We start from the raw sequence: 71,285 nt of genomic DNA on the forward strand, positions 1-71,285 counted from the left end.
GGAGCTTACCTGGTTCACTTTCGATAAAAATGGATGAATGGGAGAAGATATGAAAATGGATTTTGTATCTGATGGAAATTTCAGTAATAGAAAATGGGAATTTAGATTAGCCGCCCATGGTTTAGTTCATATTTAGGAGAGAGATAAAACCCTAAACAGGCTCTTTCTTCATTGTTTTCCTTTTTTTCGATTTTTAGGTGCGAGATAATGAAAACATGGGCGAGATAGATGGAAATAAAGAGCCGGTCGAATTTTTCATTTCTTTCTATATTAAAATTTACGAGTTTAATTGTTTAACCAATTTAAAAGACCATTTGGCAACCACACCCCGCCACAAAATGTGCAACCTTTAGCCACGGCCTAACTCCATCTGAGGCTAGAAGTATCGTTTAGCCGCGAGATGCCTATAGCTGTGGCGAGAACATATGATATAGCCGCGGGATGGTGACAAGCCGAGGCTAAAAACTATGTGTTGCCTCAAGTAAAGATGGCACCTGCAAAAAGGGGCTTTTAGCCTCAAAAATCAATGGCCGTGACAAAAACCTTACCGCAAAAAAACTCTTTTTTTGGTAGTGCGTATATTGTTACATTATAGTCTCTCTTACGCTTAACGAAAAAACAATTTATAGCTTTTATTGTCTTTTTCAGGTTAAGGAGTATTTCAGACCACTTATCATAAAAGCTGCATCTTAGCACCAAAAGGAGCCTTAATCACGTTTACTATGAAGACCAGTAGCTGCTATGTAAAAGTGTTGAAAAAATCAAAGTCAACTGGTCAAAATCAAAAGTCAAAGCCCTCAAATTAGAAGACCAGAAATGGAGGCCCTTATCTTAAAATATGATGATTTTTGTCCATAAATCTACTTTGGTCAAGAAAAAACCAAAAGACAAAAGCAAAAGTGAAGTGTGAAGTGTATAATTTGTAATGGAGAAGGGCAAATCTGTAAAAGGCAAAAGTAGAGGTATATAAGCTAAAAGCAAGAGAGAGAGAAACCATCTATTGTCTTAGGATCCAAACCATTTGGTTTGTTTAATTTATTGTCTAGTTTTTCAATTCATGTTTTTATTTTCTTATTGTTTTATTTCCTTTCAATTAAACTTGTTATTTACTTGTTCTTATTTCAATCTTTCTTTCATCTTGTTGTTCTTATTTCAAGTTTGTTTTAATCTTCCTTTCAATGTTTTCATGTCATTTCAATACAAATAAGCAAAGCTTTCAAGTTTTTATTAGCTTAGAACCATTCTAATCCATACAAGAGTCTATCTTTCTTCTTCACATCTCCCTCACTCAAACTCTAAACAATTTAGGATGAACCTCACTTCTAAAAACAAACTCTTTTGAAGTTACTACCACTATCTAAAGCTTCAATGCACCTACAGATAAAGTGATATCATGGAGTTAGACTTGGTCCTGATGTCTTTGAGTTTGTGACTGCCCTGTTGTTGTGTTGCATACATGCCGCCTCCGCAAGAATTGAAGGGGTAGCACATTAGCACGTATGACGTATCATGTACCTTGTTAGCAATTCGCCAAATTATTAGTGAATCGAATTTTTGAAGGGTCATACGTATAATACTTCCGAATGTTTGAAAGATTTGAAATAATTCGCGATTTTTTGCCTTGAAACGAATAATTCGGTTTTTTACGAATTTTTCAAAAATTCGGCTAAAAAAAAAATGAATGAAAATTCGGTTGTGCTTTTGTTATTTTTTATATAGTTTGTGCCCTCACTCTTACTTTAAGTCCCTCACTCTTACATTCTTAGTGATAAATTAATCCAAAAGCTTAGCTTTTATAATTTTTAGACAATATTTAAATTGTCATGTCATAGTGTGTACGTATTTTGAAGTTTGAAATGTAATTTCAATCCAAAAACAAATAAATTAAGATACTTATGAGGACTGTTCAATTGGTGTCAATGTTTTGGTAGCTAAATTGTTTGGATATGTTTGTTATGTTGTAAAGAATGACAACTATTATTAATATTTACTAACATAATATTACGAATTTTTTACTTCCGAATTTTTGCAACCAAAGTACCAAACGTTTAAAACTCGTATTAATTAAACACCGTATAATTGTCGTATTGCGAATTTTTAACCAAATATTTGACCATACTATTTTTTTGAGTCACCGAATAAATTTTGAATTATTTCCGTACCGTATTTTTGTGGTATCTTATATGCAACCCACTAGTTAGTTGCCTTATAGCATAAAAAGTGTTCTCAATTGAGCCTAAAACCATGCCATGACACCAGTTCACGCCCGTGCATGATGGATTGATAGAGACCCGCGACAACGTCTTCACGGTCTCAACTCTCAACTCTCAACTCAACACTCATAATACTCGCCAAATTTTCCGAAAAAAATATACTACTAACCAAAAAAAAACCAAACAAACAAACAAAATAAAAGGGGAAAAAACACCATAAACCCAAACAAACCTCAGGAACTTCTCCCTTAATTCAATTATTCTACTAAAAAAGTTTCTACTTTTCTTGAACTTCTTATTGGAGTAACTAGGTAAGACTCACATTATTTGGTTTCTTGTCTTCTTTTTGATCTTTTTGTCTTGATTCATATACCATACTATTTAATGGCAACTCTTACTTAATTTCTTATTGTAATAAATACTTAGGTTTGCAATAAAGGGCAATTTGTCCATTGTCTATTTTAGGTCTATTTCGGTTTGTATTTAGGAGTTTTTTAGGGGAGTCAATGTGTTCTAGTGTTAATTATGGTTGTCATGTGAACGCCTGAGAAGGTGTGTTTAATTAAATGGTGGAGTTTACTTTTTTAGTCAATAGAGGTTGTGTTAGGGACTTAGGGATGAGTTTTTAAACGGATGCAAGATCCCAAAGATATTGGTGTTCCTTATGAAGATTGAAGACCCAACCCATGCTAGGGTGTTGGAAAATAATGTTAAATAGGTCCTTATGTGGTATGTGGATATGATGACTTTTGGTCAAAGATTGTGAAAATGGACTCGTTACTTTCGTTAGTGAAGCGGTAAACTCCATTATGTGATCTTGGTTAATGGGGACGTTTGGTAGTTTGTGTTCAGAATTTGCACCGTGATCTTGAAGTTTTCATTTATATATTTGTTAGGTGGTGGGTTTTAAAATGTTAAAATGCTCCTATTGAGATCTTTTAAACAATATTCAAGAAAAGGGTTGCATAACAAGACTTCAATATCGTTGTCAGTTTTGCTACCGGCTCTTGTGGACATTAATTTTAGAGACTCTTGATCCAATGTTCCTATTGTATCATTTTATAAGATATTTGAGAAATATAGTTATTTTGTGGTTAGGTTAAGTTTGAATTATTAGTTAAAAGAAATTAGTTATTATTAATTATTTTTTTGTATGTTTGGTTGTTTGGGTGGCCCACCCTCACTCAAATTCCTGGCTCCGCCACTGCTCATAAACCAAATCCGATACCTACTAACTCAAAGCCTAACCTGAACCAATTATTTTCCAGTTCTCCATTGACCAATGATCTTGATCTCGGTTGGGCACAAATTAACTAATGTCTGAATCAAATGCGTGTGGTTACAATGAACGCCTGAATGAAATTCGTGTGGAATTAAAACATCTCCTCGCCGATCCAACGTCACTCTGACTTCCTACTGTGGCACCCGAGCCGTAACTTGGACACGCTGCAGCGGACGGCTTCGTGTTTGTGTTCAGTCTTCAGTATGAAGCATTGAGAAATGCAAAAAAGAGAAACATTGAAAAGTGCAAACAAGAGAATCCATTTTGCTAAGGGTGGAATTCGAGCCGCTTGTAAAAGAGAGAAACATTGAAAAGTGCAAACAAAAATATCCAATTTGCTAAGGGTGGAATTCGAGCTGAGTGGTTCGGCTAGTTTAGCTCGGCTCGAGCTTGCTCGTTTAACTATATGAGCTCGAGTTCAAATTAAAACTCGTGTAACAAATGAACTTGATGAAGCTCAACTCATTTAGTTTAAATAGTATATTTGTAGTGTAAAATAACCGAGCCACTCGGGCTTGGCTCGTTTAATCTCAGCTCAAGCTTGTTTGTTTAACTATATTAGCCGAGCTAGAGTTCAATTTAAAACTTGTATAATTAATGAGCTAAGCTTGAACATGGTAAATCTCAGCTCGTTTAACTCGAATTCCACCCTTATATTTTGCGACTTCATTGGTAAAATTTGGTTTAAGCCCAGTGGCTACAGAGGATTTCATTTACATGCGACCATGCCGAGGGACACAAATAAGTTTGTTGTAAGTTTCATGGCCGAGGTACGAGGGAGTGTAACGAATGGGCTCATAAGTATAAAATCCAGAAAAGATCCATAATCTTTTTGGGCTTGTCCATAAATTCAAGACTACGAGGATTGGGCTCCAACCTGGTCGATGTGATCAGTGATTTGCATACTCCAATGTATTCAACACTTCAACCACCTTGAAACATACAAAAACTTTCAAACATGACCAAACTTTGATCATCTTGTAATCTTGTTCGTGAAGCTACAAGATGTTTTCGCACGCACATCTCTTCACCATGTTGAGATTCACAATTCTAACTCTATCCCGATGCATTATAACGTTCCCAACAAGCATCATCATGCCCAATGCGGAATAACAGAGCAAGGAATTATGAGTGGAATTATTAGCACTTGGCTGCAATGAGAATAATTACTTGTACACTTAAGGAATCACCAATGGAGCCCTTATATGGACTTCTATCTCCAAATTTGAGGGACCAATTGAAGTAACACCCTTCCAATGCATCCCTTATATAGAACTCTATTTCTACCATCCTTGAAAAGTGTCTCTAATTTGATCGGAAGTTTTAAAGGACCTAGGTTCTACAACCAAAATTCTGCCCACAACTGTTGAAAAGCATCCAAGAGAAATAATACATCGCAATTGGTTTGATTCTTCGTTCAAGTGATCTAGGAAGGGTTAAACCCAGGTTCGAGCTGAAGCTTCTCATTTTTAGCTTTTAATTTTTTTTTTTCAAATTACAAAAAAGAAAAGAAAATATGTTCTCACTGAGAATCGAAACAGTGACCTATGTTTGTCTTAGGGGTTATTTGTTTTTTTGGGTTAAGTTATAAGAGGGTCTTATAAGACCATGTGTTATAAGAGGGTCTTATAAGATGATCTTATAAAATGGTTTGTTTTTTTATTTTAAGTTCCTCTTATAAGCACTTGTAAAAATAGAAAAAACAAATACATGACATCTTATAGATGGTTATTTGACAAATATAACCCTATTTTACATCACATTTAACTTGAATATATTAATTTGAAACAAAAGTATAGTTTGATTTTCGGTTTCAAATCAATTTTGATAATTAGAATATCGATTTTAGAAAACTACCTTAATTGGCAGTGGTGGTGGTAGTGATCTTAATAGCACGGCGGTGGTGGTAGTAGAGGTGATGATATTGGTTTTAATAGCACGGTGATGGTGGTGGTAGTAGAAGTGGTGGATGTCTTAATAGCACGGTGGTAGTGGTGGTAGTAGAGGTGATGATATTGGTCTTAATAGTATGGTGGTAGTGATGGTGGTGGTGGTGGTGGTAGTGGTGGTTTTAATAGCACAGTGGTGGTGGTGGTGGTGGTGATAGTCTTAATAGTACGGTGGTAGTGGTTGTGGTGATGGTGGTGGTGGTAGTGGCGGCAGTGGTGGTGGTGGTTTTAATAGTTTGGTGGTGGTGGTGGTGGTGGTAGCCGGTGGTGGCTAGGGTAATAGAGTTATTTGAAAAATAAGATAATGAAAAAGGAAGAAGAGATAAATGAGGTTAGGGGTATATGGACGGGGGTGTTTGAGTTATTTTTCAAGTTATAAGACTTATAGAATTGAAGTAGATCCAATTTTGATACTTATATAATTGGAGCCTCTTATAAGACATTTCTAGTAGAATGCCTCTTATAAGAGGCAAAAAACAAACCAAAAAAATGTCCAAAATCACTAGGCCACATCTTATAAGAGGTTATAAGACCTCAAGGTCTTATAAGAGGCAAAAACAAATGGCCCCTTAGCCAAGCCATCGCCACTACACCAACTTAAGGTGAATGATTGGTTTTCCCAGGAACAGATCTTCATTTTAAAGTTCTGCACTGTCGAACCCCTCCATTGTAGCTCCTTCATTTTGCTTTTCTCCTTTAACTAGACCTCTAAAAGGATGATGTGGCCCTCTATTTTGAGGGCCAGCATTGGTGATGCCCCTAGTTCTCAAAACAGAACCTTCCCTATACGTGTCCCACATGCAAAATTACAAACTAGAACATTAACCTAATCAATTATAAAACCAAAATCTCATCTTCTATCTTGCAATAGTGAGTAAGCTCAACATGGAAAAAGAAACCATGTGTTGCCGAGACTGGTCACAATTGGCCCAAGAAATGTTAGCCAAAATATCATAAAATCTGAACAAACACTCTGAGTTGCTCCAATTCCGTTCTGTTTGTCACCCTTGGAGATGTTCTGCACACCCAACTACTCCTCCTTTAACCCCTAAACTTCCTTACCCGATTGCCCCTTACCATTGTGAGGGAGTGATGTCCTCTTTCAGAAACATCAGGCGCGCATTCAACATAAGCAGAAATATTCCACTCACCTCATGTCCTCGTCCTCCAAGATCGCTTCATAAGCAACTAGCCTCATGTATGTGGTCTACTTCAGCTCGTACTACAAGCAACGACATCATCACCCAACCTAAGATGTTCGTCCTACTAGTTCGCTCCAGAAAAGCGTAGATCGCATGGACGAGCTCACACAGAATGTTCTTTATAATGACATCATCCTTCTTCTAGATGCAATCATTACCAAAGCCATACTTGCACATTCCAATACCACAAAACACAAACCACTGTAACCACTCCCCATCATTACAAAATTCCTACCAACACCATACATATACTCCTTCTCAATCTCAGCCATATATTTGTGCTTGTCAGTACACGTGTTGAATGGATCTCCACGTTCATCAGCTATAAATACCCTTTACATGAACTACGTCAAACCTGATTCAACTCTCCCCTCAGAAGTGAGAGCTTGATACGTAGAAAGCACACGTGGACGCGTAAAATCCACCTGGTGCTATAGCAGAGGACAGTATCAACGAAGTTAATCAGCAGATTAACGAGTTGTCACAAAGAATAGATCAAAGCGCAGTCAAGAAAGACGCCACTCAGATCATTCAAAAGATGCTAAAGACGTACCGCGCGTCCCCTTTCATTGCTGAGGTACTCAGTAAACCTTACCCTCCATATTTTGTCCAACCAAACTTCACAATGTACGATGGCAGCACGTGTCAGGTCAACACATAGCTCGCTACATTCAAAGCCTCGCACTCTATAGTGCCCAAGAGTTCGATCATCTCCACTACCGTCTATTCCCCACCAGCCTGCAAGATGGCGCTCTCGATTAGTTCTTTTCACTCGAGCCGAACTCGATAAAGAACTTCAAAAATCTCACCGATCTATTCCTAGCCAGTACGTCCACAATAGGCGTAAAAAAGCATATCTAGATTCACTATTCCAGCTCTCACTAGGCGAAGATGATGAAACCATTAGTGCCTTCTTAGGTCGGTTTAAAACCGAACTACTTGGCATGGAAAGTGGCATCAAAGAGTCATTTGCCACATTGACATTCTCTAACGCCTACCGTGTGCGCAACACAGCGCTCTCCATATCACTCATGAAAGAACGTCCAGAAACTTTGTCTGAGTTGTATGCTCGAGTAGACAAATATATCAAGTTGCAAGAAGGCCTGAAATGTTAAGGCATCACAGAAGACCAAGAAGTGGCAGCGATCTCTAATGATGCCCCACCTTCAAAAAAGCGACCCAGACAACAAGGACAGAAGTCCGAAAACAGAACGAACAACAGCCGTGAGTTCGCTGTACTCACCCGATCTCCCAGTTACATACTGGAAAAGATCAAGAGAGCTGCCTATTACCGACCTGATGTGCGGCAGCCAGAAGATCGACCTAGCAAGCCTTACTGTGCCTTCCATAGAGCAAAGTGTCACGACACCGATGAGTGCTGCGGGCTCAAGCACTACCTCCAGGACCTCATCGAGTCGGGACATATCAAGCATTATACCAATATCGTTGATGGCGACCTGCGCCATAAGCTCATGGCTCACAGAGAACGTAGCAGATCTCCAGCTCGCCATAATCGCCATAGTGTTCAAACTCGCTCCCGTAGCAGAGGATGCCCTAGCGACCGTTCCCGTCATGAACGTTGTCAACACTCGTCAGACAAAGATAACTCTTACCAGAACACTCCGAAGTGGAGAACGCCTCATATGCACACGACGTTCCCCCGACCTCCCAGGTTACAGGGCTGTAATACCTCTCAATATTTGGTCCTACAATGCCAAGACTAATTAAAGAGCAGAATGCTCACTCAGGCTCACAGGCTACTTAGCCCCACCCACACTTACCAAGGGTCGCATACACAGCCAGACAATTACAACATTATCAAGAATACCACATTCAAAGCATCAAGGAGCTAAGCAAAAAGAAGAAGCAGAAACATGCATTTCATAAAGGCAAAAGGACGAACTGCTCGACCAAACTCGGGCCCAGTTCATCTACTAACCGAGCTGCTGAGTCTACTCAGAAAATCCAACTCGGTTAGCCACCATTCATCACTCCACGAGCTCCCCAGAATAATCCGAGAAGCCAATTCGTTCAGTATTTTAACAACCAAAAAAGAAAGGCGAACTGCCCAGGTTACCCCAGGAAACCAGCTCTAATGTATCACATCATACACTACCAGGACAAGACAAATCACTCACAACTCCCAAATTCAAGAAAGAATAGATAAATTTTCAGTAGACAGGGGATCCAGTTCAACCTCTGCAGCGTTCCCATCACCTGCAACAATAGAGAGACCAGCAGCATTTACATCCGATCCACAAGCACGTCAGAAGCGACCTTTTCAGTTTGAGACTCAACGACCTCCAAAGCAATTCCATGCATGATAGGAACATCACATGCATCTCCTAGTACGTTCAACACCGGTGTAGTGGGAGCCCCGCGTTCATGCTCCTCTTTGAAAGATTTATACTCTGCCTCCAGCTCGAGGAAATCCGCGTCCAGGGTTTCGTAAGCTTTAGTAGCCTATTGAGCGACGTCTTTACAATGCTGGGCGTAGCCAGTCACCCTGACAATCTCTGCCTTCGCAGCATCAAGTTCCACCTTCGCGGCTTGAAGATTCAACTTTGTTCCGTCCAACTCGGTGCTCATCAGGATCTTTGCCAAACAAACGTCCTAATACTCTTTCTTCAGTTCCTCGAGCTCCTGGCGATCAATGGCATACGCCTCCTGGACATTCTTCAACTCCTCTTTCATCTTTGACACAAACTCCCTGTCAAATTCAGATATCTGAGCGATCTCCTTCAGCTTCTGATATCCACTCACAAGCTACATCAGCACATGCATACAACAACAATCAATCCCTGATGTTCCAATAAAGAATTAAAGAGCATGATCTGGAGAACGTCACTTACTAGACAGTGAGCCAGATCCATTTGCCTCAGATTCTCAGCAAGCCCCTTGGAGTCCAGTTCCTTACGATTGCCATTGTCATCCAGAGACATGTAATCAATCATGCAAGACGCAATCTTACTCGACTTGAAGCTCACATCGGTTCGCTTCACAGTTCGCTGCACCCCCTGGTCGTCCACATACACCACTTGGCGATCCAAATCATCATCAGCCATAACAGATTTCCCACTCACCTTACTCGGGACCTTCAACCTCGCCGACGAGTTGGGCTCTCAAGACACTGGTGGTAGACTCTGACCGACCCCAAAGGTCTCCAGATCCAAGAGACTCAGGTCGGGCGCAGGCCTCAACCTGGTACTACGAGTGGTTTTACCCCAACTTGCTCACTACCAACAGCACCACCAGCACCAGAGCCTCCCCCAACAAGGAGCTCCGCAGCCCTTGCAACCTTAGCAGCCCTAGGCTTAGCCACATTAGCTTTTCTCTTCAACGAACTGCTTCACTCACGAGGCTTGAAGTTGATCTCCTCCAACTTAAGGGGAAAGTTACTAGACCCCCCTCCCCCTTCAGGTCGCCTACCCGACCCACCAGCCCCCGAGGCTCCAGCACCTCCGGCAGGTCACTTAGGACCAGAGCGGCTGCGGTTCCTATCCTCCCTCGTCACCATATTGCTCCTATTCTTCTCCATCGCTGCTTCACTAAAAGATTTATGAACAGTTTGACCCCGAGCCCTTTCTTTCTGATTCCTTCTCTTCTCCCTGACCACGCGACCTCCTCGCTCCATAAAGTAGTACGTGACCTCAGGCAGTATCTCCTGTTTCTGAGCTCGAGTTAATTTCGCAAACTCCTCTATCACCCCCCGCTCAGTTCGTTTCTTTATAACGAGCTCTACAAAAACAGCACAGAACCATGTCAGTTACAATATCAACAATCAAAACATCAAAACAATAGAACAATACACTCCTACCCACCCGAAAATTTACAAACCCTAGTATTCACACCATATCCTCTGACACAGAAGTTTCCAACTAACAACAACGGCCTCCTTTCACAAGCCTTATTGCTTACACCATCCAACACGCTAGATTTTCCCGTCACAGTTTGCAAGCTAAAGTTAAAAGTGCGAGATCGCTTCACCGAGTAGTGCTCAATAATATCAGCGACCCCTATGCAGTATTCACCACTCGCATTCAGCAGATCGAACACCCTAAGCAGCCGCCAGGTATTACCCACAAACTAGCAGGGCGCCTTCCAACAAAAGTTCAAAAATTCACAAGTCAGCTTCGAGAACGGTATCCTCATACCAGCCCTCAACTGCCCCTCGTAGACTATTATCCCGTAGTTCGGTGGTGTATACCTTTCACTAAACACCTTTACGTTCTTTCCCAGTTCATGTATCTCTAGGTCGCCCCCGTGGATACCGTAAACTTCCTTTAGATCAGCAAAAGTTTTCATAGCACGTTTGTCTACAGCCCTAGGGGGCAACCCACTAGAGGACGACCCCTCATCACGACCTGAAGTACTAGCTACAGCAACAACAGATTCAGATCATACTTCCTCCTCCACATCTTCACTCTCAAACCCTACTGATTCCTCCCTCTCCTCCTCCATTTCACCACAACTCAGTGACACTTCTCGAATCTCGTCAGAACGTGTATCATCAGAATCTGACATCTCCCTTTTTCTTAGTGATTACAAATCCTAAACAAGACAAACCAAACCCAACCTAACAACTTAACAAAACATGCTAGAGCAGAAGAAAATGAAGAGCAACAATGGCAAAAAAACTAACCTGAAGAGTTCTAGTCTCTGCGTTTCTGGAAATGAAATAAAGGGTGGAGTTTCGGATCTCCAACAGTTGTTTTATACAATCGACTCTCCATTTTCCAACGCCTCATAATTGCCCCCTAAACCCTAGCCCACACGTCTACCAAAGAGCTGTCTTTTCAAAATCTTGAAAAAAGAGGCGACGCATTTTCTCCTCAACTGCTCAGATTTTTCCACGTGCCAATTACTACCTCACATCAGTTTGCCATACCACACGAACTGACCTCAATAGCACGGTGGGTATTTCCAATCAGGCCAGTTCGCTTCTTCACTCATACTCAACACGCGCCGCTATTTTCTCTAAGCAGATCGCTTCAATGTACAACATGACCTATTGTGAGGGAGTGATGTCCTCTTTCAAAAACATCAGGCGCGCGTCCAGCATAAGCAGAAATATTCCATTGACCTCATGTCCTCGTCCTCCGAGATCGCTTCATAAGCAACTCGTCTCATGTAGGTGGTCTACTTCAGCTCGTACTACAAGCAACGACATCATCACCCGACCTAAGATGTTCGTCCTACCAGTTCGCTCCAGAATAGCACAGATCGCATGGACGAGCTCACACAGAATGTTCCTTATAATTACATCATATTTCTTCTAGATGCAATCATTACCAAAGCCATATTTGCACATTCCAATACCGCAAAACACGAACCACTGTAACCACTCTCCATCATTACAAAATTCCTACCAACACCATACATACACTCCTTCTCAATCTCAGCCATATATTACACGTGTTAAATGGATCTCCATGTTCATCAGCTATAAATACCCCTTACATGAACTACGTCAAACCTGATTCAACTCTCCTCTCAGAAGTGAGAGCTTGATACGTAGGCAGTTCGCTCAACAACAAACTCAGTCTTTCTAACATTCAAACCCATTCTCCTCGTCACCACTTTTGTAGGGTAAAACTAAATCACACCTTTACACCCATCTTCTTATCAAGGAATCAGCGTTCTTCCTGGTACCTGTACTCTTGTTGAGAGCACTGTTTGTGCACTTCAACCTTCATCATCCAACTCTTCATCATCTTCTAAATGGTGGATAATTAAGGTTAAAGAAACAAAACCGAACAAACTTCATGTAGCCGAAAATCCACTCAAGCTTCATGCAGCCGAAAATCCACTCACAGGAAGCCGGTTTAAGTCGCCGTTGCCAAAAACATTTCCAAAGGAACTCAACACACTAGACTTCAAGCTTTTTGTTCTCTGCAAACAGTATCTTCTTGAAGCAACAGTATCTGGTTCTGAACTAGAGACAGAGTATTACTCTGGGGGTTTTCTTGTGAAACATGTCTATATAAGAGCTTTAGATAACTGTGATGTGATAAAAGTGGTGGTATCTTCAACAGCGACCATGGATAATTTTGTAATAATGGGGATTCATGTTTATGGGCTGCTGGTTGTCTGTAAATCTGGAGATGTAGCATGGACTGTAGTACGTGAAGATCAAAAATGTCGATTTCACGACTTAATACATTACAAGGGAGAATTTTACGCAGTAAGTAGCACTGGAAGAGTTTGCACTGTTGATCCTTATGCTTTAAACTTATCTCTGGTTGCATATGATATTGTGAACGGGGGGGGAGGAAAAAGCGATTTGTCGAATCAAACGGGGACTTATTTCTAGTTGATATATACTTAGATTTTGGTCCTCGTTTTGCTGAATGGAATGAAACTTGTGGTCCAACTTATTATAGTGGTGAAGGAAGACCATCACCACCTGAGTCTCGCGGTGAATCTGTGCCAAATGGGTGCAAAGTCTATAAACTGAATGAAAGAAAACAACAGTGGGTTCACGTTGAGAGCATAGGCGATTACTTGTTCTTTGTGGGTAATCAGTCATCATTTTCTATCTCAGCTTTGAAATTTCTTCTGGGCATAAAGGGAACGCTACTTTGTTTACCGAGGACTATTTTTATGATGATAATCACGCTGACCAGGCATTGCATCATGATATTGGAGTTTTCAACTTGGAAGGTAGTAGTTTTGGAAAATTGAAAGATTATCCAAGCTTCTCAACTTTGTTTTGGCCTCCTCTAAATTGGATTGCACACCCCCTGCGCACTAGCTAGGAAGGTTTAATTTCAAACTGTTGAAAGGTAATGAACTCCATCTTGTTTAAAATTTGAGTGCATTTCATTTGACATTTCATCATTCCACATCTTGTTGAAAGGTTGACCGTGTTTTTTTTTTGTGTACTCAGGAAAAAACCCTAATATCCCCATATAGTTGGGGAAATCCTAATTGGCTCATCTAATAGAGGGTAATACTAGTTAACCCTAAAAAGATACCGTTTCTGCCGTCCGTCCATTAGTTGCAAACTTAAGTTGAATTTTTTTAGACAGGCCGCACAGTTTCTACCGTCCGTCGAAATTTAACACACGGACGGCAGAAATTGTGTCGTCCGTCTCTCGAAACTTATTATAGCAGTAGCTAGCGAAAGTTAAAACTTTGGTTAGGTTTATGGCTCTTTCCAAATTTAGAAGTCTTTTAGCAGCCCTATTAGAAACATATTTTGGTGATTGGGGTATTATATTTGCCTTTAGGAATCCATATAGCCCGGCCTTGATCTGAAACAATTTCTTCCTTTAATCGTGGTGATCAATAGTTACGGGGTTGCATACACCCGTACCTGTGGAGTTAGCACGCATGCAAACCACTGAGCCTTGTCTGCCAGCATAAAGTCTTCTCAATTGGCTTTCATGGAAGCACCTGAAAGTCTCAAACCATAATAACACCATGTGCACGTTAGAAACCCGCGGCAATATCTTCCTCTTAACCTTAACCGGAGAAACAGAACACCGACTCAACCCAACATTCATAACCCAAATCCGAACCTTACTAACCCAAATCCGGTCCGAAGCCAAACCAGGATCAGTTCTAATCACAACAGCCCAAGGCAAATTCTTCTCCAACGGTCTCGATCTCGCTTCGGTCCAATCCAATGTCGATCGCCTCAATGAAATGGTATTTGAATTCAGATCACTTCTCGCTGATCTAATTTCACTCCCACTTCCAACAATCGCAGCCGTAACCGGTCACGCCGCGGCAGCGGGCTTTGTTCTCGCAATTGCTCATGATTATGTACTGATGAGAAAAGATAGGGGAGTTTTGTATATGAGTGAAGTTGATATTGGGTTGACATTTGCCGATTATTTTACGGCAATGTTGAGAGCGAAGATTGGGTCGCCGAGGAATTTGAGAGATATGGTGTTGCAGGGGGTGAAGATTAGAGGTGAGGAGGGGGTTAAGATGGGGATTATTGATTCAGCACATGATAATGCGGAGAAGACTGTTGAGGCTGCATTGAGCCTGGGGGAGAAGTTAGGGGTGAGGAAGTGGAATGGAGAGGTTTATAGGGAGATTAGGAAGAGTGTGTTTAAAGAGGTGTTGCCTGTTCTTGGCTTGGTTGAGAAGGTGGTTGTCGCTGCAAGGCTTTGAAAATTAACCTGTAATTTTGTTTTCTCATGTTTTGTTTTGTAATAAGTTAATGAATTACTTTTTGGCAATACAGAAAACAAAATTCTTGTGGTTGCTATTTTCATTCGATCATATTTTTAGACTCGCAGCACTAGGTTGGGACGTGAACGGGGTGCTGGAACGTGCTCAAAATCTGGAGACGCTTCACCCACGCCAGATCAACCTCAGATCTCCCGCTAGATGTAGGTTATGGATTGTATCTCTTATAATAGAACTCTCAGCACAGTTTACTTGGGTAGCAAATTGCTTTGTTTTGCACTTTTGCACGAGCACTCCATACCTGGACATTGCATTGGCCTTGCGTCGTACACTTTTAGGAATTTACCTCAAAGTTGAAAGTCTGAAACAAACAAAGCTTTTGTACTTGGACATTGCCTACATAAAATAAGCAATGAACTGAATATATGTATAGTTTTTTTTCGATAATACCATCCCCTATTATATTAAAGACAAGAAAGAATTTACATATTCAAAATATGGGTGACTACCAGGATTTTGTTTTGAGGCCCAAGACGCAATCACATAAGCTAAGCCATTCCCAACACGACAAACCCAACTGAAAACATGACTCTCAACTCCAGTAACTAAAGAGGAAACATACTGAAAGACAGAAAAAAGTTCTATCCTAAGAGAGAACTATTACAAGCTTTAAAAGCAGAGATCAAAGTCGGACAATCTCCTTCAAAGATCACTGAGTTAAGCTGAAGCCTTAAAACCAAAAGAACTGCTACCTCAGTTCCAATTCCCTCTGCTTGTTCAGGATCATTTGTAAAAAATCTCCTAAAAGCAGCACCAAGTATCACCCCTTCTGAATCTCTAGCAATAGCACCTGCTGCACCACTATAATGAGATCTGTCAAAAGCATCATCAAAGTTAACTTTAACCCATGGAACAGATGGAGAAGACAAGGTATTAAAGTTAAAACATAAAGGTTGTGATGCATGGGCTATATTCCCAGAAGGAGAACAAGTTAAAAAAAGCAGAGTGATTCCTATCTCTTTTCAACTCAGATAAGTTCATAATGAGTTTTGTGTTAATAGGTTTCTGCTCCATTCGAGCCTTGTTTCTTGTCAACCGAAGTTCATAAATGAATTGAATACAGAAATAACCCCTTCTGCTTATGTCTTCATCCTTATCAAAACACCAATTGATAAAAAGATTAAGCCAATCTTTTCCTTCCCAATCATCATGAGAGCTAATATTCAACATAGCATTAGAGACATTCTACATCAGCTTCACCCAATAACAGGAAAAGAGAGCATGTAATGTTGTATCAATACATTTCTGGCAAAAGGAGCAAGTGATATCCCCTTTAAATTTACATTTGTGAAGAACATCACCAGTAGGGAGACCCCCAGAGTAAAGTTTCCAGATAAATAGCTGTGTAGCAGCATCTATCTTTAGTTTCCACATTTTTTTAACAATCAGGGGATTGAAATAAGAGGAGAAAGAGTGATTATCTTGCTTAGATAGGAAGATATAAGTTAATCTGATAGAAATGTTCCCATTCTTTGCATAAGGCCAGATAATTTGGTCATGAAGGTTTGAAGGTTTGATATGAACTCTATTAATGGATTGAATAATCTGACAGGGAAACAAATCTCCTAATCTATTTTGATTCCAAGTAGGAAGGGCAAGGGAAAAAAGGGAATTGACCTTAAGGTGAAGAAGATCAGACCCAGGATCTAGCAATTCTTTTAGGATAAGAGGCTTTCCCATAAAAAGAAGCCAAGGATCATTAAAGATAGAGATGGAAGAGCCATCTCCAATATTCCATAAAAAGCCTCCTTTGATTTCCTTCATAGTTCTAATGATGACTCTAAAGAAATAAGAAGTATCCCTAGGTAAAATATCCATCTCAATCATCTTTTGTCAATTTGGATAAGTTTTCTTAAAAAGAAGAGCCCATTTAGAAATCTCATCCTTCAACATTCTCCAACAGTGTTTACTGATAAGAGCTTGATTTATTTCCTTTGATTTCCTAAAGCCCAAACCACCATTTGACTTGCTTCTACAAAGAAAATCCCAACTGATGGTGTGATAAGAGTGAGAGTTAACTGAGCCATTCCACCAAAAATTCCTATTCAGCTGATCCGGCTTATCAGTAATCTTGTATGGGAGAAGATAAGTACTCATTGCATATATAGGCATAGCTTGGGCTACAGACTTGATGAGAGTAGTTCTACCAGAGAGAGATAGAACTTTAGCTTTCCAACCAAAAATCTTTCTTTGAACATTCTGTATCAAGTACTCAAAATCTTCACTTTTCTTCTTACTTAAGAGAATTAGAACTCCCAAGTAGATCTCTTTATCATCAAACTTTCTCATCTTCCATTTTTTTCATAATGCTCTTTTGAGTACTTATAGCCACATTCCCATTGAAATAGGCCCTGGATTTATCAAAATTTAATGTTTGACCAGAGGCTTCACAGTAAGTGTTAAAGAGATTCATCATGTTGTCTGATTGCTGAGTATATGCCTTACAAAAGATAATTGAGTCATCTGCATAGAAAAGATGGCTGATACCAGGGGCCTTCCTTCTTATTTTGATCCCAGAAATCAGATTGGAACCTTCGCCTTGAGCAATGAGTCTTGACAAGGCCTCTACCACAATGATGAACAAGTAAGGGGGCAGAAGGTCGTCGTCCCCCTATCTTACTCCTCTCTCTGGATAAAATTTTTCTAGAGAAGAGCCATTGAGAAGTATATTATAAGAAACTGTACTAAGGCATTGTTGAATCATTTTCCTCCATTTGGCAGAAAAACTAAGTTTTTCCAAAATCTGATAAACAAAGCTCCATTCTACTCTATCAAATGCTTTGGCCATATCTAACTTGATAGCCATCCATCCTTGCTTCTGTTTTTTCATCTTTCTCATATTAAATAAAATCTCACTTGTCAGTCCAGTATTATCCCCAATAGACCTTCCCTTGACATAAGCACCTTGAAGAGGAGAGATGAATTTATGAAGGAGGGGTTTGAGCCTGGTGGACATGATCTTAGAAATGATTTTATAGGATAAGTTACAAAGACTGATAGGCCTAAATTTAGTGATGTGTTCAGGATTAGCTAATTTAGGAATGAGAGTGATGAAAGTTTCATTTAGGCAAGCGGTAAGCTGGAAAAGGTGAAGAAAAATTTAACAGCTTGAGAGATCTCAGAGTAAACAATATCCCAATATTTTTGATAAAAGATACCCTGAAATCCATCAAGACCAGGGACTTTAAGGGCACCCATACTTTTAATGGTGACCCAAATATAATCATCAATGGGGGTTCTTGTAAGAAGAATATTCTCATTAGATGTAATACATGGTTCAAAGAGATTCATGATATCATGATTGATAGGAGGCTCATCAGAAGAGAAGATATTTTTGAAATAAGAGTTTATGTTGAGCCCTACAACCTCAACCTCTGAGTCCCAGCCCATATCATTATTCCTAAGTTTTTCAATGCTATTCTTTCTTCTTCTGTAAATAGTGGATAGATGAAATTATCTAGTATTCCTTCCAGCATCCTTCACCCAATTTGAAGTGGCTTTTTGTTTTCAAAAACTAGCTTCCTTATCCAAAAGATCCTCCAAATTATTTTGAAGGGAAAGAAACTTGTTGTAATTCTCATCAGTCTCCAGATCATCATATAAGATTTTATCCAAATCCCTTCTAACATTCTTGATCTTTAGTACCACATCCCCAAAAACCTCCACATTCCATTTCTGAAGCTTTTTAATGGTATTTTTCAGTCTATTAAAAATAGACAAAGCAGGAGAACCAGAGCAATCTCCTCCAGAGATATCATTCCAAGCCAAATCAATAGTATCATTGCATGAAGGTTCCTTAGTCCACATCTCAAAAAATCTAAAAGATTTTTTCATTTTTTATAAGGAATGATTAAGATTAATAGAAATAGAAAGATGATCAGAGGAAATAATAGTGATATTTTGAATGAGGGAAAGAGGAAACAACTCGAGCCAATCTGGGGTGGAAAGAGCTCTATCCAACCTCTCTAAAATATGATTACCAAATAATCTTTTATTTGACCAAGTGAACTTGAAACCTTTAAAACCTAAATCAATGAGACCTAGTGATGCATGAGCATGTATTAATTAATAATTAATAGTTTATATTTTATTTGGTCTTCTAATTGAATTAGGATTAGGATTTAGGATGGTTTCCTATTTGGTTTCCAATTAGGTTTAGTAGTTGTTTTCTTATATAAAGGCATCTAGGCCTTCATTGTTAGATGATTATTATTGATTATTAATTCTTTGTGAATTGTTCTCATGTTTGAAGGTTTAAACCCTAGATTTAGGTGTTTGTGTTATTAAATCTTATTGATGTTCATCCATTGTTGAAGCTTCCGCCAACAAGATACATTAGTATCAAGAGCCAATTGATTTTTGGGAATTTTTTTTAAAGAAAACATTGTTCACGAGTACTGTTCACCGAAACATTGTTTATCGCGAGTTACTGTTCACCGAACACTATTCACTGTGGGGGGAAAAAAAATCGTCAATTTTCTTGGTTAATTGTCATGGAGTATCGTAGGAGAAGTAGAAGAGAGTCATCGCCGCCGCCCGATCATCAAAGTTTCCATGGGTCGAAGTCCTATGCCGATCACAATTATGGGAGAACTTACGATATGGATTGCAGCCGCCACGAGAGTTTTACTCATCAAGAAGGTATGAATCTCCTTCCCCTCCTCCATCACAGGCTATTAGTTTGAGGCAAAAATTCAAGTCAGAGAAGATATGCGAATTTTTCTCCCACGAATCGATGTATGATTCTGATTCCGACCACACAAAGAGAGATAATGTTTCCCCTCTTAAAAATTGTCACTACCACCACCACAAAAAAATTTTACCTTTGTTGGTTAGGCAAGCTCCCCAACCTTCTCTTCCTGATCAACTTGGTAAATCATCTAAAGAAAGAAAAAATAGTCGTTTGGATCCTGCTTGGGAAGTTCCTCCACCACCTGACTATGAAAGAGAGCGACAACATCAACATCTTTTGTTTCAAGCAGGGGAGTTTGTAAATCAGCACCCACCACCATCTGCTCCAGTTCGTGAGAAACAAGATTTTGAGAATAAAGTTAAGAGACAACCAAGCATCAAAACCATCAGCCATCGGTGTGACACTTCAGTTCAAATGATATGGTTGCTACTGTTCATCCACTTTGTCCCACTCTACCCACTTCTTCTTTCTGAATTCCAGTTGATATCTATACATCTATTGACAAACAAAAAGAAAGTGGGAACAACATAGATAAAGACAAGGTAGGAGTCCCGGCATCCAAGCGCATATCTTTGCGAGAGTGTGAATCAGATGAAGTAGTTCAATGTGTACCAAAGGCTTTGGTTAGAAAAGAAGAAAGTCTGATGCAGTCTAGATTCTCTACAAGTAATGGTGTTGAATTTAATTTTCCATTGGACTAGATGATACAAAATAAACAGATTAGAGTAGCCAAAGCAATGGAATTGAAGCAGGTTGTTTGGAATAGTATGAGATGTCAAAACTTTCATTCTTTGGAAACTTGTCTGCCTGAAAGTCACAGCCTAGTGTTTTCGATAGATGCTTTATTTTCGTATGTCAAAAGCATGTTTTTTGGTGATATGACTTTATCCCAAGATTCTTACGTGGATCCATTCATTTCTAATCTAGTGGTGCCTTTTTCTCCATGGAAGTATAAAGGAAATCAGTGCATATTTCATGGATGTCAGTCTCAAATTTCTTTCCAATAGAATATTTTGGATGACGTGAACATGAAATCGTGGTGTATGATTACTTTTGTGAGTCAATACAAAGCCAAAATTCGAGGACGAATTTTCTGCAACCCGGGGAGGGTGCCGTATTCGATTATGAAGAACTTTTGCGGGTTTGAAGATTTTCAAGACAACAAACTCGAGGATGAGTGTCTTTCAAGCAGGGGAGTATGATGCATGAGCATGTATTAATTAATAATTAATAGTTTATATTTTATTTGGTCTCCTAATTGAATTAGGGTTAGGATTTAGAATGATTTCCTATTTGGTTTCCAATTAGGTTTAGTAGTTATTTTCTTATATAAAGGCATCTAGGCTTTCATTGTTAGATGATTATTATTGATTATTAATTTTTTGTGAATTGTTCTTCATGTTTGAAGGTTTAAACCCTAGATTTAGGTGTTTGTTTTATTAAATCTTATTGATGTTTATTTATTGTTGAAGCTTCTGCCAACAAGATACATCACCTAGATCATTAATAAAATCATTAAAAGAATTCATATTTCTATATTGATTACCATTACCTCCTACTTTTTCCAAGGGTGATGAAATGGAATTGAAATCACCAAAAAGAATCCAAGACCCAGGGATAAGCAGAGAGATGTCATGCAATTCATCCCAGACTCTTTTCCTCTTGTAAGAAAGAGGCTCATCATATATAAAAGAAAAGAACCAATCAAAAGAAGCATGGTAATTGGAGAGTTTACCTATAATATGGTTAGGTGTAGCTCCAAAAATCTCTAGCTGAATATTATCCTTCCAGAAAACAGCCAGACCACCACTAATGCCAGCTGCAGGTACTATACATTTGCCAGTGTACTTGATTTGCTGACTAACTAACTCCATCTTTTTTTCATCTGTTGCTTTGGTTTCAGATAAACATATTATATCAGGGTCTGAAACCAAAATAAGGTTCTTAAGTGCTACCATTGTTGAAGTCGAACCAATTCCCCGACAATTCCATGCAGTTGTCGTCATGGTTCTAGAGGTAATTGAAATGGGTCAGTCACCGCGAACCCTTCTGAATTGTTAGAAGCAACCACATTGAGTCCCTCAGAGCTGGAAGTGCCAGGACCAGAATAACCAGATAAATTATTAAAACCATCAGACTCAGCATCAGAGAGAGAGAGACCATTTGAACCATAAGAACCCCCAGAACTAGAAGTATCAGCATTCAAATCTGAAGTATTAAAGCCAGAGTCATAAGAACCAGAACCTTGTGAACCATCAACCCCATAAGCATTACCACCAAAACCTTGAGAACTAGAACTAGGAGACCCAGAACCTTTAGAGGCAAAGTCATGAGACTCAAAGCTTTCACAACCTTTTAAACCAGAATTTGCTGAATCCAAACTTTTTGAACTCCTAGAATCAGAGTCTCCTGGACCATAAGAAAAGACACTTGGGTTACTTAATTGAATCCTTGCTAATGGAATCACTCTTGTTTGACTCAGAAGGAGGAGTGACTCCCATAGAACCATCACCATCAGAACTTGACATGATTTCTTTTCCTCCTATATCCCAATCTATAAGATATTGGGTTCTCAACCTCTTTCCCTTTACTGTATCCTCTTCCTCAACAAAACCATAATCTTTCCTCTTGTTTTTGAAACTTACAAAAATCTTCCTTTCCTAACTTCCACATGCTTCTTTATTATCATTACCTTTCTCCCCTTTTGAGAGGTCAGGTGAGATGGGAACATGATCCGTATTATAGACAATCTTTATAGGACTCTTCCCCTGAGAGGATCCTGAACTATTCTGAAAGCAGCGTGGGCCTTTTCGCGCGATGTACCTAAAATAGCGGGATTTGATGTCGAATCTTTGATGTATGGGCTAAAAATGTTTGGTGTTTATTTGGTTTGGTGTTTATTTGCTCAAAATATTTGGTGTTTTTCAAGTCTCACCATTAAAGATGCTCTAACTCTATGCACAGCTTACCTGGGCAGCAAATTGATTTATTTTGCACGATCACTCAAAACCTGAGGATTGCATTTTCTCTCTGTTTTGCACGTACACGTTTATTGTAGGGGTGAACTAGTGTTACCCCCCTACTAGATGAGCCAATTAGGATCCCCTAGATGGGAAATTAGGGTCTCCCCCGTAAATACACACAAAAAAAAAATCGGTCAACTCACTTTGACTTTTTTTTTGTGTGTATTTAGGGGGGAGACCCTAATTTCCCATCTAGTGAGGGGGGAATCCTAATTGGCTCATCTAGTGGGGGGTAATATTGGTTAACCCTTTATTGTATTGTATTGGCCTGGGCTGGAAGTCTGAAACAAGCTTTTGTATTTGGACGTAGCTCATACATAAAATAAGCAATGAAGTGAATATACCACGCACTTACCACCAGATGAAAGGCAGCACAAAAACATCCAATTTGTTTTCCATTATAAGGAAATAAACATATCGATCTTCGGTGCACAAATGGTTCTTTTGGATTATTTTAGAAGAAGAAGAGATTCTACAATTCCTCTTTCCTGCCTATATGGGTGATCTGACAAGGAAGAGTGACGCGAACAAACCGAAAGGAAGGATCCTCGTTTCGTGATGCTAATTTGCCATTACTTTGGACTCCATCCCATAAGAAACTTGAGATTTCTCTGGCAGTCTGTTCAACGTTTTGTCACTTTATGACAATCATTCCGGAGAAAGAAACAGTGAGAACACATACATTCTCTGTTTGGGTCAAGTTCAAAAGTTCTAGGTGAAAACCGGCGGGAACAGAAAATAAAAAGGTTAACGAGTTGGGGACAAAACTGAAAAGGACAAAATTCCAAGATAACGACCAAAAAACCCACACCTCATTTCAAAAACACTCTCAACAATAATAGTTGATTTTTGTCCGAAAAAGACAATAGTACCCTGGTATGCACAAGTATTGGTGGATACCATCTTAGATATGCACAGACGTCAATACATATCAAACATCACAAAGAAAATGGTATGCATAAGTGTCAGTGCATACCATACCACCACTTCTTGGTATGCACAAGTTTACTATTATATGTCACTTACTTTGGACTCCATCCCATAAGAAACTTGAGATTTCTCTGGCAGTCTATTCAACATTTTGTCACTTTATGACAATCGAAGAAAGAAACAGTGAGAACACATACATTCTCTGTTTGGGTCAAGTTCAAAAATTCTAGGCGAAAACCGGTGGAAACAGAAAATAAAAGGGTTAACGAGTTGGGGACAAAACTGAAAAGGACAAAATTTCAAAATAACGAACCAAAAAACCCACGCTCATTTCAAAAACACTCTCAACAACAATAGTTGATTTTTGTCCGAAAAAGACAATAGTACCCTGGTATGCACAAGTATCGATGGATACCATCTTAGATATGCACAGACGTCAATATATATCAAACATCACAAAGAAAATGGTATGCATAAGTGTCAGTGCATACCATACCACCACTTCTTGGTATGCACAAGTGTCAGTGCATACCTCTTCTTGGTATGCGAGGTAAGCACAGATGTCAGTGCATATCAAACATTACAAAAAAATGAGGGTGATATTTGATATGCACAAGTGTCAATGCATACTACCTCTTGGTATGCACAGACATTAGTGCATATCAAACATCACAAAGAAAATAGTATGCACAAGTGTTAATGCATATCACCTCTGGGTATGCGAAGTATGCACAGACGTCAATACATATCAAATATAAAAAGGTAAAACTGGAAAGAGTAAAAAAAAAAAAAAAAGTTAAATATGTCCTTATTAATAATTAAAACATGAAATCTGGTTTTTCTAGTAATTATAAACCAAAAAATGTCTTTATCAATGGTTTCAAAACCCAACTGTCCTAGACTATGATTAAAATTGGAAATTGGATCTTTTGGTTTATTTAGGATCCCCCTCCCCCTAGATGAAAATTAGTCTTCCCCCAAAATACAAAAAAAAACACAGTCAACCCAATTTGCTATTTAAAATCAAGTATTTCTATTATATTATTTAACAAGTATATGAACCAATGAACGCACTAAACGAATGTTTAAAATTTTAATATATGTATTTGATGGCTATTGAGTATTGAGAGCATATTTGGCATTTCATTATGAGAGTTTTAGATTATTATTATTATTATTTTATTGAAAAAATTAGAAAACCTGGACTAACGGTCAATGAGAGTCAAACCCAATTGACCAGCATCAAACGTAAACTGGGGGGCATGTCTAAAGAAAATTAGAGCAGCGAGTTATGTCTAATTCCCAATTATAAATTGTCTGGGGGTTGGGGTGTCTAAAAAGCTCAATAAAAACCATAGTTAAAAGGGAGAAAAGGATTGTAATATAGCATGCTCTCTGTTGAGCGGGATGAATCCCATGCTTCATGATGGCAAACTGGGATAAATGGCGCTATTTTCTGTTCTAAACATGCAATTTGGTACAATTATCTAAACTGCAATTTGGTACATTTATCTGAAGTATTTTTTAGTAATCTATAATAATACATCAATCCAGGCTCTTGGGTAATGTGGTGGAGGACCCTGAGAAAATGTGTCCTTTCTGGTACGGAGCCTTGCCAATTGGGGGATCCCTGTGAAGAAGGGGTTCAGAGTCCCGATTTAAGTAGGTAATTGCCAATCTTCTTTCTCTGTAGGTTGCCCAAGTGACCATATAAAGACCAGCAATTATTAGAACTCCTCCTATAATGCTGTGCAAGTATAAAAAATACATAACGTTAGCACAACAATGTCTGTGTGGCAATCATTTAAGATATGATGCTTAGTTTTTCAAGAACTTGCAAAGCTGACAGCGTAAGATACAACGTTTTGAAATATCCATTTTCGGCTTCAGAAGGGTACCAAGTCCAACTGCTCGTGTTTGTGGGATATAGCAGTGTGTCTTCGGTTTGATAAATGACACATGCAGTCAAAACGGCTAAATGCATATCAATAGAAAAACCGAGGCTGATTGCCTAACTAAACAGCACATAATGCTCCTTAAGAATGATCTTTTGTCAAATGGTGAAGACGAATCGAGAAGGTTTATCAAAGTAGTCGTGATTTTGTTTTATCAATATCGTTCTCGTAAATATTAGCATATGCATAATCATGATAACACAAGGATTTCGGCTAATACCTTCCAAGATAAATAGGACTTCCGAGAAAAATTCTTGATAGAATAGAAGATGCAGCAGGTTGAAGTGGATTATACAGGGCGACTAGTGCAGGTCCCAATATCTTATTGGACCATGTCAAGAGTGCATAATTAATAGCTGATGCAACCACTCCCTGGACGAAAAAAAATTGGTTAAATTTCAATTAATACAGTTGTGGAAGATTCTTCAGAGCTCAACTGAAAAATGAAATGAAGACGGTGCAATGAACCATGCAGTAGAAGTTCTTACGAGTTTTCATACCAATGGCCTTCTAACAATTGTACGAAAAATTCATAGATAGAAATTACATGATAAACCAAGAGGATTTTTTTTTCCCATTTCTATCTGTAAACATTAAAAATGAAAAGAATCTGATAGACAGAGGCAAGGGTTATTTAAAGAGGTAGGAAGTTCTAGTTTTACCTTTAAGTTCTACACCATAAAACTAACATATGTTTCATGGGGTGCAATCACAATGGCGAAACTACCAACTAAAAGGGGTCACCTAAACGCTGAAACTACAGTAAATTAGGGCTTTTTAGTCATTCCCCCCTCTCCTTAAATCCACGAAGCCGTTGGATCTTGGATTGGGGGGGGGGGGGCTAAATTAAAATGATCCCTACATAAGGTACTTTCTTTTGTATCACATGAAAAGGAGAATAAGGATATTAATATTTCTTCTTCATTTCAAGCTCCTGCTCCCTCGATTGGAATTAATAACACCTCATAACTGTCCTGACTATCCCAATAGTGGACGAGGTAACATACAAAATCCTCCCCAGAAAAAGTGAGAAAGAATATAATGGAAATAGTCAATGGACCAATATCTATCTATACCTTACATATTATATTTTTTCTGCAACTAAAGGAAAATACAATTATTAGGTTTTTCTACAAATATTATTGATATAAGAAAATAATATAAACTGCCCCAACCAAGTACTTTTTGCTTTCTCTTGAAGAAAGAAACTCAACTCAAAATCTCACATAATCACGATAAGCTACTCTTTCCACAACTTGCTGCTGGGGGCTAAGTCCTCTTTCAAGTTTCAACACAGCAACTTGGCATGTTGCTGACAAGAAGTTGAGGTACCAAGGCACCTGGTAAACTACTAGAAAACCTCTGCTTGTCCAAAAAAAAACAAGAGAGAAAGAACTAACTACTCGAACACATAGCACAAGCAGTTGCAATTATGACAAACAAAAGCATATAATGGTCTTAAACCTGGATCTAAGACTGCTAATAATGTTTTATTACATGCTTACATCTTATAAAAGGTAAAAGACTTTAAATTGTATAGATCAGGAATAGTTGATCTACCGACTGAAGCAAGAAGCAAAGCATTCTCAGGTTAGACCATGGAGTACAGCTAAAGAACTCTAATTATACCAAGCAAATCCAGCTCAAGAAATTTTTTAAAAGAGTATGGGCATCACCGCATCAGACACTATTTAAAAACTTACAGAATATAAAACAGCAATTATCTGAGACCGATCCAAGCTCCACTCTGCAAGCTCACGGGTTGAAACTAATCCTGTCACAACCATCAATAGAGCACCAAAGAAATACGAGTATGCTGTGACTGATAGGCTGGCAGGATATTTCATCAAAATTGGAGCCTGAAGAGTTCAGATTAAAATTACATGAGACACAGTAACCCAATTAAAGGCCTTTTAAATTGCTAGAAATGAATACAAAAGTACATTACAACTTTCTAAACATCACAAGAACGAAAATAACTTAATTCATCTAGAGAGGTTGAAATATGAAATTAAAGGTGAAAAGGCATGTGATGCATATGATGAGACCCTGAGTATTGATCATGATTCAGCTAATATTTCCAAGAATCTTAATGCACAGGATTATAGTTATCATTACCTGTAAGTTTAAAAAAGCTGCCATGAAAAAACAGTTCCCTATTAAGCACAGCACACCAATGTGCCACAAATCAAGACCAGATTTTATTAAGCCATACATAAACCATCCAGCTGGTTCAGGTTGAGCCTTAGCAATTATCTCACTTTCTGCTATGAACTCCAATTCACTCAACCCTATTACAGCAGGACCCCTGAATAAAACCATCAAGATTGCTCCAGAGACACAAACAAGTGTACCTCCAACCTTTAGCTGGCCATCAAATCTCAACAGATTCACCACTTCTATACTGCAAAGACAAGAAACTACATATGTAATTTATGAATTAAAAGAGATGAACAACTTAATGCTTAATGTAGACGTAATCACATGCATTAGTTGATTTATAATTTGGAGCTCAGTTCATCTACAATGAGGAGTATCATTGACTTATCTATTCCATTGACTGGAAACACAGCACACCTACGTTAACTGGGCACTGCCTGAAAAACAATTGGAAGTTTCAAAATACACTATACGGCATTTCTTTCATCAAATGAAGTAGAATTCTCAATACATCGGTGTGCTAAAGTGGTATTATAACAACCCCAGCACTAGGATCAATATAAGGTACCCCTCCGATGAAGTGGTATGATTATGGTGTTAAAGAACTATTTAAAATTTAGTGTCCGTTTCACAACTAACAATTACCAATTTTACATATAAAACATTCCAAAATGAAGTGCCTGAGCATATTGTTAATTTATTGATTGACCACTATATAATTTGACAAATAAAATAAGAGAATACTCACCCCATGAGTACAGCCAGTAAAAAGGTAAAAACTGGTATTGCAGGCTGTACGGCAGCTGCATAACTTGGATTTGTGTAGCTAAGACCGAGAAGAAATAAAAGCTGGTTGCCAAATATCCTATTCATCCAATCAAAACTCGTCAGAACATCATATATAAATTTCAGATTACAGCACCACCACCATCAAACTCAGATTCTAGATACAAACAATGCAATTCATAAACTCGATCCACAACCACTTGTCTTATGTAGCGTATACATTGCACAAAAATGCCCATAACAATTCTGGAAATATTGTAGGTAAAATTCTCCATGGGTGATGATACCAGAGGTCTGGGGTTTGAACCCCGCGGTATCTATGAGTTACTGATCTCATTTAAAAACAGGCTTGCCAATCAAAAAAAAAAAAAAAAAATCCAAGTGTAAAATGAATAGTAGTATATTACCTATGGTTGACTAATACAAGTTTGTTACTTCATCGGACATATGGATGCATGCAAAGAAAAAAATCTCTACACTAATCGGAATTTTTCGACCAAAACTACCTCCATATACAGTCTAATAAATCTCTAGCTAATGAACGCATTTTCTTAAAACATTCACAATATAGCTAAAAAAAATATTAAAATATCCAAGAACAACCAACGAGAAAATATGTCTTACCCAGTCAATCCAAGGTAGAAGAAAGATAAGAGAAGTTGTCGATTAATAGGCAACGACAATCTGAGCCTTTTTTCACGAAAATAAGCGACAGGGGCAAGTAAAGAAAGAGCAACAAGGTCTCTGTAGACACAGAAAACAATTTGATTCATACCAACATTGAGAGCCACTTTTGTTATTACATGATATCCTCCATTGAATACTTGTACCAAAGCCATAGCTCCATGAGCTTTCCATGCTTCTCTATCTACTCCATTTTCCTCCTCCTCCTATAATTCCATTCCCAGCTGCCATCTTTTTGTTTACATGCAATTCACTTTCTTGATTTTTTTTTTTTTTTTTTTTATGTTTCTTAAAATCTCACTTTTCTGGTACGAATGAGGGGCATGGGTAGGTGGACTATATGAATTTGGATGGTTTTTTGGGTGAATAAAATAATGAGTTTTAAAGAGTTTTAGTTTGTTAGTTAATCCATCACTTCATTCTTTGGGCTTATCAAGATGTTTTAATGTTTAATCTCCTTCTCATCCACCCAACTTACGTGCAGCTTTTTGTCTTTGGACCCACTGCTAACTTTTTCCTAGGTACAAAAATCATAGGAAGCCTGAAGCCATCTCTAAAATGATTCATTTATTTTGAATATTTCTACACATGTATATCTTTAAAAAACCTCTAAACAGATTCATTTAGGGACGGGGATGATATAAGGTTGAGGCATTCTTTGTTCATCGCTTTTAGCTGCAGTGAGATGATAAATTCTAAGGTCATTATCCACTGTCTAATGAGTATTAAAGAGTTTTCGTTTGTTGGCAAAATAATCTTTTCATTCATTTCTTATCAATCAATTTTTTTGGTCTGCCTTAATTATTTTTATGTACTTTGTTGCTTGTGTTTTTGGGACCATCACGATCTCAACCACCCAAAACTTCCATATAGATTTTGTCTGACCACACTTCCAACATTTTAAGTACAAAATTGACCATAGAGCTTGACCATAGAGCCATCTCTAGAAGAGACTGGTTCATCTGTAACTGCCACACACACATGTATCTCATATCTCGGCGCGCACAGCCGCACACACACACATTTCGGAGCGCATACACAGGTATCGAGACACACATACATTTCGGTTTCGGATCAACGGCGAGATAACAAACGGTTACAGAGATGATCTCTGTACCCAGTTGTAGAGATCTCGAGTCCTCTCTAGAATGATATCAGGGTCTTGAGTTGGCCGTGTTTTTTTTTTGTGTGTATTTGGAGAAAAGAACTTAATTTCCTATCTAGTAGAGGGAAATCTAATCCTAATTGACTCATCTAGTTAGTGGGAGGTAATACTACTTAAAACATATTGATTTCGGGACGGGATGAAATTGCACACGACACTAAAAATGCCAATCACGTGTAAGGTCGAGGGCTCGAGGCATTCTTTTGTTCAGCGCTTTTAGTTGCTGTGAGATGATAAATGTAAGGTCATTAATTGAGTCATTATCTGATTATCTTACTGTTTAATGAAGAAAAAAAACTTTGTTAAAAACTTAAAATTACACAGATCACCGTTGCCTCTTCAAGATCTATAGAGTTGCGTGTGGCTTCCAAGTTTTAAGAAATTATGTTCATGGGTTTTCGACTTTCAGTAGCTGTCCCTTTATTATTGAGTTTAATTTTGAAGGAACCTACCCGCCTTCAACCATTAATAGAATCCTCTCTATATATTTTACGCCCAAGTCACCAAATGGCACAACTATCAAAGGCATTAAATCCCATCTTTCCACTCAAAACCATTTACTGATATTTTTTATAAAGACGAATTTACCCTTGCAAGCTACAACTGCATCTCCATTCTTCAGTTCCTTCACTCACATAAGATTAGTGGCTGCCACCGCCACTAGTCCACTGCCACCGCCACTAGTCCACCGCCGCCACTGCCATACTAAACTATATTCATGTTCTAGTAAAAAATTTGTCTCTCAATACTATGTTATATATATGCATTCTTTCTCGTTAATTTCTCCTACTGTAATTTAAGTTCTCTTTTTTGTTTATTTTTTGGATAATTTAGTTTGGTTATAAACGGCAAATCCCCTTGTAAAGGTGTGATTCAGCTTTTCTTTACATATACAGTTGAATGGGAACTAGAATGGATGATAGAAGGGACCGAGTTCGGCTTGGGAGCGAACGCGCCACGATCTTGCTCTCGATTCTGAGGGGAGAGAAGAATCAGGTCTAGCGTAGTTCATAGGAGAGGTATTTATAGATGTTGAGAGTGAATCCTCGCCCACCACGTGTAAAGTGTACCACAAACGTGGGGTTTAGATTAAAGAGGCATGCGAGAACTGTCTTTATAGGTCTGCTGTAATGATGGGGATTAGTAGTCTGGGCAAGTAGCTTATGGCAGTGGTCAGTAGCCGGTTGCAGTGATTTGTGCATGTGCATCTCTGTTCATGATTGCTTTTAGAAAGTAAGCTGAGTCACGTTATAGCCTAGTTCGCGTGCTGGCGCGAACTGTGCTAGATCGTTCTCTTAGCTTGTAGACGTGATCTGGTTCCACAGGTCGGTGTGGTATTTCCATCATGATGAGTACGTGCCTGATATTCCTGAAGGAGGATATCACTCCCTTACACAGCCCCCTCTCAGTAGGGCGTGCTAGTCGTGGAAGCGACCTGCTGAGAGAAAATAGTAGCGCGTGTGGATCATGCTAGATGTGGAAATATCCAACGAGCTAGGGAGAACGATCTGTGGTATCTTGTGAGCTGGTGGGCGTAGATGTTCGACACGTGAGAGGAGGATCGGCGGTTGTAGAAAACGTCGACCATTTTTTTTCGGATTTGAAAAGACAGGACATTTTGTTGGAAGTCGTGTGCGGCTAGGGCTAGGGTGTAATCATGATGCCTTGGAAACTGGAGGGGCGGTTGTTCAAAGATTACGCTTGCATTTTTTTTGAAACATCACTTTGCTGCTTCGCCTTGTAGAAAATACTTCACTACCGCAACAACCTTCAGGTTAGTTTTCTACCATTGTTGAACTCCTGCTTCTTGCTTCGTGCTTAGTTTTTGTTCTAGAGTTGTTAGGATGTTTGATTAGTTACTCGTGGCTAGAACTGTTAGGGCGAAAGGAGAGATGTCTGACTCAGATGATACGCGATCTCATGAGGTTCACGAAGTTTCTCTTGGTTGAGATGATGAGGAGGAAGAGAAGGATGAGTCGGTGTGTGGGGTGAGTGAGAGTGGTGATGAAGATGAAGCAGTTGATGAGGCTGGAAGTGGGGAAGATGAGGCTCGATCTGCGTCTGTGGGTGATAAAGCGAGCACTTCAGGTCGCTATGAGGGGTTGGCGTCTAGCGGGCTACCGCCTAGGGCTGTGGACAGACATGCTTTGAGGGCGTTCCCCTATTTAAGGAAAAAATATAGGATAACTGTAAGCGGTCTGGAGATCCATGAGCCCGATCAGAACGCTCTGGTTTATAACAATAGGTATACCCCACCAAACTATGGGGTTATCATCTGTGAGGGGCAGCTGATCGAGGGCGCATATGATGATACCATTCTCAAAGCTGGTTTGTGAGTTCTTGAACCGCTGTGGCAAAAGCGCCTATTCAGTTTGTAGGTAACATGTGGCGGTTGTTCAAGGTGTTTGACCTGCTGAACGCCAACGGTGAACACCGGATAGAGGTCGCTGATATTATTGAGCATTACTCATTAAAGCGATCTCGGTCACTTAACTTTAGCTTGCAAACCCGAGCTAAGCTGTCAAGCGTTCTAGATGGTGTGAGTAATGAGTCTTGGGATAAAAGACCATTTCTGCTTGTTGGAAACTATTGTGCAAGAGGGTTCAGTGTGGAAAATAAAATATGCGACTTTACTAGTGGGTACCAGTACGCTCTCTGAGAATATTGATCTTGCATTAGTTGAGCTTGTACTGATATTACTGTTTTGTTGTATGTACATATATCCCCTTAGAAAAGGAGACGAGCCGAAAGGTGATTGAGAAGTTCACTAGGTTGACTCGAGCTGAGAAACAAGCGAAGCTTTCGGAAGTCGTGCGTTTCTTTAAAGAACGGGGAGGACCTGCGATTAGGGAGAAGAGGGATGTGCAAAAGAGCAGGGCGCGGGGTAAGGTGAGCGGGAGAACGTCAAGGAAGCCTATGATGGAAAAGCGTAGGAATGATCTGGTGACTAGGGAAGATAAGAACTGAGGTCAAATCTTGGGGTGAAGCGACGGAGGGGAGGTCTTTGGTCGCGTCTGGGTGCAGAGTTAGGAAGGTCAAGAGGGGGCGCTCCGATTCGATTTGGAGGACTCTCTCTTTGAAATCCCTAAACCTCGCTTGTCGACGAGGAAGGGTAACGACCCAGAGTCTCGACCTTCCAAGGTTGCGAGGGTAGCTGAGACCGCACTGGGGGGTGGTGAAGGGCGGCTCGTAGCTCGAGAGCGAAGCCGATGCCCGACTTCAGCGTTCTGGGTGAGGATGCCCCGGAGGTCGCTCCGACCAGGGTTGTTAGAGATACTTCCGGCAAGATGAAGGGGAAGGTTGGTATGAAAGAGACTGGTAAGGGGCATTCCAGTGCTGGGAAAGATGAGCTGGAGCGCAACCTGATGTATGTAGATGAAGTGACTGGTAAGAAACGATATGTGAGGAGGTCGGATTGTAACTATAAGTCCGCACCGATAGGCCGCTTGTTCTTTGGAAGGGATGATCTTTGGACGGTGATAGGAAAGACACGGATGTGATGGAATTTGGAGTTGAATCGAGGGGGATGGATAAAGGCTGATGTGCCGGTGAGTAACTTTTGTGTTATTACTTGTCTGCTTTATTGTGTTATATGTTGTTGTTTGATGTTACGCGTGATATCTTGTGTGAGTTACGCATGATTGATTCTTTGGGTACCGAAAGTTGAAGACGACCCTTTCAGTTATTTTTTGGAGAAAACAGAGGTCGAGGTGAGGGAACGAGCTTAATTCTTCGAGATGTCGGCCCGATCCGAGAAGAAAGAACTGGATTCTTTGAAGACGGAACTGGTAACGCTGTTGCTAAGTGCTCAAAAAGTGCTATTTAACCCTCGATTATACCTCTTGTTTAGCCATCTTAGTGGACTAATAGTGTTTGTAAATTATGTTTTATGATTCTACAGGTGAAAGAGAGAGTTTTGTGGAATATTAGAGAAAATAGAGCAATTCGAAGTATTAAGGATCACATGGGAAGCCCGTGGACAATCATGGAAAGCCAAGGAATTAGAGCTATTAAATATGCGACTTGGACCTATTTTAAAGCCTATTTGGAAGCCCAAGGCCAAAGGATTCGTTGCTTGGACCAAAGCCCGCAAAAGATGATAGAAGGATATAGAAGAAGAGACAAAATATGTTTACGCATCTGGGACGTATGGATCAAGCATCCAGTTGCATGGATCAAGCGTCCAGACACATGGATCAACACTGTAGCCAATTTCTTCTCAGTTTTGGAGACGAAGTTGGACTCTGAAAGAAGTTTATTTGTATTAGGAAACAAATGACGGTTTGGAATGCTTCTAGAGCTCATTGTAACCTCTATAAATAGATAACCTAAGTGCCTCATGTAATTTGCCAATTCACTTATATTCTTGTCTCCATAACTTGAGGCAGAGAGAGATTAATAATAAAATATCGGTTTTAACTAGCTGAGTCTTAATAAATTAGTCTTTCTAGTCTTATGTTCTTCGATTCTTCTTCTTCTCGTTCTTCGTGTTCTTCCTTCTATATGGAAGGCTAATCTTCTCCTTCAAGGGAGGAGATGAAGCCAGTGCTTAAGGTTTAATAATTCTTCTGGTTCATGGTGTTCTTCAATTAGGTTAGTTATTTATGTTTTTAGTTATTAGTTCCATTGCCCACACCAGGGGATGGAAGTATAGAATAGGGTTTATATTTTGCAATATTAATATCATGCTAGTGTTCTTTACTTTTCTTCTAGTAGTATAGTTATTTAGAGTTAGGGAAGTATTCTTTATGTTGCCTTAGAAGGGGTAGCTCAGGGAGTGGCTGCCTAGGGGAAGTATTCTTTGTGTTTGCCTTAAGTGGCGATTCATTAAATGGCTGCCCTATTAGGAAGTACTCCTTGATGTTACTCTCAGTAATACATTGAATGACTGCCCGAGCTTACATAAAAAGAAAGAAGATATCAATAGCATAAACATATGAACAACCTTAAGTAGAGTTAATTGTTAACGATGTTTTCTGCCAAGAGGGGATCGGCACTCGCTCGATTGCCTAATTGTAGTCTACTTGTAAGAACAACCATGAAGCCGAAGGTCATAGATTAAAAGTATTGGTGGATTATAATATCTTGAATTCCCCCTTTTATAAATTCTAATAGTTTAGTTAATTTAATTTAGTTTAGCATTAGAATCTATAATCTCTACAATCATAGTTTTTAATCCCTTAAACCCCATTTCCAGTCCTGTCCTTCACATAATATACACTTAAAAGTGGAACGATATCCTACTCATTCTTTACTTATTGAGGGATAATTAGGTTTTGATACGCTTCTGTTTTGTTCAACGACCATACACCATCTACATACACAAAAAGAGGCAAGGTCAAGTCGTTAGAGAAGACCGTCAGCTGTCAATGAGGCGGTCGGGCTGAGGCATGAGGTGGGTGACCTGAAGAAGAAGGTAGCGACCGCAAATGCTTATGCTGAAAAGTATAAAACTACCGCGCTGCAGGCGAAGGTCGCTTATCTTGCCATCCGTGCTGAGATAGAGGAGCTGGAGAAGAAATATTTTGATCTTCAAGAGGAGCAGGAACGCGGGACTCTGGTCGGTCATGGGGGTGAGCATTTCGAAGATCGACGTAATCGTTCTGCCGGTTATTGCCTCCTTCATCTATCGATCGCGGTGATTGAGCGACCTCGATTATCACGAATTGGATACTACCGTGATCAATGCAGCTGGAACAACCTCTGGTGACCCGGGCTCATCACAAGTTTTGGATGTTCTTGTCAGTGAAAGCTTTGACCATGTTGTTTAAAGTGGTTGTAAAAAACTGTGCTTGTATGCGGCCTTAGGCCTGAAACAATAGAGCTGGTTTCCTGAGGTAACCTGGGCAGTTCGACGTTCATTATGTTTGTGTTAACAATGAATAGTGGCTAACTGAGCTGGATTTCCTAAGTATCCTCAGCAGCTCGGTTAGTCTGCGAACTGAGGCTTCACTAAGGTCGTCAGTTCGCTCCTTTTCGTGAATGGGAAATATGTTGTCTTACTTTATTCAAGTAGGATTGTGTATGATATGTGTGTTTGCATTCTATAAGCGTGTGTATGCTGTTGTTTGCGACTTGTCGTACGGAGGGTATGGTCTCGATGACCTGTGACTTTGCTGGTCTGTCGTGCTTGTTATCTGATTTAGACGTTGTAGGTCGCACATATCTTGAGGACACAAGGGGCGTTCTCTATTCTGGAGTTGCTTGAGCTATCGTGCGTGCGTGGCACGTGTAGGAATATGGGCGGTCGGGAGACATGAAATGATGGCTGCCAGGTGGCCTGCCGTTTTGGCGTCTCGATACCATCATGACCTGTCTTGGGAAGATACGTTACTTCACCATAAGTAGGAGTGTTCTTGGAAAAGCAAAGACATTTGCTCTTCCTTTGCTCTTCTTCTTGCTGCAGCTTCTCTTCTCGCAACTGTGGTGCGTCGTTTGCTTTTTCAGTTTACTCAAGTACGTTTGGCTTCTCTGTTTGGCTGTCTCTCTCTTTTTTTTTTGAAAAGAAACATGTGGCTTGTTTGTTTAACTTGCGTTCTGCGTAGGTTTTCTTATGGCCAGGTGTCGCAAATATGTTAGGGGAGAGGGGAGTTTGAGAGAGACCTCCCCTCTGATAATGGAGGAAATGGAGTTCCACCCGCATGTGCATGGAGATCATGGCAAAAGAAAGGCTGTAGCTTCAGGGGCCAAGAGCAACAAGCGACCCAGGAGTTCCGGTCGTTCGATGGGTGGCATTGTCTTCAGGTCGCCTCGGCAAGTTGATGACACCGATCGGGCTGCTAAGGGAGCTAGCGACCTGGGGCAAGGTCACCACGTCGCTGGTGAGAGTTCGCCTCCTCGTATCGGGGATGTGGGGAGCAAATTCTACTATATGGGGAGGACGGGGAAGAAGCGTGCTATGAAACGTTCTGACTGCAGCTTCCACTCGGTGCCCATAGCGACCAGTCTTCTGAAGGGGATCGTGTTGGACGGCGATAAAGCTGAGGTTAAGGATGAAGATATGGATACGCTACTGGGAACCATGGACATGGCTACTTGTTTGGTGAGTGTTTATTTGTTAGGCTTGTCGCTCTGTTTCGTAAGGGATCGTGACCTTGATTTTGTACTTGTAGTTTCTGGTAGGGTACGACAACTTGAAGAACGCTGTACAACACGCTGATACTGATGTCAACTCCCGAGTCAAGCTAGGATGTCTGCAAGCTATATGGGGAGTTGACAAGACGAAGCTGGACTTAATGACAAATAAGTATCGTGTAGCTACTGATGAGAACGCTAAGCTTGTTGCAGCGATGACTGATCTGCAAGGGAAGTTAGCGGAAGTCACCGAGTACGCCAAGCAATGTCAGGGGGTCGTACGCAAAGCGCAAGATGCGTATACCACAACCTGTATCCAATATGCTGAACTGGATGAGAAAAACTTCCAGTTGAAGAAGGCACATGGGGACCAGGGTACGGGTATACGCGTTGTGTTGAGATTTGCAAGGCACACTCCGTTGACCAGTGCTGCCCCAAAGGATAAACATGTTGTGGCTGCTCCTTGATGGTGATTTCTCGTCTTGTTTTTGAAAAGTGTTTAAGTTGGATGATAGCTTTGTCTGTTCTCCTCTCTATGAGAGTTAAACAATAGAGCTGTGTTTTCAGGCTTGCCTGAGCAGTTCGCCTTAGTTGATACTGAGAACTGGTTTCCACAAAAGTGGCAGTTCATTAATTTTGCTCCCATTGTTCAAATAACCGATCTGGATTTTCTGGGTAGACCCAACAGATCGGTGGATTGAAACTGGCTTCCTGGCATTGGCCAGGCAGTTCGATTAGTGAATGTATATATAATGCCATCTTTTGCTTGACTGCTTGTAGTTATTATTCTGTTTATGACGCTTGTGGTCTATAGTGGCTATGGAATCTGAGATTTAGTTTAAGAAAACGTTATGCTTGTGGAGTATTGCTTAAGAGAGCGATCTCCCTGAGCTGATCTTAGAGACATAGGTCCCCGACTAGCGAGAATTAGGGAGGTCATGAGCCTGTAAGCTCCTGAGAGCGTTCTCACGGAGTTGACCCTAGAAGTATAGGTGCTCAAGTTGGCGAGGTTTGGAGAGGCTATGAGCCTATAAGCTCCCCGAGGCGTTACGCTTTCGAGGAGGCGCGTATTTTAGCCTCTGAAGGTGTGTTGCTATTGAGGCGTTTAGCCCCCGAGGGCGCATCGCTTGCTCGAGAGCATTCTCACGGAGTTGATCCTAGAAGTATAGGTCGTCAACTTAGCGAGATTTGGAGAGGCTATGAGCCTGTAAGCTCCTGAGATCGTTCTACTCGCGAAGAGCATATTTAGCCTCTGAAGGCGTGTTGCTCGCTAAGAGCGTTTGTAGATTTGGAGAGGCTATGAGCCTGTAAGCTCCTGAGGCGTTCTACCGCGTATTTAGCCGTATTTAGCCTCTGAAGGCGTGTTGCTTTCGGAGAGGCGTTTGTAGCCCCGAGTTGATGCTTGTATTCTGCGAGAGCATTCTCGGAGTTGATCATAGAAGTATAGGTCCTCAACTTAGCGAGGTTTGGAGAGGCTATGAGCTTGTAAGCTCCCCGAGGCATCTTGCTTTCGCGTTCGAAGAGCGTATTTAGCCTCTAAAGGCGTGTTGCTTGCTGAGAGCGTTTGTAGATTTGGAGGCTATGAGCACCGTAAGCTCCCTCGAGAGGCGTTACGCTTTCCGTATGAGGCGTATTTAGCCTCCTAAAGGCGTGTTGCTTTCGGCCGAGAGCGTTTGTAGCCCCCGAGTATATTGCTGCTTGAGAGCATTCTCACGGTGTTGATCGTAGAAGTATTTGAATAGAGTGGTTGACAATACAACTATAATTAAACTACCTGAATTGACAAAGATTAAAAACATGACTGTGTACAAGACTGAATCTTTATTGATAAAATCTCTTTAACAAGTAAGTGTTTCAGGGTCGTGGTAGTGGTTTCCCTTCTTACGTCTTGATCCAGTAAGCCCCATTGCCAACAACTCGGTCCACTATGTACGGTCCTTCCCATGTTGCTGCTAGTTTGGAATCATCATGTGTCTTTTTCAGAACTAGATCACCAGGTTAGAAGGATCTAGGGTGTACTCGTTTGTTGTAGGACCTCTGTAGAATCTGTTGATACGATGCCACTCTGATAGCTGCCAGGTCGCGGCGTTCTTCCAACAAATCGACCTCTTGGGCTAAGACTGAGTCATTGTGTCCTGACTCGACAAGCTTGGATCTAGTAGTTGTGATTGTCAGTTCGGTGGGAATAACAACTTCTGTGCCATAACATAAGCAGAATGGTGATTCGCCTGTGCTGGAGCGAGCTGTGATGCGATGAGCCCACAGAATGTTCTCTAGCTGGTTTGGCCATTGGCTCTTGTTCTTTTCAATCTTTTTCTTTAAGTTTTCTAATATGGCCTTATTGCTGGCCTCTGCTTGACCATTGCTTTGAGCGTACTGTGGAGTAGAGAATGCGTGAACTATCTTCCACTTGGCCAAAAAATCTTTGACCATTTTGCCTTTGAACTGGGAACCATTGTCCATCACCAGGGTGTGTGGCAGACCAAATCTGGTGATAATATGAGTCCAAATGAAGTTTCTAACATGTGACTCCTTGACATGTGCTAAAGAAACTGCTTCGATCCACTTAGTAAAGTAATCGGTTGCAGCTAAAATGAAGCGGAACCTGGTGCTTTTCTGTGGGATGAATGGTCCCATGATGTCCATGCCCCACATGTGGAATGGCTAGGGACTTGCAATGTTGATCAACTCGCGAGCCGGTTGGATGATGTTGTGGCCAAAGGTTTGGCATTTGATGCATTTGAGAACATATGTTTTGGCGTCGATCTGCATACAAGGCCAAAAGTATCCTTGAGAGATTGCTTTGTGGGCCAAAGAACAACCTCCAGCATGATTGCCGCATTCTCCTTCATGAATCTCAGCAAAAATCAATTGACCTTGAGTTGGACTTATGCACCTCAAGTGAGGTCCTCCAGCAGATTTTCGAAACAACTTGTTATTCATAACACAATATCGACGTGCTTGATATGGTATCTGCCTGGCTTTGCTCTATTCTACTGGGAGTGTGCCATTCTGAATGTACTCTATGATGGGATGCATCCATGTCTGGCTCATCTGATCCTCAGAGAGTGGGCATAGGTCGCTGGCTTCTAAGACGTGCTCTACTTGGTAGGCAGGTCGATCAACTACTTTAATGAGGAGTTGTCTCGGGCCGCAGCTCGGTGTTTGAGTAGCCAAGTAGGCTAAACTGTCTGTGTGACGGTTCTCGTCGCGCAAAAAGTGGTGCATGGTGTCCTTCTTGAAAGATAGAAGTAACTGATTAACAACTTTAAGGTATTTAGAAAGGTTACCTTCGTGGGTAGTGTACTCTTTAGCAATCTGGCGAACGACCAGTTGCAAGTCACTAAAGACTTGAAACTCTTGTACACCGAGCTGTAGCGCCATTCTAAGCCCTATAATTACTGCCTTGTACTCCGCTTCTTTGTTGGAGGTCACAAAGTCGATGCGAACTGATTTCTCCATCACTGCTCCGGCGGGCGATACTAATACAATGCCAACGCCACTTCCGCCGGGGTTACTGGAACCATCTACAAAGAGAGACCAAACAGTCTTGTCGTTGTGCTTGGGGGGTAGGACGTCTGTCTCTGGCTCCCAATGTAAATCGTCCACAGGGAAGTCGGCAAGGAAATCAGCCACGACTTGTCCTTTCTACGAGGTGTGTGGGACGAACTCGATGTGATGTTCGCCGAGCTCTTCAGCCTAAACCGCCACTCGAGTACTTTGATTGGGTGCGCTTAGAAATATGGCCTGAACTTCTTTGCAGAATATAATAGTGCTAAAATTTCTCTTTCAATGTAAGAGTAGTTCTTTTCAGCTGGAGTTAGTGTCTTACTTGTAAAGTAGATTGGTTTCTCTGAGTTGTTGTCATCCTTGAAGAGAACCGAACTAATAGCAAAGTCTGATATTGCTAGATAAAGCCCCAGCGTTTCGCCGTCTATTGGTTTGGCAAGGACGGGAGGTGTGGTAAGATACTCTTTGAGAGTAAAGAAAGCTTGGTGACATTGATCGTTCCATGAGAACTGCTCGCCTTTTTTGAGGAGTTGTAGGAACGGTCGTCATTTGTCTGATGCCCTGGATATGAATCGGTTGAGTGCAGCAACCATGCCTGACAGCTTCTGTATCTGCTTCTTTGTCTGTGGGTCGGGCATATCCAAGAACGCCCGGATTTGATCTGGGTTAGCTTCAATTCTGCACTATGAGACCTGGTAGCCCAGAAATTTGCCGGAGGACACTCCGAAAAGGCATTTTTCTGGGTTCAGCTTCATGCGGGTTCGCCGTAACTTGGAGAACGCTTGCTCAAGGTGAGTGAGGTGGCCACCTGTTTTCTTGCTCTTGACGACCATGTCATCAATATAGACTTCCAAGGTATCGCCTAACATGTCTTGGAACATGTCAGTTACCATTCGTTGATACGTCGCCTCAGCATTCTTGAGGCCGAACGGGAGGACGTTGTAGCAATAAACTCCCTGTTCTATAATGAAGGACGTTTTCTCTTGATCCTCCTCAGCAAGTGGTATTTAGTTGTACCCACTATAGGCATCCATGAAGGAGAGGAGCTCGTGGCCGCAAGTCTGGTCCACAAGTTGGTCGATCCTTAGTAATGGGAAACTGTCTTTGGGTGTTTCTTGGTTGACATTGGTGAAGTCAACACAAAGACGGACCGTGTCATTCTTTTTTGGAACTGCCACTATGTTAGCGATCCAATCTAGATAGTCGACCTTTCGGATGAAACCGACTTGCTTGAGTTTATCGACCTTGTCATTGATTGCTTTTTGAAAACGTAGTGATAGTCTCCTAGGTCGCTGTCGAACTGGTCTGGCACTAGGGTTGACATTCAACTTATGGCATGCAACGCTAGGATCTATACCTGGTACATCAATATACGACCAAGCGAAAACATTTTTATTCATGGATAAAAAGTTTACAAGCTGGGCTTTGAGTGTGGGGTTGAGGCTAGCCCCTACATAGACGAACTTAGGGTTGTCTCCCGTTCCTAGATTCACTCGCTGCCTCTCTTCAGTTGGTGTCGTAGCTTGTGTTGGGAAAGCGTCCTCTGGGGGACTGAGCTCTGTGGATTCTTTGTTGGTCTGATGAGTGATGGGAGTTGCTGCAGGAGCCGGAGCGTCTTCTGTGGTTATGACCACAGGGTCTGGGATGACTTCTATGGTCATAACAACAGAGGCTGGAGTACATTGTAGAAGCTATTTTGGCTGTATAGGATCTGGTAGGGCGACCTCTGGGGTATGAACAAGTGGAGCACTGACTGCGGGAGCGACCTCTGGGGTCCTGACGAGTGAATCAATAACTGCCTTGGCGACTTTCGGGGTCTGTACAGATGGATATACCTTATTGCTGGAGCCCCCAACGCTCTGGGTTGGTGCGTTGCCTCTGACCTCAGCGACCAAGTCTTTGGCCATGGTGTAGCTGGTGGGCTCGTTTCTTATGCTGATGGGAGCCTCAGCGGTCTTGTTCGTTGAGAGGATTTGATTACAATGATAGGCTTCGAGGTGGTTGTTTCAAAGCTCCATCATGCCCCTGGGGCCTGGAAAATGGATAACTTGATGTAAAGTAGACGGTATATCCTACATCTGATGAATCCACCGTCGTCCTAGGATGGCGTTGTAGGACGACTTGATATCCAAGACGCTAAAACGCGAATTGAAGCTGACTTTATCCTCTCGGGATCCTAAACTGGAAGTGTGATGTCGCCTATTGGGTTAGCTCTAGAGCCATTGAACCCATAAAGAGGAGCAATATGATCTATGAAGACTAACTTGGATAGGTTCATCTCCTGAATTATGTGGTAGAACAAAATGTCGCATGAGCTGCCAGGGTCTATTAGGACGCGCTTAACTGTTCAATCGCTGATCTTGACATGGACGATAAGCGCGTCATTATGAGGGAGGCAGACCTTGTTGAGGTCAGCCTCTGTAAAGGTGATATCCCCTGAATGGCGACCCGAATGTCGCGGAGGCGTGTGCTGCTTGTGAAGAAAAATGATAAACTTCTTGAAGAGCACTGACACGCTTCCGTTTCTCTGGAAGAAATGCGAGAATCATCCGGGAAAGTGATCATATGGATGGTTACGCGTTGTCACGATCCGGACGAGTGTAAGAAGGTCGATCATGACGCAGAACGGTCTATGGGCGCCCCTGCGCCGCGGGGAGCGAGCTTGGATGCTTTGGCGTTCCTGGCGGGGTGGAGATCTGCTACGCACTCGGCGAGCCATAAGCTTATGGCGCAAGTCACCGTCGGCAATGTTGGTGTACTGTTTGATCTGTCTCGCTTCAATGAGATCTTGGAGATAATGCTTGAGCCCCCAGCAAGCATCGGTCTCGTGACATTTTGCTTTGTGGAATTCACAGTAGGGCTTGTCAGGTCGGTCTGCTGGTTGTCGTACGTTAGGTTGGAAATATGAAGCTCGCTTGATCTTTTCCAGTATGTAACTGGGAGAGCATGTCAAGACAGCGAACTCTCTGTTGTTATCCAAGCGGTTGCCTGATTTGGGTGCTTGCGACCTGGACCGCTTTTTGGCAGGTGGAGTGTCGTCAGAGATCACCGCGACTTCTTGGTCGGCTGGTAAACCGTGGTGTTGCAAACCCTCTTGCTGCTTAATAGATTTGTCGACCCGAAGTCCGCAACTCTCGGCGGGGTTTTACGGATAGACGACCTCATCAACGCGACACGAGAGGTGCGTGTTACGCACCGATAGGCGTTGGAGAATGTCAGTGTGGCAAAAGACTCTTTGAGGCCACTCTCCATGCATAACAGTTCGACTTTGAACCGACCTAGGAACTGGCGGATAGTTTCATCCTCTCCAAATGATAACTGGAAGAGTGAATCCATATCTACTTTTTTACGTCTGTTGTGCACGTACTGACTAGCAAACATATCAGTGAGCTGCTCGAAGGTCTTGATCGAGTCTGACTCGAGTGAAAAGAACCAATCAAGTGGGCCATTTTTTAGACTGGCGGGGAAGAGCCGACAGTGAAGATGGTCAAACTCGAGGGAGCTGTAAAGGGCTAGGGTTTGAATGTAGCGGGCTACATGTTGGCCGGGGCATGTGCTGCCATCGTACATTGGAAAATGTGGTTGAACAAAATCTTGAGGAGAAGGTTTACTGAGTACCTCTGTGGTGAACGGGGAAGCGCGGTATGTCTTGAGCATTTTCTAAACGATCTGGCTTGCGTCTTTGCGTACTGCGCTCTGGTCGATCCGTTGCAACAGCTCGTTAATCTGTTGATTAACTCCGTTGATGCCGTTCTCAATGACGTTACCAGCTGGCTATTGTTGAGCGTCAACTTGTGCACGAAGAGCAGCATTCTATTGCCTGAGCAAGAAAATGCTCTCATTGGTTAAGCCTAGCTGGTTTGCGAGGCCTTGAACTTGAGCTTCGAGGCTTGCCATGCTTCATGGGCTTGAGATATTTGGTTTTTGGGTTGTGTGAAAATAGTGTCTCAAGTAATCGAGACCACAGACGGCACCAATGTAAAGGCGTGATTTAGCTTTCCTTTACATACACAGTTGAATGGGAACTAGAATGGATGATAGAAAGGACCGAGTTCGGCTTGGGAGCGAACTGCCTATGTATCTTGCTCTCGATTCTGAGGGGAGAGAAGAATCAGGTCTGGCGTAGTTCATAGGAGGGGCATTTATAGATGTTGAGAGTGAATCCTCACCCACCACGTGTAAAGTGTACCACAAACGTGGGGTCTAGATTAAAGAAGTGTGTGAGAACTGTCTTTATAGGTTTGCTGTGATGATGGGGATTAATAGTTTGGGCAAGTAGCTTGTGGCAGTGGTCAGTAGCTGGTGGCAGTGATTTGTGCATGTGCATCTTTGTTCATGATTGCTTCTAGAAGGTAAGCTGAGTCACGTTATAGCCTGGTTTCGTCTTTGGCGCCGAATCTTGAGAGCGTTCTCTTAGCTTGTAGACGCGATCTGGTTCCACAGGTCGGTGTGGTATTTCCATCATGCTGAGTACCCGCCTGATATTCCTGAAGAAGGATATCACTCCCTTACACCCTTGTTTATTCATTCTCCCACCAATTTTTATTGATTTGGGGTAGTTGTTTTTAGGGACCATGGTGGCATGGTGCGATGGAACCAAACAGTTAAAATCGGTTTTCAAAGGTAATCGATAAACAATTTTATCGGTTTTATATTATTATATACAATTATATCTTCAAAATATTTTAATATATAATAGCGACAATATTAAATATATTAATAAAAGTTGTTATTAATTGGCAGACATTGTTATCCTTGTTCTTATTTATTTTATTGTTTTTAAAATTTCAGTTGTTTTTATCTAATTTTTAGTTTCATAAAAAAAAATTATCAAATTTTTATGTAATATTAATAGGCAAATGATAAGAAGAGATCGATCTCTCCTCATTTGGAGCTTTGGGCAACATCCATTAGATTGGTATGTTGGTTCGCATCCCGAGTTGACGACATGGCAAGTGACTTAAAAAAAGAGGCAAAGACAAAATTAATATATTTTCATTTTATTCATTTGGATTATATTCATGGGACTGATTATAAAGTTGTAAGGGGTTTTGAATTTTCAATATGGTAATTAGTGATTATAATTTGTAAGGGTTTTTGGATTTATGGGTCTACCTTTGAGTTTTGAGTTTCATAGCTTAAATACTGATACTTGGTTGAATGGGAAGAGTTTGAATTGAGTATTCTATTTTTGGAATTGTAGCATGAAAAAGATAAGAATACCTCTCCAGCAAGAACATGTATTGAAGACGATGATAATTTTATTTTATTTTATTTTCAATAGTCACGTGTCAAGAGTTTGATGTGAGATTTGTCTTCCAATAGACCATTATGCCATCGCGTGCATGAAATCAAGAGAGATTGATCTCTCCTCATCAGAACTCATATTAGTATTGCAATTTCAATGCATTTGGTGTGACAAAATTTACAAAACTCTCTTGTTCAATTTGATAGCTTGATTGAATATAAAATAGTCAAAATACAACTTTTTGGATGGAAAAATATATTAAAAAAACTTAGTAAAACTTTAAAGAAGATAAACATAGATATGTGGCTTAACAAAAAAAATAGTATGGCATATAACTATGGAATTGGTAAACACCACAGTATTCCTTTACAAAAAGAGAATAAAACAATATTAGACTTTGAAGCTTTGACCATCGTCCTCAACCTCTCTTTACTATAGATACATAGATATGTAGATATGGTTTTGTTGGTGGGCTCTCTCCTCTATCTTTGTATTTTGAGGAACCCATCACTCCTCATTCCTCAACCCATCTCTTCACTATAGATGCGTAGATATGTAGATATGGTTTTGTTGGTGGGCTCTCACTCCTTTTTCTTTGTATTTTGGGGAACCTATCACTCCTCAACCTATCACTTTTCAAAATTCAATCTATTTGCTCTAAATACATTAAGAGTTAACTTGTTGGCAATCTCTTATAGTTCTTTTTCTCTATTTTTACTCCATCAATTTAAAACTTACTAATCATAACTAAATCAATAACTGAGTGTTAACTTATAAATTGGATAAAAGCATATTGCTCAACTCTCGCGATACGATTAATTGCCGGATTAATCAGTGATTTAATCCGATATTAACTGTTTAGAATGGAACAGCGCCCAACAACGGCAACAAGCAACTAGCTTTGTTCCACTTGGTCCTAAATACTAAAAAAGTCGTGCCTGCTTCCCAGCACTTGACAGATAAAAACTGTAGTAGGACCCAACTATAATAGCACTGCTAATAATATCTTGCCACATCAACTCTCAAAAACAAAACAGGCTACTCTATCCATCCGGTTTAGTAAAAAAAACGTTGAAAAAAATAAATAAAATAAGAATAATAGTGAAGCAAAGTAGCAAACACCAAACATATCGGAAAGAGACGGAGTATACGCCATTAATTGCCTTTGTCTTGTTCTCCCTAATTGTGCAGTTGTGCACCAGAGTATTTTAGAAGAACTCCATCAATCTCTATTAAATGTCTAGAATTAAGTCAATTAACCCATTTATCATTAACCAATTTTGAAAATTAATTTTGTTAGTAGATTGATTATACCTTGGACTACACGCAAGAAGCCTGTAAAGGTGTGATATGATAATCCCTTACAAACAGTCTCTGGGGATGATGGATGGATGGATGGTGAGACCGAAGTTCGCTTTGGAGCCGAACTTGCCCACGATATCTTACTCGAAGTTTTGGGGGTCGAGAATAGAATCAGTGCAGCGTAGTTCATAGAATTGGTATTTATAGAGATTCGAGTATATCCTCACCCTCCGTGTAGAGGATATCACTGGCGTGGGGGTGTGGATCATGGGAGGCATGTGAGAAATATCTACATAGGTCTAATGTGATGATGAGGAGATGGTCCCGAGCAAGTAGCTTCGTGTCGATGATCGCCGGTCGGGATTATGATGAAGTACTCCGTCGGTCATGATTGCTTATGGATAGGGAGTATGTGTCACCGCCCGATGTAGTTAAGCGTGATGTTGCGATCTGTCTTGTGGCTTATTTGTTGGCTCCGTGGATCGCGACTCGATATCACAGTCGATTACCTTTAGTTCCACTATGCTAAGCTAGCGTCTTTGTATATAGAATATCACTCCCCTACCCCCTCTTAGTAGGTTGTGAAAGCGACCTGGAGAGAGAAACGATTTGGCGTACTATGTGATAGTTGGGGATCGGCCACGATCGATGTAGTAACGACTAGTGCTAGCCGCGTGAGTTGGTTAGTGCGATCGTGACGGACGCAAAGACGCGACGTGATCCGGATCTGGCGATTCGCGACAAGGGAACGCGTGGCGCCCGTTTTTCGGGATGTGAAAAGACAAGACGATTACTTGGAAGTCGTGGGGGCTAGGCTACGGTGTAATCATAATGCCTTGGAAATGGAGGGCGGTTGTTCAAAAATCTTACTTGCTTGGATCGAGGCTTCATTTGGCTCGCCGTTTGGTAGAGAGAACTTCATTAGCGCGTCAACCCTCGGGTTAGTTTTCTCGCCATTTTTGAACCCGTTTCCCTTGTTTAGTGTTAAAACGTACTAGAGTTGTTAGGGTGCTCTGTTAGATACCGGTAGCTAGGTTTGTTAAGTTTAGAGGAGAAGAATGTCGCGGCGATGACACTCGTTCGGGCGAAGTCGTGAAGTTTCCCTTGGGAAGGAGGAGGAGGAGACGGATGAATCGGTAGGTTGGGTGAGGAGGATAGGGGGATGGAATTTGTGAGTGAAGAAGCGATGCTCGATGCATACGTAGTTCGGCGTTGGCACTTCGAGGGGCGGTGTGAGAGGAAACTTGGCGAAGTACGCCTAGTGGTTGTGGATAAAACGCCTTCGAGGCGTTTCCATACCGAGGAAAAGATATGGTATAACCGTAGAAGGTGCGGAGATCCATCGAGCGACCCGAAGCGTCTGGTCTTTAGCGATAGATACGCCCCATCGCGCACCACCGGGGTGATCGTCTGTGAGGGGTTTGCGGGCTTATTATGACGATATACTTTTCGGGTTGGTTTGTCAATTTTGAACATTTGTGGCAAAGCGCTGCAATGCGGTTAAGGTGGGTAACACTGGCGGTTGTTAAAGGTGTTCGACCTGTTGAACGCCAGCGGTGAATACCAGATCGAAGTCGCTGATATTATTGAGCACTTCACTTTGAAGCGATCTAGGGCATACAATTTTAGCTTGCAAACCCGAGCTACTCTGTCGCCCGTTCTGGATGGAGTGAGTAACGAGTCTTGGGATAAAAGACCGTTCCTGCTAGTCGGTAACACTTGCGGCGGGTTTCGGTGTAGACGAAAAGCGTGTGATTTCTTTGGTGGGTACCGAGACGCTTTCTTAGGTTTTTTCGCCGATATCGATTGATTTTGTACCGTCGAACATTTGTTGTTTTGTCGTTTATGCGGATACCCACCTGCAATGAGCGAAACCGGCGTGTCGAGAGATTAAATTTCGGTGACTTCGGGGACGAAAATCGCCAAGTTGCGAGGTCGCCGAAGTTCTTTAAGGAGTGGAGGACTGTCGTTCGGAAGAAGAGAAGCTTCGAGAAAAGTAGGGCTCGTGGTAAAGGGGCGTCCAAGTCGATGTTATGGAGAAGCGTGGAAGTGATTTGGTGACCGGGGAGGATAGAAACCGGGGCAGATGGGGTGAAAGCGACCCGCCGAAGTCCGGGCCTCCGAGGTCCGGTCGGGCATGGGTCGGGAGGATGCTCCGCCGACGTTGAGGGCGTTCCTTCCGATGTTCGAGATACCGACCTGCTAAGGATCGCGAGGGTGCCCGGATCGCCGCGGGGTGGTGGTGAAGGTGCGAATGGGTGGGGAGGGCGACTCGCGCAACCGTCGAGGTCGAGGCCGTGCGACTTCGGCGTTCCTAGCCGAGGGGCGCTCGGAGGTTGCCCTGGAGGTCATTCGACCCGGGTGGTTGGAGATGCCTCGAGGCAAGATGAAGGGAAGGTTGGCTCGAGAGGCCCGGTAAGGAGCCGTCCGCATCGGCAGGGACGAAGTGGAGCTAATAACGATGTATGTTGATGAAATGGCGGAAGAAGCGCCGTGAAGAGGTCGGTTGCAGCTACAAGTCCGCACCATATAGCGCTTTGCTTGCTAGAAGGGATGACACTTGATGGTGGCGGGAAAGACCTTGACTCCAAGGAACTAGAGTCGAATGTGAGAAGCGGTGGATAAAGGCGATTTGCCTGGTAAGTGGAAGTGTTATTACCGATTGTGTTATCCCTTATTGTATTAACTTTGTTGCTTATCGTTTGTTTTGCGGTAATATGTGTGAGCTGCCGCCAGATGGTTGCGCATTATAAACCGAAGACAATTTGCCTTGTTTCTTTGAGATGGAGAAGTCGGAGGTTGAGGCCTTGAGGCTTGAGGTCTCCGATCTCCGGCGATATCTCAATCGGAGAAGGTGGAGCTGGAACGCTGAAGGCGCAATTAGTTAGTGCTAATGTCTCGGAAGGGCGTCATTTGTGAAGCGAAGGCGGCCGGGGCATGAGGTCGATGATCACGAAGAAGAAGCGTCATTGCTGCTAATACATTTCGCTACCCGTTGTAAAGCTTCTTGCAATGGAGGCTAAGGCGGCCTATCTTGCCATCCGTCTTTGAAATAGAGGAACTGAGGCGCAGGTATGGCGACTTTTGCCCGAGAACCCACTTCGAGGACTCGCAATAGATCGGACAGTCGACTTCGCTTCGAGGTCGGTCGTCTTCGGGTTCTGATGGATTCTTGCTCCTGCTGGTGAAGTGGTTGCGGATCAACCTCCCGTCGTTGGCGGTCTGGGTGGGACGCTAACTGAAGCAGTATTGGCGTCTCTCTGGTGATCCGAAATTTCCCCGAAGTCTTTGGGCGTCCCTACGGTTGAAGGCTTTGAAGATGTTGTTTGAAAGTTGAAGGTCCGGTTTTCGCGTTTGTATGGCGGCCTGCGGCCTAAAACAATAGGGTCTGTTTTCCGGGGTTTACAGGCGGTTCATCTTTTCTTTTAATTGCTTATGATAATCTCGATGTTTTAGGCATTGGATTTCTGGGTAGACCCGATGGCTCGGCTTATCTGGCGACCTGAGGCTGGACTGTGGTCTTCAGTTTGCTAACTGTTTTATATTAATGCCATGTTGTTATCCGTTGTTTTTCTTCCTTGCGTACTGTATGTCTGTCCGATTTGTATGCCCCTTGGGTTGGTCGACTTGTATCGATCTTGCGTTTTTCGCGTGAGGGCGGTGTTAAGCCCTCTAGTTACTCGATATTAAATACGGACCGGAGTGTCGTGAGCAATGGTCACTTCCATTCTGATCGTGCACGCATGCGGATATGAGCGGTTTGCGAGATATGAAATGATGGCTGCCAGTTGGATTGGCGTTTGGCGTCTCGATGCCTTAATTAGCTGCCTCGGGAAGAGACGTTTCTTTTGCATAAATAGAACACGTCGGGGGGAGCGATGGCATTTGGACTTCCTTTTCTTTTGCCTCCGCCATTTGAGCGTGTTTGCTTTTGTTGGTCATCTCCTCGGTATGGGTCGTTCTTTTCGTTCTTTTGATCATGCTTGAAAAGATGCTATCTCTTCCTCATTGCCTGTTTTGTTCTTTTTGCTTTAGCTTTCCTCATGGCTCGTTGTTACGCTTTTTTTGGTGTGGGTGAGGCGTCTGCGTGAGAGCTCTCCCTCGATGGAGGAGATGGAGTTCCATCCGCGTATGTGCTTTCGGTGACCGTGGCAAGAGGAAGGTGGTGGCATCGGGTCAAAAGGCTCGCGGACCCGGAGGTCATTTTCCACTTGGAGGTGTGGTGATCGTCGCCCCATCCGGAGGCCGGTGTTCCTCGGACATGAGCGGATGGACGACTGGACCAGGGGCGGCGTCGGTAGTGGGAGTTCGCGCCCTCGCGTTGGGGACGTGGGGAGCGAGTTCTTCTACGTCGGTAGGTCGGGGAAGAAGCGTCTTTGTAAAAGCGTTATTGCGGCTTCCACTCTGCGCCCTATAGCGACCCGATCTTCCACGAGGGGTATCGTCTTTGGATGGGGACAAAAGTGAGGTTGAGGGCGAAGATATGGATCACGCTCACGGGGACCATGGACATGGCGAGCTGTTTGGTGAGTATGCTGTTTGTTAAATTCTCAGTCGTTCTCTCTGATTGATTTTCGTTGTGCTTTCGTGCTTGCAGTTTCTTGCTGGTTATGATAAGTTGAAGAACGTGGTGCAACGATCTGCTACTGATGTTGATGCCCGAGTCGAGCTGGGATGTCTGCGGGCTGCTCGGGTAGCTGACAAGAGAAGGTTGGAAGCTATGTCGGCTAAATGTCGTGCTGTTGCTGATGAAAATGAGAAACTTGCTGCGTCTGTTGTTGATTTGCAAATGGAGATCACGGAGGTGACCGAGAGTGAAACAATGCGGAAGGTTGCTCGTAAGGCTCGAAAGCGTATACCATACTTTTGTAGTAGATGCGCCAAATTTGGGGCGAAAATTATTAGAAATTTGAAGAAGGCGGATGGTGCTCAAGAGGCCGGTATGCGTGTTGTTAGCGGTACGCGGATATGTTCCCTCAACCCGTATTTGTTCACGAGGATAAACATGTGGTAATTCCGTGATGCTGATTTTGTTTATTGGTGAGGATACGTTTTTTGATTTATGCGTTTTGATCGTGTGTTTTACGTGCCCTATGAGGGTTAAACATTAGAGCTGCATTTCGGGCTTGCGAAGCGATTCGCTTCTTTTGATTTTTGGGCTGGTTTCCACTAAAGTGGCGATTAAGCTCCCCTTTGGTATTTGCGATTCGGTAGCCGACCGGATTTTTGGGGTAGACCGGCCAATGATTGGTTCTGGATCGGATTAATCTTGTATATGTTTTGGTTTGATTTGTTCACGGCTTTGATTAGACGTATTTTGGTTACGAAATGTATTCTTGCTACATGTTGTCTTTGCTATGATAATGTATGGGAATACGCTATGTGGCGTTTGATCTTTTAGGGCGAAAGGGGCTTTGCCCCTGGGCGTAAGCTCTCGATGGGCTATGGTGCTCACCGGGGCGTTCTTCGTTGATTAATCCTAGGAGTGCGGTCCCCGTCTAGTAAGAATGAAAGAGGTTATGAGCCCGTAAGCTCCTCCCTAGAGCGTCATGCTCGTATGGCGTTTGTTTTTCGAGGGGTTACGTTTTCGTCTGCGGCGTATGGAGGCGTTCTCGCTTAGTTGGTTGAAAAGTATATGCCCCAACTTAGCGAGATTCGAGAGGCGACGAGCACCGTAAGCTCTCGGAGACGCCTGGCGTATATATGGCGTGTTTAGCCCCGAGGCGTTCGCGCTCTGGCGTGTTTTCTCAGGCGTTTAGTTGATTCGAAAAGTATATGCCCCCAACTTAGCGAGATTCGAGAGGCGATAGGCTGTAAGCTCCTCGGGAGAGGCGTTCCTAGTTGCAGATATGCTTGGCGTGTTTAGCCCCCCCTCGAGGGCGTTCGCGTGCTCTGAGGCGTTTCTTTAGTTGATTGAAAAGTATATGCCCCCAACTTAGCGAGATTCGAGAGGCGATAGGCCCTGTAAGCTCTGAGGCGCCCTGCCGATATGGCGTGTTTAGCCCCCGAGGGCGTTCGCTCTGGCGTTCGCCAGCAGAGTTGATCCTAGAAGTATAGGTCCTCAACTTAGCGAGACTTCGAGAAGCGATGAGCACAATAAGCTCTGAGGAGCGTTCTGCGGCGTATGGCGTGTTTAGCCCCCGAGGGCGTTACGCTCTGGAAGCGTTCACCGCTTAGTTGATCCTAGAAGTATAGGTCCTCAACTTAGCGAGACTTCGGAGAGGCGATGAGCTGTAAGCTCACGAGGCGTCCCCGCGGCGTATGGCGTGTGTTTAGCCCGAAGCTTGCTCGTGGGAGGTGTGGTTTGGAGATGTGAGTAGGTCCGCCATTTATGATACCTTCTTGATTTTCTTTCATTTGAACTTTGTTGTGCTTTCGGGAAGGAGCGGGGAATTACAATGCGTAATACAACTATTGGAAAAATTGCTTTAACAAGTATGTGTTCCAAGGTCGTGGCGGCATCTTTCCTTCTTGGGTTTTTAATCAATGCACGGCGTTAACGACGACCGTTCCACGATGTAAGGGGCCTTCCCATGTTGGTGCTAGCTTAGCGTCGTCTTGAGTTTTCTTCAACCACGAGATCCCCACGGTTGAAAAGATCGTGGATGTACTCGTTTGTTGTAAGATCTCTTGAGGACTGTTGGTGGGTGCCACTTTCGGACGGGTCGCTAGGTCGCGCCGTTCCTCGAGAAGGTCGATCTCTCGAGCTAGAACCCGAGTCATTAAGGCCTGTTTTCGACAAGTTCGGATCGGGTTGTCGTGATTGTTGTCATTTCGGTGGGTATGGCGGCCTTACGTGCCATAGCATAGGGAGAATGGGGACTTCGCCGGTGCTTGAAGCGGTTTGTAGTCGCGATGAGCCCGAGTATGTTCTCGGTGATTGGGCACTGGCTTTTTGTTCTTTTCAATTTTCTTTTTCAAATTCTCGAATGGCTTTATTCTTTGGCCTCTGCTTGTCCATTGCTTTGAGCGTCTTGTGGTGTGGAGAATGCATGAACGATCTTCCATTTGGCCGAAACTCTTTGATTATTTTCCCTTTGGTGGGATCCATTGTCCATCACCGGTGTATGTGGTAAGCGAACGGGTGATGATATGGGTCCAAATGAAATTTTTGACGCGTTTGATTCTTTGGCGTGTGCTAATGGAATTGCTTCAACCCACTTGGTGAAGTAGTGCGTGCGGGCGAAGGGCAAAAACGAAAGCGGTGCTCTTCCTCGAGGGATGAACGGTCCCATAATGTCCATGCCCCACATGTGGAGCGCCAAGGACTCGCGATGTTAATCGGGCCAGCGGTTGGTCAGTATGATGTTGTGCCCAAATGTTTGGCATTTGACACATTTGAGGACATACGCTTTAGCGTCAATCTGCATCTGAGCCGGTAGCCTTGGGAGATCGCCTTGTGGGGGCAAGTGGCGACCAAAGCATGGTTGCCGCATTCTCCTTCATGAATTTCAGCAAAAATTAGGCCTTGTTACAACCGATACATCTCGTGTGAGGTCCCCTAGCGGTTCGCGGAATAATCATCGTTCACCACACAATAGCTGCGTGCTTGATGTGGAACCTTCTTAGCTTTGGTGCGCTCCACTGGGAGTGTGCCGTACTGGATGTACTGTATAATAGGCTGCATCCAGGATTGACTCGTCTGATCTTCAGATAGTGGGAGCAATTAAGCTAATTGTGCGGGCGTGGTCCGCTTGGTAGGCTCGGGTCGATCGACCCGCCGATAAGTAATTGTCGAGGGACACGGTTCGGTGTCGAGTGGCTAAATCGCCAAGAAGCTATCTGCGTGGCGGTTCTCGCACGCGAAAAAATGGTGTATCGTCGCTCTGCTAAATGATGGAAGTAAATTGTTAACAACTTGAAGGTATTTGGAGAGGTTACCTTCACTGGTAGTGTACTCTTTTGCAACCTGGCGAACGACCAGTTGCGAGTCACTAAAGATTTGGATCTCTTTTACTCGAAATTTGGATCGCGTAGCCGTAGCATTCCCATTATTAGTGCTGCCATTACTTCCGCCGTTGTTGGGCGTTGCGAAGTCTATCTGAGCGCCTTTTCTACCATAGCTCCCTCGGGGAGACTAAGGCGATTCCCATACCACCGCCTCGGGGTTCTTTGGAACCATCGGCGTAGAGAGACCGTGTGCATGCATGCTCGCTTGGGGTCGCGACCCTCTGTTTGACCTCCCAATTAGTCGTCGGCCGGGAAATCGGCGAGGAAATCTGCCGACGACGGCCGCCCTTCGTGATATCGCGCGGACGAAGTCGATGTGGTGTTAAGCCCGACTCTTGACCCATAATGCCATCCTTGTAGTCTTGTTTTCTTTTTGTGAAGAATCCTCTTTAAAGGAAGATCGCTAAGCACCTTGATTGGATGAGCCTGGAAATATGGTCTAAATTTTCGTGCCGAGTACAACAAAGCCAGGACGGCTCTCTCTATGTAGGAGTAGTTCTTCTCGGCTGGGGTAAGTGTCTTGCTTGTGAAGTAGATCGGCTTTTCGAAATTGTGTTAGATCCTTGAATAGGACTGAACTAATGGCGAAATCGGATACCGCCAGGTAGAGCCCCAGAGTTTCGCCGTCTGTTGGTTTGGCGAGGACGGGAGGTGTTGTGAGGTACTCCTTGAGGGTAGCGAATGCTTGGTGGCATTGATCGTTCCATGAGAATTGCTCGCCTTTCTTTAGTATCTGTAAGAACGGTCGGCATTTGTCTGATGCTCTGGATATGAATCGGTTGAGTGCAGCGACCATACGACAACTTTTGTATCTGTTTCTTTGTTTTGGTCGGGCATGTCGATGAAGCGCCCGAATTTGGTCTGGATTTGCCCGATGCCTCGTTATGAGACGATATCGAGAAATTTTCGGAGGGCGCTCCAAAAGACACTTTTACGGATTGACTTCATTCGGTTCGTCTTAGTCCGGAGCGGCTTGCTTTCGAGGTGAGTGAGGTGATCGGTTGCTTTTTGCTCTTGACCACCATGTCGTCTATGTAGACCTCCATGGTATCTCCTAACATGTCTGGAACATGTTAGTTACTAGCCGTTGATAGGTAAAGCTCCTGCGTTCTTTAGTCGAGCGGGAGAGCGTTGTAACAATAAATTCCTTGTTCGATGATGAGCGATGTCTTCTCGATCTTCTTGACTAGTGGTATCGATTGTACCCGCTATCTGGCGTCCATGAATGATAAGCGGCTTCGTGCCCACAAGTCCGGGTCGACTAGTTGGTCGATTCTTGGTAGGGGAAAGTTGTCTTTTCGGAGTTTCTTGATTGGCGTTGGTGAAGTCGACGCCTGTCGGACCGTGCCATTCTTTTAAATTTGCCACTATGTTGGCGATCCACTCTGGGTAGTCGACCTTCGGATGAAACCGACTTGTTTGAGCTTATCTACCTCGTCGTTGATTGCTTTTTGAAAGCGTAGTGACAATCGTCTAGAATATTTGTCGAACTGGTTTGGCGCCAGGGTTGACTTTTAACCGGTGGCATGCAACACTAGGGTCTATCCCAGGTACATCGATATACGACCAAGCGAACACGTCTTTATTCATAGACAGAAAGTTTACAAGTTGAGCCTTAAGTGTGGGGTCTAGGTTGGCTCCCACATAGGCGAGTTTAAATTCGTCTTCGGTTCGAGGTTCACTTCTTCGCTTGTCTTGAGTCGGTGCTTAGCTCGGCGTTCGGCTTTTTCGGGCGAAACGTGCAATGCGAGGCTCTATGTTGGTCTTCGGCGGTGGAGATGTCGGGAACTGGGACGTCCTCTGTGGTTACGACAACGGGGTCAGAGATGACCGCTGTTGGCGTGACAACAAAAACTGGGGTAGTTCCCTGCCATTCTTCTGGTTGGAGGGGAGGTTGTGGTGGTATCACGAGACTCTGCTTGTTCGTGATGCTTTTCGATGGGGCGACCTCCATTATTTGAACTGTTAATGTATGCATTTGCTTTGGTAGTGGTGAGATCGAAATTTGGAGAGTGGAAACTCTTTGCTGGAGCCCCGGTATGCATCTTGTTTTGTTGCTTATAGCTCTCACCTCGGCCACTAAATCCTTGGCCATTGTATAGTTGGTAGGTTCGTTGCTGACGGAGATGGGAGGTTCCTCGCTCTTGGTTGCGGCAATGATTTGGTTACAATGATGGGCTTCGAGCTGGTTGCTTCGAAGTTCCATCATTCCCACTGGCGGGAAAGCGGATGACGATCACGGCGTGGATGGTACGGCCTGCATCTGATGTATCAACGTCGTCCTAGAATGGCGTTGTAGGACGACTTGGTATCTAGGACGCTGAAGCGCGTGTTGAAGCTGACTTTGTCTTCCCGGGATCCCACTGAGACTGGGAGGATGATGTCTCCTATTGGGTCGGCTCTGGAGCCGTTGAATCGAAGAGGGGGGTGCAATGGGGTCTATGAAGACCGACTTTGGTAAGTTCATCTCTTGGATCGTGTGATAGAACAAAATATCGCGACAAGTTGCCGAGTCGATCAAAACTTCGCTTTGACCGGTCCGATCCAGCGATTTTGGCGTGGACCACGAGTGCATCGTTATGCGGGGGGCGGACTTTGTTGAAGGTCGACCTCGGAGAAGGTGATATCTCCGTTCTTCTTCCTCGGGCTTGCATTGGCATGGCTGCGGCTTGTGAAGAGAAATTGTATACTTCATGGAGAGCCTTTACGCGCCGCCTTTTTTCCGTGAGCTTGAGGCGGAATCATCTTGAAGAGTGATCATGTGGATGGTTCGTCGTGCTCGCTCGCGACCTCGGACGGCCGACGGTGATCTTGATGGATGCGTTCGGGGCGTCCTCGATATGAGGGCGACTTTGAGAGAACGCATGTCGCTCCTACGGGTGGGGACACGCCGTGATTCTCGCGAGCCATGAGTTTGTGAAAAAAGTCGCGTCGAATATATTAGTGTATTGCTTGATGTGCCCCGCCGATCAAGTCTTGCAAGTAATGCTTAAGCCCCCGCCAGACGGTCTGTCTACCGTGGCGGTTAAAATGATAGAGGTTCGGTCCGGGCGATCTGTTGGTCGCCTTATCTCTCGGTCGGTAGAATGCAAAGACGATCTGATTTTCTAGTATGTAACTAGGAGATCTAGTGAGCAATCGCGAATTCCGATCGTTTCTTGGTTTTGGTGCGGACGGTTCGCCCTTGTTGTCGGGTCGCTTCTAGAGGATGTTGCTGCCGCCGTAAACCTCTCCCTCTTTGCGGCTTCTTCTTCGGCGTTTACGCTTTAGCAAAGCTTCTTGCAGTTTGATGTATTTATCCACTCCGCGCATTTCGCCAACGTTCGGGTTGGTCTTTCAAGAGCGACCTGGTTAGGTCGGTCTTACGGGAGCGGCAGGCGGTTGTGAAAGCCACTGCGGCAAATGATTCCTTGAGTCCGCTTTCCATGTCCAAGAGTTCGGTTTTGAACCGGCTTAAGAAGGAGCTGTAGGTTTCCTCCCTTCCCAGAGTGAGTTGGAAGAGTGAATTGAGGTCACCCCTCTTGCGTCTGTTGACAGGTATGCGTCGGCTTCGCGAGCAATTCGGTAAAAGTCGTTGAAGCTTCTTATGGAGTCCGGGTTCGAGGGAGAAAAACCAATCGAGTGGGGCGTCCTTCAAGCTTGCCGGAAATCTCTGCGTGATCGTAGATGGTCGAACTTCCGGCGCCAGATAAGCCGAAGGCTTTGAGCATATCGTGCTATATGTTGGCTGGGCATGTCGCGACCGTCATATATGGGAACCGTGGTTGGACAAAGTCCGGAGGGAGACCTTGTGAAGAACCCGGCGACAAATGGAGATCTTGCGATAGGTTTTCAACATTTTACGCACTATCATGGTGGAATCCTTCTTGACCGCATTCTTGTCGAGCCTTTGGTTTAGCTTCGGTGATTTGTTGGAGCGTTGATGGCGTCGTCATCTGCGATTACCCGGCTAGTGGGCTTTGTGTATCTACTTGTGCACGTAATGTGGCGTTTTCTTGCCCGAGTTGGGCAATTTGTTCGATTCATTGTTCCTAGTTGGCCGCCAAAGTGTTGAATTGAGCCGAGGCTTACCATGCTTCGTGGGCTTGAGAATCTTTTTGATTTGGTTTTTGTTACTGATTAGTGTGAAAGTGGTTTGGTTTCTCAAGTAATCGAGACCACAGACGGCGCCAATGTAAAGGTGTGATATGATAATCCCTTACAAAGCGATCTCTCGGGGACCGATATGGATGGATGGGTGAGGACCGAAGTTCGGCTTTTTGGGCGAAGCGCCTACGTATCTTACTCGAAGTTTTGGGGTCAGAATAGAATCAGGTCTGGCGTAGTTCATAGGAGTGGTATTTATAGAGATTCGGAGTATATCCTCACCCTCCACGTGTAGAGGATATCACCAACGTGGGGTGTGGATCATGGGAGCATGTGAGAAATATCTACATAGGTCTGCTGTGATGATGAGGAGTGATGACCGGCAAGTAGTAGGCGTCGCGGATCGATGGTCGGTCGGGGATTAGTGCAAGTACTCCGTCAGTCATGATTGCTTATGGATAGGGAGTATGTGTCACTGCCTGATGTAGTTCGCGTGATGTTGCGATCTGTCTTGTGGCGCGCTGTTGGCTCGTGGATGCGACCTGATATCACAGGTCGGTACCTTAGTTCCACTATGCTAAGCGCGTGCTGTATAGAGAATATCACTCCCCTACAAAGCCAAAGAAATTAGGATAGAACTAATCCAGCACAAAAAAAAAAAAGTGCGAAATCTATTCTGATTGGGTGTATGCAATAAAATAACGAGTTAAACTCTCTTTTTTCTCTTAACCAGTCAATCACAGCAGATTTGGAAAGTGATTGTTTGTGCTAGCCATGTGTTGTAGTCGCCCTCAAGAAAATAAGACACCTGGAAAACAACTAGGCAACTGGCTAGAGTAGTATACCAATAAAAAAACCAAATCATCTTCCTTACCCCATACGGCCATACCCACCCTAAACCTCCATCTATTCACTGCCACAAACTAAGCTAACCGTCCTCCTCTACAAATTTGGCGTCTGTCTCTCTCTATCTCTCTTGATTTCTTGTTTTTGAGATTTATTTCTCTTGGAATTTCATGAGATGTGAACTCTCTTTTTTAATCTCTTATTATTTAAGTTCAAGTTTAATTTCTCCGAAAATTATGAAAGGAAAACTGATTGATGGAATGATGGGCATGTGTGGACTTATCCATGATGAAATTGGACGTTTCCGTAAATTAACATGAGAGTACCCATTTGTTTCATGTACTGAAAGTTCATAAAGTTTTATTTTAATTCAATATTTTGATTTTGGGTTTGAGGTTTTTGTTACATGATATTTATTTAGGAAAAAGATGAATTTTAGAGTTCATAAAGTTTTATTTTAATTCAATATTTTGATTTTGGGTTTGAGGTTTTTATTACATGATATTTATTTAGGAAAAAGATGAATTTTAGAGAAAAAGAGAAGGAAGATAAAGAAAAAAGTGTAATAATACGGTGGTGGTGGTAGCGGCGCTGGTGCTGGTATTTGGTGGATACACGAAGAAGACCATGGTGTTCTTGGACTTTCCCTCTTTTCGTACTGCATGCTGTATCCTCTTTTTTTCATGGTACCGGTGGTCCTAGTATTAGATTGTGCTACCTGCGGATTTGCAAAACTGGGAAAAAACATTATTTTAAGGATAAAGAGTACGAATTTGGATCCAATGTTTTAAGGATAAGTGTTTAGACTAAGTCAAACACTTTAAAGTTTAAATAATTTGGTTTTGTTCATTCAGTGCCAATTCAACTCCCTCATAACACACTTTCATTCAGCGTAAATTCAACTCGCGCAAAACGCACTCTCTTCATTCAACGCCAATTTAACTCGCGCAGAACAAGCTCTATATTTCTCAATATTACTCTTTATATATAGAGAATAAAATTGAGATAGAAAGTCAAATCCGCCTGTTTAGACTGCACTTTTATAGAAATAAAAAGCCATTGGATTCAGCCCAAGAGAGTAGTGCATAACTGCATACTGCATAACCACAAAAGTTACCAAGGAAAAGTGCATAACTACATAATGCATAGCCACAAAAGTTACCAAGGAAAACAAAAAGTGCATAACTACATAATGCATAGCCACAAAAGTTACCAAGGAAAACAGACCGAAGAAAAGAAAACAACTTCTTTTCTACTTTTTTAGGAAGTTGTTTTCGCCCATTCTAATGTAATTTCAGAATCCATTTCCCATTTTTTTGTTTTCCCATAGTTCACCAAACATTCTTAAGATGCAGCCTTAGCGAGAAAGTTGGTGATAACCTCACTTGTTTACAAAGAAAATAAAAACAAAACAAACTACCTAGTGCCCACCAAAGACCCCAACATCTCTTTCATGAGTCTAAAAGACTAAAACAAGGTAGGTCTTTGAACCTATAATCCCTTCTTTGATATGTCGCGGACATCCAGTGCCACAATAGCTCTTTAATCTCTAGCACAGTATGCCCACCAAAGACCCCAACATCAGTTTCATATTATTCTTTGATATGTCACGGACATCCAATGCCACAGTAGCTCTTTAATCATCCAATGCCAATAGCTCTTTAATCTGTACTCCGAACTCGTATCTTCTCCTTGGCCATAGTAATGGCCATAGTGATAGAAAATCTTGTAAAGACTTAGCTTGAGCATGAAGTGGGAAAACTATTACCTTTGGTTGTGTCAACTCTGCCCACACTTCTAAAACAAAAGATCGGTGTATGAAAAGATGAGCAATTCGCAATTTGCAGGGGTTTGTTAGAGGTAAAAGGGTTTTCATCTCTGAGTGCACTCAAACCTTATAGGTTTTGAGCAATGTAAACTAGAACATTTAGGTCCTAAATTATTTCAACACGAGTTGCACTCTCCACTCTCGGCATACTACCAGTAATTATTTAACCTACTGATTTGTACTAAAATATTGTAAAGTTGCACATACACCATTTTAACCAAATGCCCAATAACAAGTTCATAGGGACAAAAACAACAACAATCACATCACCCCCATGCATCTAATACGAACAAATATAGTAAGAGCCCATTGCTTGAACTGAACAGAAGCATACATGTTGTACATTAGAGAAGAAACATAATTGTATAGACCTTCAAATTCCTAATATAGTCCTTATCTGATCTGGTGGATGTCTGGCCAAAGACTTGGGATCAGGATAACCGTTCTCTGGATCCATGATTGCATTATAAACCAATTCGTAAGCTTCGGCAAGTGATCTTGCTGCACGGATACAAGCCTCTGAACGCAGCTGTGGGACTTGCATCTGTTCAAATTCAGGCAACGAACCTTCACTCCCCAAAACGAGTCCAAAGAATGCTCTCAAACAATCTGAAAGTGATACAGGTGACATGCCCTCTACCTCTGCTAATGGCAATTTAGTTGATGCATCACTATCTTCCTTGTTTACCAAATTCCGAATTTGAGATATTCGGTTCAACAAACCACATTTTCTTAGGATGCTAGCCACCTCTTTCTCCACAAGAAGGTTCACATTTTTCTCAATCATGGATCGAAGATTTTTAACATATTCTGCAGCAACATCATGTCCTAACAATGGCTGCTGGATAGCAGATAAGCAATTGATGAGGAAGATCTTGGATGGCATGTCATTACTCTACATGACAAAATGAATTTCGGGGTAAATATACATAGCTCATTAAATACTTGCAAAAAAAAAACAGATGTCATTTAATTATTCACTTTTCACATTACACGACACAAAATTGATTCTAAGGAAAGAAAGAGAGGAATGTAATACTTGTTAGATTGACCAAAAGCCAACTCTACTAAAGGCCTATGAAGCACCGATACGTCTGTAAGGGTGAAGTATCGGAGGGTGAAGTATCGGTGTGTCCGATACTTCACCCTTACAAACGTATCGGTGTGTCCGACACGGATACGCCCCGATACGCGTCTGATACGTGTCGGATACGCGACTTGGAATATCCGATTTTATAATTAATTTTTTTAATTTCCAACACATGGGGGACACGCCAGAATAGTAATCTCACAAAAAAAATTTGGAACTTCAAAAAAAAAAACAAGTGAAATAAAATCCAAGATAATAAGAGATGCAAGAGAAGAAAGATGAAGTGATTAAATGGTACCTGACTAACTAATTTTAATCTGCGAAAAAAGAGAACTTCCTTTTAAAACCTTATAAATGTAAGTTGCTTGTAGTGTTATACACTTATACATGTAAATTACTGCTTAATGTGTTTGAATTGGTCATTTTATGAAGTAGAATTGCAATTTTAATTTGAATTTAGTGAAAAATGCTCAATTATATAATATATATATATATATATATATATATATATATATATATATATATATATATATATTCAAACGTATCCGTGTCCTATATTTTTGAAAAATGTTGTGTCCGCGTATCCGTATCTGTGTCGTGTCGTATCCGTGTCGCGTGTCCGTATCCGTGCTTCCTAGCTAAAGGCCAAAGGAACCAATGTACACATATAGCAACACACATAACCGTCTGAAATCAACACACATAGCCGTCTGATATACTCACCCTTTTAGATGGCTTCAGTAAACAGTCCATTAAAGAGAGTAAAAAATGCAATAATTATATTGCTAACCAACCGGGTCGATATATATTAAGGAGATCTCAAGTAAGAACCTCATAAATGTAGCTCCTGTGCACGACACAGCATATACCACTACATTATTCTCTTATGACAGCTCGTATCAGACGCAAATTGTCAATGAACTTGTGAATTAACAAATACATGGAGAATGAACAGAGATTCGCAACTCACCTGAGAGGATGGGATGGAGCTGCTGTTGTTCAGAAGAGCATCAACAGATGATGAAGAATCCCTAGTAAATTGGCTTGAATCAGAACTCGCTCTACTTCTCCTTAATGACTGGACTGCTTTGGATCTATGTGCTTCTGCTGCTTGCTCGCACATCTGCAGTGGTGTAAGAATCTGAGTAGATGACTTAAAAACAAAAGGACTCTGTGACTTGAAATCGCAATCAATCCTGGAAGACACTGCCTAGGCTCTTCAGCATCAGTTCGTACAAAACATATGGTAGAAGAACTTATTTCAGTTTTCATGAAAGAAAGAACTGGTTTTAATGGTAGAATAGAAGTTATCAGAATCTAAGACATCTGCAGTACACTAGCCTACTCATGTTGTCATTAGTCACTAGATCTCCAATAATTAACCACCTTAGGATGTCAACCACAGTAAATACGCAAGCATAGAACTTGTCTTTAAACCAATGGCCGTGACTCAACCATAAAATTAAGTTATCAAGAAAAGTATTGGCTATTCCACCAACTCTATTGCTTACCCTCAGCAGTAGGAACATAGGAGCAAGGACTAAAAGGTTATTGCAGTAATACCTGAACAATGGGATCCAGTAAAGCAGATATCACAGGCTCAAAGTCAAGCTTCTTCACCGAAGCAGGAACCATCAGGCTGTTGTAAGTATCAATAATTTCCAGCAATACTGAAACTCCTTCGCTTACTGCCAGTGGAGGTGATAGATCAACAGCAACTAGGGGAGGGTACCGCAAAAGCTTGTCTCCTCTAGTCTTTAGGATGTCAAAGAACGTTTGCTGAGCAGCATCCTTGAGTATTCTAAGTGTGTTACAGAGAGCAGTTTCTTTACCCAGTAAGTCTGATATCTACAGGAAGTCATCACTAAAATTAAAAAGATTCAAAATGGGAGAGAAGAATATATGACAATGGGATTTAGCTCGACTCACGGTGTAGCTGTAGAACTCCAAAGTATTGCTGAGTTTATATGCAACTATAAGGCTAGGTTGAGACTGCAAGACTTGCTCAACCCTTGCTTTAAATGGTCGGCATACCCCTTCAAATATTCTATCCAGGACAAATGTAATATCTGATTCAATTTTAGCATGTTCAATTTCCACATTCTTGGAGAATCGACGTGCAGTTGGCCCAGTATCCGTCACTGCATCAGGGTCGAGTAATATAAGGACAAGTTCTCGTTCAGATGCCAAGGCCTATATAGAAAACATAAGATATTTGCCAGTTCCGTTAAAATAGATTTCAGCTACCAATGAAAGAATAATGGATCCCAACCAATAGACAGAGATTCCGACCTGATGCAGCCACCCTAACATATCACCCACATAACGTAGAGGGTCATGAGCATGCACTTCAATCGGTCTAGGCATCCCACCTGGTCCCCCACGAGTAAGAGCGCTAATAAATCTTCTAAACAATGCATTATGTCTCATATTTGCTACCTTTAACAGAAAAGGAAAAATAACTAAAATAATTATTATGTCAAAAGAGATCAGTCACCTATAAACTTCCAAGAGAATTATAGTAGTATGTAGATAGAATCACCTCTTCTGCACAATACTTAAAAAGGACGGGCCTTTCTTTTAGGCAGCGAACTGCGGTCTTCAGAAGGTCACTAACTTCAGGATTATCAGTATCACCCAATCTCCTACACTCTGCCTGCACCCACCTGGAACAAGAAATCGAACATATAGTTTCCTCAAGCCAACCAAAACCAGTGTCTAATCTGAAGCGTATATGTGAAACTTAACAGAGAGCACCAATCTTTGTTCAAAATCTAACCTCAATGGACCATTCACAGCGGTCTACTACAATCTAAAGGATGGGATATTTAACTTAGGCAGGTGGTTTCAACACTTCCACTAAATTAGAAGTACACCCAAAAGTAGCACTTGCCATCTTATTAGTTTCCACTAGTGATAAAGCTCAGAAGCAAGGTTTTAAAAAAAACTCATTTAGGCTTAAGCGTGTCTTACGCCTTTTGGGGGTTTTGCACCTTGAGGCTTAAGCCTCATACGTTTTTATATATACACCGTGAGGCTACAGCCTCAATGGTGTGAGGTGTGCGCCTTGAGGCTGGGCCTCACTGAAAGTCGGATTTTACCCAGGTGAAGCTTTTTTTTTACCATTTGTTAACTTTTTTTACCATTTATTCCACTGTTTTGACCACTTAACCCCTAATAAGTTCTTTTAACACTAAAAAGTCCCTTTTAGGTTATGCTTTGAGCATCCAAACATCTTATTCATTTAGAAATCAGCAGCCTCCACTTTCAAACCCCATTTTTTTTTTTCAAACAATGGGTTCAACCTAAAGAACTCAACTCTTCTTTGATTTCAATTCCGTCACTTCCCACAGCAATTTAAAGACAATCTCTCTTCAATTCTACAACAAAACAAAGTTTTTCATTCTTGATTTTTCCAGTCATTTTTTTTTTAAATTAAGGCTTAAGCCTCAAAGCCTCATAGAGGGAGAGCGCCTCAAGGCTCTGCTGCGTTTTTTTAAACACTGCTCAGAAGTCATGACCAAAACCCATTCGCATCGTGCATGTTATCTGTAGTAAACATTCTTCCTTTACCAAACTTCAAATGAAATGAAAAGAAATTTTAAGAATTTTAAGAAGCAAATTTCAAGTAAACAGATCTTATACTGAGAAGTGCTTACTAACACAAAGAAAAGTTTCATACACACAATTGAAAGAATTCATAATGGAAAAACAAAATATTACAAAAATAAAATACCACAAGTCCACAACAACTAGTTGAACATTCCAGAATGGCAAAACAAATATCTTATGTTACATGGACGTGCCATATTCCAAAAATAATCCGTGTCGGATATGTATCCACGTGTCCGTGTCAGACACATATCAGACATATTGTAGGTGATATACCTCAAGTTTTGATATTTGGCCGTGTCTGATAAGGACACATATCTGTGTCAATGTAACTTAGCAAATATCAAATAATAAATGCACATGCGTAGATGACGAAATGTTCACAAGCCACCTTTTCCACTTATTATTAAGAAAACTTTTGTAGAAAATAACATTGTGGAAGTTGGACAAAGCTTCACCTGCACAATCGCTCATATGCTCCCTCTTGATATACAGCCATCATGTCCATTAATTCCAAACCTGCTCGCTGTTTAGTTCTTGAATTAGTTCTAACGAAAAACAAAACAAAAGGTGCAACCACCTCTGATCTTCTTGTGAAATTACCGAAAAAATAAAAACGAAATAAAGAAACCAAAACCAGGTTATTCAAAGATAAGGATATTGCAAAATGCACATCCCAATAATTGTTCACCCGAATCTAGAGCTACATAACTGTATGAGTGTATGCCAACTCTATCATTATAATTGCAACAATGTTATCAATGCTTAGGCGGCCAGGGTCTAGGCACCTTCCTGCCGCCGGACTACAGCCTAGCGCGTTTTAAAATCGAATAACTATAAAACACACGATAGGAACACAGAGGCTTAAAGTTGCACTAAGGAGAGAATGGGAGTACCTGGTGATGTGTCCTAAGAAGAATCTTGCAATTTGCATGAATTTCTTGAACATGAGAAAGCGCTTTGAAAAAATCCTCATTCAGGTCTTCCTCCCTCAATGCTTTTATCTACAGAAGAACGAATTTTACTCATGAAAATGTACATAGAGAAATGAAAACTACTTTCAAAAAAGAAATCTAATAGTGAAACTGTAAAGGATCCATGTATCTTCTCCTTAAAGTGTACACAAGTACCTCTTCATTAGAAAGTTGGTAGTCCCTCAGAAAGAGTGACACAATCTCCTGCCTTTGAGTAGTGACATCAAGTTCTTGTTTTAGCCGTTCAGTGGTACTAATGATATCTCCAGTACTTGAACTACAACTGCTCAGTGCCTTAGCAATCCTGTGAGTCATCCAATAGTAAATCCATAAATCCTACTAAATTGTCAAGAGAATCATTCTCCTTCCAGTATATAAAAATCAAGCAACAGAAACACATCAAAATGAACAAGAAACGTCATCATCGACCCTATTATAGTAGCAGCCAGATATATTAGAAAAGAAAAAATCTAATAGCTACACATTTCCCTACCCCCCTAATGCACCAATACATTATCTGCCAACTCTGAACTCAATTGAAAACAAATACACAAATTAGTGGTTTATTTGATCTTAAACCTGTCCTTCGTAATACATCCGTATACAAATACATATTTGGCTAGTCTGGGCTACTAAGTCCATGCTCAGCAACCTTAGAGTTTTACAAATAAATAAATAAAATTACAAGCAAATAAAGATATCTTACTTATCACAACTTTCAGCTAAAGCATTAACTTCCTCCTCAACTCGATCCAAAGCCTTAAAAAGAAACAAAACAAAACAAACAAACCCAAATCATTAACTTCCCAAAAAAAATGTTGATTTAAAAAAGTATACCTGTTGGGCAGATTGGGAAGCTTGAAGAAACTCATAATTAATAGAAAGGGCCCGTTTTTCAATAGTGGATCTAAGATTTTTACGGGAGTGGTGTGCGTTGTCAGTGTAGAATGTTGAGAGAGTATTTAGTGAAGCTAATAGATCTGGTGAATCTGTTCTTGATTCCAACACTTTCTTCAGTTTCCGAGATAACCCCGGTGCCAATGTTACCGCCATTCTTATTAATTTTCCAATTCACATTTTTTGAATAAAATCAGTTTTCTCTGTTTTTATTTTCTGCACCTGAAACTCCGAAAATTATTATGGGACAAAAGGCCCGAAATGTTAACCCAAGAGACCTCGTCAATTCTGTCTAAAGCCCAAATCATCATAGGTGGGTAATCCTCTAATCGATTATTGCACCTGAAAATTGACGGGATTATTGAAAGCCCATGATGTGCCGTGGGCCTTGATGCTGGTTTGTTGGCCTTGGATTATGTCTAAAGCCCAAATCATGATAGGGTGGGTTATCGGCTAATCGATTAGAAGCAACTTGTATGAACCAGGGCCTAAAATATCTATATCGGACTATATAGTGTGTACCTCATTTTCTTATAGGGTAATTGCCTGAATTAGCCATGATAAATGGACATTGTGCTCTAACCGGTCATGTCTTTTAATTTTGACATTTTCAATAAGTTTTTGACCATTTTGTCCTTCCTTACAACACTCTCTCTCTTCTGCAACACACTCTCTCTCTCCTCTTGTACTTCAGATGTTGACATGCACAGTAATATTTATCCGTTAGATTCTCTTAGCGATATGTATTAGCAATTAATGACCGTTGGATTTCAATCCAACAAAAATGAAAACGGACTTTAGCTATTGTGGGAATCATGAACCATCAACTTATGGATCTACTATCAGCAATTTTTTCATTATTTTTGTAATTCAAAGACGAGACAATATTTACCTCTATTTTTGTGCCAACCTCAAAAAGTTTTTACAAAGTTCCAAAGCTACACTTTTTTCTCTGGGTTATTCTTTTTTGTTCCTCTACTCTATCTTCTCCTTTTCGATTTTTCTAAGGATTTTGATGGATGAAAACAACTCAAACCTCGATAATGGTCAATTTTGATGTTTGTTTAGTTGTCTTTAGTGTTGGTTTGTTTCTACATAGGTTTATGTTTCGGTTTGCTTCTTTGTGGTTTTACGTAAAAGTGTGAGTGTTTTTTATAAGGTTTCCATGGTTGTTTACCATTTCCATGTTGATTTTGTTGTCATAGTTATGGTATTTATACAATGTCATAAATGTAGAACAAGAAATGAAAGAACTTTATTGTCGTTTTATTAAAAGCTCATACTTTTTATTGTGCTAACTTTGTATTTTTGCAGGTTCATTCGATATGCTTATTTATTATGATGGCGAGATGAAATCTGACAAGCATGGTGTGATGAAGTATCTAGGGGGTGCGGTGAAATTGAGTGCTTGATGTGGATACTCCCTTTGAAGGATTCATGTGTCTTGTTGAAGTTGTGTCATCGCGCATTAGATTGTGTTTTTCTGTTTGGTATTTGATTAACAAGTCCCCTTGTAGAATCGATGAAGAAACCGACTACTTGAACATGATTAAGAAGCAGAAGAAGACTCCAACGAAAAGCAATAAAAGTTTGGGTTATCAATGAAGCAATCGTCATCACACCATGTGGTATGGGAGCAGGACAAATTAGAAGATCAAGTCTTGGACAACCTACTGTGAAGAATAAAAAAGTTCGTACTGAGCTGTTTAAAGTAGATAGTGTTATTTCTGGAAAAGGTGGTGGACAACCTAGAGTGCAAAATAAACCGGTTGGTAGTGAGCTATTTAAACAAAAAATGGTTAGAAGTGTAAGTCCTGGATCAAGTTATGAAATTCCTAGTACAAAGAAGAAACAAGTTTGTAGTGAGCTGTTTAAACCTTATCTGCCAAAGAGTGTTTATCCCGGATCAAGTGGTGGAGAACATTGTATGAAAAAGAAACTCAATGAAGAAATTCCAATAACTGATTCTCCAAGAAAATAATCTTTTTTGAAAGAAAAAGTGCTAGTTCAACAGAAATATTCTTTCAATCAATTGAAACTTGTGGACGAACCAATAGGTAAATCACTAATTTTATTTTAGTTATTCTTAGTTCCAGTAAATGGTTTGGTTGTTGACGGTTATAAACATTGTGTTCCCCAGACAGTCTGCTAGAACAATCTTCAACTGCGACTCGTCAATTGCAAGATGTGGAAAATGAAAATGTCGTTGAAAATGTCCCACACAGCTTGGAGACGTTCGAAAAGGTCATGGCAGGTGAGGGATGGTGAAACATGTAGTACACCTGTAAATATGTTAATTACTGATATATCTCTATTAAATTACTCACATTTAGTAACCGTTTTAGATTTGTTCCCAAAGGGAAGCTCAAGTGCAGTTGGTAGTTGCAAATCAATAGACGAAAGGATACCTCTTGCAATTGTCATTGAAAGTGAGCAGTATAAACATTACAGAGGATAATTATAGTTTGAGTCGCTGATAGTCCGTGCACTAATGGTTGACCTATTATAATGTAAAGGATGATCCCACTAGTGGTGAAGATGTTGATCAACCATGTTTGGGTGAGAACTCACGCAAACACACTAATGATCTTGTTGGAGAGGTTGATATGGAGTGAGAGAGA

At 41.7% G+C, this 71,285-nt stretch overlaps 4 protein-coding genes and 1 long non-coding RNA gene across 5 annotated transcripts in view; 1 reads left to right on the forward strand and 4 right to left on the reverse strand.

Annotated features, from left to right (window-relative positions):
- The window catches only part of LOC147512668 (uncharacterized), an 8,429-nt gene extending 8,168 nt beyond the window's left edge, over window positions 1–261 (reverse strand). The window contains exon 1 of the long non-coding RNA XR_015217251.1: window positions 10–261. This is a non-coding gene — a long non-coding RNA (uncharacterized LOC147512668). The remainder of the gene's footprint in view (window positions 1–9) is intronic.
- Window positions 262–13,926: 13,665 nt separating this feature from the next.
- On the forward strand, window positions 13,927–14,855 carry LOC147512669 (enoyl-CoA delta isomerase 2, peroxisomal-like). The gene has a single exon (XM_086595700.1). The coding sequence runs from the start codon at window positions 14,072–14,074 to the stop codon at window positions 14,771–14,773; it is 702 nt and encodes a 233-aa protein (XP_086451826.1). The 5' UTR covers window positions 13,927–14,071; the 3' UTR covers window positions 14,774–14,855.
- A 3,503-nt stretch (window positions 14,856–18,358) lies between these two features.
- LOC147512670 (uncharacterized) lies at window positions 18,359–21,550 on the reverse strand. Its single transcript, XM_086598765.1, has 3 exons — window positions 21,097–21,550; window positions 18,813–18,891; window positions 18,359–18,668 (listed from the first exon to the last, which is right to left on the reverse strand). Exons 1-3 carry the CDS (start codon window positions 21,548–21,550, stop codon window positions 18,359–18,361), a joined length of 843 nt encoding a protein of 280 aa, XP_086454891.1.
- Window positions 21,551–24,949: 3,399 nt separating this feature from the next.
- LOC147512671 (WAT1-related protein At4g19185-like) lies at window positions 24,950–29,647 on the reverse strand. Its single transcript, XM_086595701.1, has 6 exons — window positions 29,023–29,647; window positions 28,361–28,477; window positions 27,571–27,856; window positions 27,156–27,311; window positions 25,673–25,824; window positions 24,950–25,244 (listed from the first exon to the last, which is right to left on the reverse strand). The coding sequence occupies exons 1-6, from the start codon at window positions 29,235–29,237 to the stop codon at window positions 25,043–25,045; spliced, it is 1,128 nt and encodes a 375-aa protein (XP_086451827.1). The 5' UTR covers window positions 29,238–29,647; the 3' UTR covers window positions 24,950–25,042.
- A 32,603-nt stretch (window positions 29,648–62,250) lies between these two features.
- Window positions 62,251–68,891, reverse strand: LOC147512672 (oligomeric golgi complex subunit). The gene is made up of 11 exons (XM_086595702.1): window positions 68,605–68,891; window positions 68,474–68,526; window positions 67,924–68,071; window positions 67,690–67,797; window positions 67,252–67,319; window positions 65,724–65,847; window positions 65,474–65,620; window positions 65,111–65,374; window positions 64,745–65,029; window positions 64,152–64,304; window positions 62,251–62,986 (listed from the first exon to the last, which is right to left on the reverse strand). The coding sequence occupies exons 1-11, from the start codon at window positions 68,818–68,820 to the stop codon at window positions 62,465–62,467; spliced, it is 2,088 nt and encodes a 695-aa protein (XP_086451828.1). The 5' UTR covers window positions 68,821–68,891; the 3' UTR covers window positions 62,251–62,464.
- Between the last annotated feature and the right edge of the window lie 2,394 nt (window positions 68,892–71,285).

Source organism: Coptis chinensis, chromosome 3 (assembly GCF_015680905.1).
Source record: "Coptis chinensis isolate HL-2020 chromosome 3, ASM1568090v1, whole genome shotgun sequence".
Classification (NCBI taxonomy): Eukaryota; Viridiplantae; Streptophyta; class Magnoliopsida; order Ranunculales; family Ranunculaceae; genus Coptis; species Coptis chinensis.

Excerpts from the sequence above, each read along its gene's own strand:
- LOC147512672 (XM_086595702.1), bottom strand. The coding sequence starts at position 68,820 with ATGGCGGTAACATTGGCACCGGGGTTATCTCGGAAACTGAAGAAAGTG. Across the intron at positions 65,621-65,723 it reads TTAAGTATTGTGCAGAAGAG|GTAGCAAATATGAGACATAA; the intron begins GTGATTCTATCT and ends TTTCTGTTAAAG. Across the intron at positions 62,987-64,151 it reads GCTCCATCCCATCCTCTCAG|AGTAATGACATGCCATCCAA; the intron begins GTGAGTTGCGAA and ends TTTGTCATGTAG.
- LOC147512670 (XM_086598765.1), bottom strand. The coding sequence starts at position 21,550 with ATGACGACAACTGCATGGAATTGTCGGGGAATTGGTTCGACTTCAACA. Across the intron at positions 18,892-21,096 it reads ACCCTTGGAAAAAGTAGGAG|GTCTCATTGATTTAGGTTTT; the intron begins GTAATGGTAATC and ends ATGCATCACTAG. Across the intron at positions 18,669-18,812 it reads GGTAATCATATTTTAGAGAG|ATTTTTTGAGATGTGGACTA; the intron begins GTTGGATAGAGC and ends AAAATCTTTTAG.
- LOC147512669 (XM_086595700.1), top strand. The coding sequence starts at position 14,072 with ATGTGCACGTTAGAAACCCGCGGCAATATCTTCCTCTTAACCTTAACC.
- LOC147512671 (XM_086595701.1), bottom strand. The coding sequence starts at position 29,237 with ATGGCTTTGGTACAAGTATTCAATGGAGGATATCATGTAATAACAAAA. Across the intron at positions 25,825-27,155 it reads TAATTGCTGTTTTATATTCT|GGAGTGGTTGCATCAGCTAT; the intron begins GTAAGTTTTTAA and ends TTTTTCGTCCAG. Across the intron at positions 25,245-25,672 it reads AGTCCTATTTATCTTGGAAG|CATTATAGGAGGAGTTCTAA; the intron begins GTATTAGCCGAA and ends ATACTTGCACAG.